General features: G+C 30.7%; 4 protein-coding genes and 1 long non-coding RNA gene across 6 annotated transcripts in view; 3 read left to right on the top strand and 2 right to left on the bottom strand.

The window, feature by feature from the left end:
- LOC140179907 (uncharacterized) overlaps nt 1–1,595 on the bottom strand; it is a 6,036-nt gene extending 4,441 nt beyond the window's left edge. Inside the window, exons 1-2 of the long non-coding RNA XR_011873936.1 lie at nt 1,443–1,595; nt 1–1,352 (exon numbers count right to left, since the gene is read on the bottom strand). The exon at nt 1–1,352 is cut by the window's left edge and continues 4,441 nt beyond it. This is a non-coding gene — a long non-coding RNA (uncharacterized lncRNA). The remainder of the gene's footprint in view (nt 1,353–1,442) is intronic.
- A 37,424-nt stretch (nt 1,596–39,019) lies between these two features.
- Nucleotides 39,020–41,294, top strand: LOC112757991 (uncharacterized). The gene is made up of 4 exons (XM_025806544.3): nt 39,020–39,351; nt 39,624–40,466; nt 40,570–40,639; nt 40,808–41,294. The coding sequence occupies exons 1-4, from the start codon at nt 39,291–39,293 to the stop codon at nt 40,947–40,949; spliced, it is 1,116 nt and encodes a 371-aa protein (XP_025662329.1). The 5' UTR covers nt 39,020–39,290; the 3' UTR covers nt 40,950–41,294.
- Nucleotides 41,295–41,828: 534 nt separating this feature from the next.
- Nucleotides 41,829–46,842, bottom strand: LOC112757992 (nuclear envelope-associated protein 2). Of its 2 annotated transcripts, XM_025806545.3 has the most exons (6): nt 46,406–46,842; nt 45,644–45,906; nt 45,263–45,370; nt 43,170–43,631; nt 42,961–43,062; nt 41,829–42,358 (listed from the first exon to the last, which is right to left on the bottom strand). In XM_025806545.3, the coding sequence occupies exons 2-6, from the start codon at nt 45,833–45,835 to the stop codon at nt 42,188–42,190; spliced, it is 1,035 nt and encodes a 344-aa protein (XP_025662330.1). In that variant the 5' UTR covers nt 45,836–45,906; nt 46,406–46,842; the 3' UTR covers nt 41,829–42,187. The 2 variants fall into 2 exon arrangements, with proteins under 2 accessions (XP_025662330.1, XP_072075974.1); XM_072219873.1 differs by lacking the exon at nt 46,406–46,842 and having other exon boundaries at nt 45,644–46,201.
- Nucleotides 46,843–57,641: 10,799 nt separating this feature from the next.
- Nucleotides 57,642–58,187, top strand: LOC140180012 (uncharacterized). The gene has a single exon (XM_072220394.1). It carries the CDS (start codon nt 57,642–57,644, stop codon nt 58,185–58,187), a length of 546 nt encoding a protein of 181 aa, XP_072076495.1.
- An 11,976-nt stretch (nt 58,188–70,163) lies between these two features.
- The window catches only part of LOC112757988 (uncharacterized), a 4,124-nt gene continuing 2,198 nt past the window's right edge, over nt 70,164–72,089 (top strand). The window contains exons 1-2 of the mRNA XM_025806540.3: nt 70,164–70,861; nt 71,479–72,089. The exon at nt 71,479–72,089 is cut by the window's right edge and continues 830 nt beyond it. Of these exons, the coding sequence (XP_025662325.1) occupies nt 70,606–70,861; nt 71,479–72,089 (867 nt within the window). The 5' untranslated portion in view covers nt 70,164–70,605. The remainder of the gene's footprint in view (nt 70,862–71,478) is intronic.

Raw genomic sequence — 72,089 nt, 5'->3', positions numbered from 1 at the left:
ACTATATCTAAAATTTTATATAAATTAAATTTAATAGCCTTCAAAATTAATATGGTTCAACTTAACATATCCAGGTTTCTTTTTCAATTAGTTTCAGGTTAAAACCATTTTTAATGAAGGAGTTATGTAACTTGGAAGTTGAGTAACTTTCTGCAGAATTCTGTTTTAAAAGCCAATGGACATATCCTCTTCCAAGGCTCATAACTCACTCATTAAAACATGGACACCCATGAAATTTAAATCACATATGCTAAACATAATTAATTTTCACCTCCAATTAGTTGCACTTGAATATCCATCCATAATCAAAAGTTATAAACTCTCAAAAGTTGCTGACCTAAGAAAACAGAACCTGGCTTTTATTGCATAACGCATCGTATTTCAAAAATTCATATCTTTAAAACCACAAGTCCAATCATTTTGAAATTCTACGACGTTAAAATAATAGAACTAAAGATTTATTTAAAATTTGTTCTATTTCAAAATTCATTTTGAAACATTCGCAACAGAGCCAACAAGTTACTGCTGTTCTAAAAATTCTGCAGTAAAATCAGATTCCACGACTACAATTTGAAATTTTACCATAAATCATATATTTAATGAAAAGATCTCAAATTATCCAGTTCAGTTCCAAATATTCCGAAGTTTAACCAGGACTTAGTTCCACGCAATTCTGATCATCACAAAATTAGTTACAGCATATGCAATACTGGCACAACATAACTCTACATCCTTCCATCATCCATCAGAACTCAATTCTAAATAATTATCATGCATAATTTCACAACTATATCATGAAGACCTTCAAAAATTCATCATCTATACACATTCATTAATCTCAATTTATCAACCATCATTAAATCATCATTTAACACTCAAATTTCTATTCTCAATATTAAATAACAAATCCATACTCAACTTGGTTCATAGTTATCAACAAGGCACTAAGCAATTTACACCCTCATACATTCATTCTTATCCTATGGTCATCTAGCCTAAATTTTCGCAGAACATTATATATTAAATACGCGAAACTTAAACCATACCTTGGCCGATCACTTTATTTAGTCCAAGGCAGCCACTCAATTCACATGCACAACCCCTCAAGCTTGAGAACCGACCAAAATCTTAATTCCAATCACCACCAAGCTTCCAAATGTCCTCAATTCAATTTCGTATATATATATATATATATATATATATATATACTTAATTCACACCTAATACATATGTGTATCTCAAATTCAGATTTCACATACTAAAATTAAAATTAGATTAAGGTTTAGGTGATTCTTGCCGTATCCACACGCATAGGAACTCAAACCCGATAAGCTCCGTAAGCTAAATTGAACCTAAAAACCGAATTGGCAAAATCCCACTATAAGGGTTCAATTTCACAAAGAGAAAGGGGAAAGAGAATCTGAGACGAAATTGAGGTTTACCAGTGAAATTGATCTAATAGAAATGTAGAGCTCGACGCGCTGGACGCGTTGCCGCAAACGGTGCGGCGATCGGAGCTTGAACGGAAAAGTTATGGTGGATCAAAGGGTTGATGAGGGTTTAGGTGAGCTCTCCCCTCCCCAATCTGTACGTTGGTGTTGTTGCTGAATGAGGGAGAAGGAGCTTCTGCTACTTTTAAATAATGGGTCCGGTTGGACCTACAGGCTCAGTTTGGGCTCCGGTTCAACCGGTTCGGTCTATCCAGTCTAATTTTAGGTCAAATTTTTCGAAATTAGTATCAAAATTCTCATTTTGAAGAGCTCTATATTATTTTAATATTAGATCTACATTTTTAATTTTTCTAATTAAAATTCGATTTATTGACTAATTATTTGCTAATTTTAGCGAGATTTACATTAGTCATTATTATTCAAACAATATTTTTATCAATTATAATTATTTTTGAATTAAAATATCCAAATATAAATTACATTAAAACAAACTCAATTTTAATCAAAATCAATTCTAGAATAATTAAATTAAACTCAAATCCAGTCTACAAAAGCTAAATCAAACACAACGAACTTAGGGTCAGTTTGACTAAATTTTTTAAATAAGTTCTTTTGAAAAAGGAACTTAAAATATAAGGATTTTTATTAATAACAATTTTTAAAAGAGTTATTTTGTGTTTGGAAAGTTGGTAGATGTTACAATACTCTTATATTGTTTGGAATTTTAAAACTCCTTTACATTATTAGTGTTATAATATGCATTTGGCACAGTTTTCTAAAGAGTAATTAATGGAGCTCTTATTGTACCTTGATAACATCATTAAACAATTAATGCCAAAAAAATATATTCTTTTAAAAAAATTAATATTTAAAAAATTAACACTAACTTAAAATTATGCTTTTAAATAAAAATATAAAATAATCATAAAATATTAATCTTTCATCTTTATTTATTTATTAAGTAACTTTTTTTTAATTTTAGTGTTTTATTAGTGTAAATTTTTTTACTGAAACAAAATAAAAAAAAATTATTGTTTTTCATAATAATTTTTTTAATTTTATCTTTTAAGATTTATTTTATTTTAGAATTTCATAAATTTATTACCGTACGATCTAAATCATACTGGTGTATTTTTATTTTTAATTAATCTAGTTTCATTTACATAATTTAAAATTTTAAATTATAAAATTTTTAAATTAAAATTTAAATAAATATAATTTAATTAATAACTTAATTTAATTTGATAAAAATAAACGTATTCGTATTATTATACTTATATGATTAATTATATTTATTCGATTTAAAAAAAGTAACTATTTAAAACTGTTAATTATAAATTAAAAAATTAATATACTCGTATTGTTTTTAATATGACTATGTTTACAATACTCTCTAATAGTTTGGTAAATCGACCGTCTATGAAGTCATTAATTATTTAATGAATCAATACTCTATATATTTTTATTTTTAAATATTTTTAAATTAGTTTTTCGCAGTTAAAATTTTTATTATTTTCTTTATATTTATTTTATCTCTTCTGCTTTAAATTAAAAAACTCTTTATATTTTAAAATTTTACTTTCTAACTCGTTTAAGTAATCTAATCTTAAAAGAACATTTTAATATTTAAACTTAATACTAAATAATATATTTGGTTCTATTAATGAAATTCAAATTCACGCCAATGAGTAATAGCTCAAATGGCATAGTCTCCCGATACTCAATTAAGAGGTTGCGGGTTCGAGTCTCATATCTTTGGTAAAAAAAAATGAAATTCAAATTCACATTCCCGTGCTGTTTCTTTTAGTTACTAAAGAAAAAAAGATTCAAATTTAAATTTTTATTTTTTAATTTAATAAAACAACTTTAATTATTTAAAAAATATTCTTATCATTTAAAATTATATGAAAAGTGCATGTTAGTCTTTTAAAATTAAATGTAAATTTTAACATTATAAATTTATTAAATGATATCAATTCAAATTAGAATTAGATTTTTAAATAAAAGAAAAAAATTTTCTACTACAAAAAATAATATGAACAAAGAAAAGTGACTAATAATTGAAGTGAAATTAGTGTTAGATAAAAGTTATATAATTTATTGTTGGATTGGTCGTTCGAGCTTATAAGTCGGTCCTTAATTTTTATAAGGATATTTTTGTCTTTATAAAATTATCTATAAGAGTGTTTGATAAATTAAAATTTAAAATTATGTTTTTTAATTCATTTAAACAAATTTAATTCTAAAATAATTTTTATTGTTTAAATCTCAAGTTTTTTGATGCATTTAACCAATACCAAAAAGATAATTTTGCCTTTCTTACTATTTAAATAAATATTTTATAATTTTTAATTTAATCTTTAAGAAAGATAATTTTATCTTTTTAAATTTAAATATAATTTTTTTAGTTTTGTTCTTTTTAAAATTAAATTAAATTTTTAATTCAAATTAAATAACTTTAATCTTAAAAAATATTTTAGTCTTTTAAAATTCATATCAAAAAATATATTTGATTTTTCAGTTTTTTAAACCTTTTATAATAATGTTATAATAATTTTTTATTATAATAATATTATAATAATTTAATATGAGTAATATTAATCGAAAAATATAACGGACTTAAAATGGCCCAAATTAAAATAATAGTCTTAGTCCAAACAAATTTTAAATAAAAAAGACAAAAAATAGGTATAAATGTTAACTTTTGTTTAACTCTTTAAAAGGAGTTTTAATACTCCAAAGCTTCAAGGAGCATTAAATCAGGTGCCTGAAAAATTATTATAAAAGTCTTTGTTTTAAAGTTGTGGATTAAATAAGAGTGATAAAATAACTTTTTAAAATAGGAAAAGTTATATTTTTAACTTTTTCAAAAACTCTTAAATAACTTTTTACAAAATTAAAAATTTATCTAAAAAATTATATCAAACACTATTAATATAACTTTTTATAAATCAAAAACTAAAAATAAAGATAGCTTTTGGAGTTTTCAAATGGACCCTTAATACATTTATATTGAAAAGAAACTGCAAAAGCTCTTTCGATATGCTTTGACCACAAATTAAACCCAACCAGTAATGACCAAAATTAAAAGTAGAGTAATTACCCAAATCAGTCTATGAGGATTTTAGAATCGGATATTTTAGTCCCCAAAAAAAATTAATACACAGATTAATTTTCAAAGTTTTACTCCAGCAGATAAATCAGTCATCGTTTGATTTTCCATCAGAGTAATTACCCAGATCAGTCCCAAAGATTTTAAAAACGGATATTTTAGTCCCCAAAAAAATTAATGTACAAATCAATCTACAACATTTCTCTCTGTTAGACATAATAGTCCACCGTCTAAAAATAAAATAAAATAAAATAATTATTATTATTATTAATTACACAATAATATTGTACTATATTTTTTGTATTTTTTGGACAAAAATAATGATAACTTTATTCATTAAATTTATATATATATATATATATATATATATATATATATATATATATATATATATATAATAATAATAATAATAATAATATTAATAATAAAAAAATTATTAGAGATTATTTTACAAAAAAATTAAAGTTAAAACCATTTGATATTTTGATATTTAATATAATCAAAAGATGTCCTATGTAAAAAAATTATATATGTTTGTATTAAAAAATATGTATTAAAAAAATATTTTAATTTAAATTTATATTAAATATATATTTTTTAATACAAACATATTTTTAAAATAGTACATCTTTTGATTATATTAAATACAAAAATATCAAGTGATTTTAACCTTAAATTTCTTGTAAAATAATCTCTAATAATTTTATTATTATTATTATTATTATTATTATTATTATTATTATTATTATTATTATACCATAATTTTTTATATTTTCTAAATAAAAATAATAATAAATTTATTCATTAGATTCTTATATATGTATTTATATATATATATATATATATATATATAATCACTAAATAATAATAATAATAATAATAATAATAATAATAATAATAATAATAATCAATAAAACTATTAGAAATTATTTTACAAGAAATTCAAGATTAAAATTATTTGATATTTTTGTATTTAATATAATCAAAAGATGTACTATTTTAAAAAATATGTTTGTTTTAAAAAATATGTATTTAATATAAATTCAAATTAAAATATTTTCTTTTAGTACATATTTTTTAATACAAACATATATTTTTTTTACATAGTATATCTTTTGATTATATTAAACACAAAAATATCAAATGGTTTTAATCTTGTCTTATAAAATAATCTCTACTAATTTTATTATTATTATTATTATTATTATTATTATTATTATTATTATTATTATTATTGAGTGACTATATATATATATATATATATATATATATATATATATATATATATATATATATATATATATATATATATATATATAAAAGAATTTAATGAATAAATTTATCATTATTTTTATCCAAAAAATATAAAAAATATAGTACAATATTATTGTGAAATTAATAATAATAATTTTAATTTATTTTATTTTTGAATGGAGGACTATTATGTCTAACCGAGAGAAACGTTGGGGATTGATTTGTACATTAGTTTTTCTTGAGGACTAAATTGTCCGTTTTTAAAATTTTTAGAGACTGATTTGGGTAATTATTCTGCCGGAAAATGAACTGGAGATTGATTTGTCTGCCAGAATAAAATTTTGGAGATTAATCTGTGTATTAATTTTTTTTAAGAACTAAAATATCCGATTCTAAAATCTTCAAGGACTAATTTGGGTAATTATTCTTAAAAGTAAAAACCTAACCACCAAATGAGAGTCAATAATAATAATAATAAGAAGAGCTATTATTAAAATTAAAACATATTTTTTATAACTCTTTTTTTTTAAAATAATTGTGTTTAAGTTGTGACCGTGTAAGTCTGGAAGATACCTAACTAATTTTAGTTTTAAAAAAAATGTAAATTTTTATTTTTAGTATTAAAAAATAAAACAAAAGGTTTTTTGTTTTATATAAAAGATATAAATTTTAACTTTTAATATATTTATCATGTATTTATTAAAATAAAAGTATAAAAATTTTTATTATAATAAATTTTATTTTAATGAACACATTAAAAATTTGTAATATATGAATTAAAATAAATTTTTTATTTGATAAAAATTTTATTTTAATTCATACATATTTACATATATCCTGTGCATAGTAAATTGAATTAACTTAATTTAATTTACTTGAAAATGTTTAAATCGAATTTATTTGATTCGATTTATATAAATTTATTTAGAATAAATATGTAACTAATTTTTATTAAGGACATTTGCAAATTTTAACCTTCAATCAATTTATTAACGTAAATTATGTTAAGATAAGTATATGATGTGGATGACCATTAATATGGGCAGCTAAAGTTTTCAAGAAAAAAATTTAAGATTTCTACGACGACTAGCTTTTAATAAAGGTTGAAAAAGACAATTCTGTACAAGTATAAATAAGGCTTCATTAACCTGAGATATGAGATACACAGCAACAATAAAATACAAAATATTTTCTCTATCTCTACGTGCAATATATAAAGTTCTTCTTTCACTTTTCTTTCATATACTACAGCATATAATATTAGTAATATATTAATCATTCTTATTATATTGAAATCGTGGTGAATATTATTACTAGATTTATCTAATTATATCTCTTATTTTATATTACCTCTTCCTTATTTATTTTATATTTATTTTACAACACGTTATCAGTACGACTCTGATCAAATTTTTAGGAAGACTCAGGTAACACATTTTTATTACGTCGAAACTCTCTCATCTTGAATTCAATGCACTTGATATATCTGGAACAATTATCTATCATGGATATTAGATGCTGAAATCCATCTTGATTCAATGGATCTTGAAAATACCATTAAGACTGAAAGTAATGCATCCCAGAAGAATAAAGCCAAAGCCATGATTTTTCTTCGTCGTCACCTTGACGAAGGATTGAAACATGAATATCTCACATTAAAAGATCTTTCAGATCTTTGGACCTTGAAGAAAAGTACAATCATCAAAAAACGGTGATACTTTCTCAAACCCGATATGAATGGACGCACTTGCGTCTACAGGATTTTAAATCCATAAATGAATATAATTCGGCAATGTTTCGAATCACCTCACGAATGAAATTATGTGGGGAAAAGATAACTGATAATGATATGTTAGAGAAAACTTTCTCAACCTTCCATGCCTCGAATGTGCTTCTACAGCAGCAGTATCGAGAAAAAGGATTTAAAAAATATTCTGAATTAATTTCTTGCCTTCTTATTGCTGAACGCAACAATGAGTTGCTCTTAAAGAATCACAAAGCGCGTCCAGCTGGCGCCGCCCCTTTTTTGAAGTAAATGCGACAAATCGTTACCCCAGAAGAGGTACATGGTGCGGTATTTTACAACCACACTTACTAACCGGCAAGTGCACCGGGTTGTACCAAGTAATACCTTACGTGAGTAAGGGTCGATCCCACGAGGATTGATGGATTAAGCAACAATAGTGTTTGATAGGATTAGTTAAACAAACAGAAAAGGGTATTTGAATATTCAATCGTGCAGAAAATAAAATAGTAAAGTAAATAAATTGGAAAGAAAATATGGAGAAGATAGTTAAGGTTTCTGAGTTATCTATTTTTCCGGATTTACTTTTCTTACTAACTATTTTAATTACGCAAGATTTAATTCATGGCAAACTATATGTGACTAGACCCTAATTTCTTAGACCTTCCTAGTCTCCTCTAAAATTCATCAACAGCCAATTCCTTGGTTAATTAATTCCAATTAGAGGGTGATAATCAAATTCCAGTTTATATGCCACAAAAACTCTAATTACCCAAAAATAAAAGGATTATATGTCACGTATCCCGTTAAATCCAAATAATTAAAATTTAGGAGAAAATATTTTCAAGTTGTTGTTCAAATAAAGAGCTTTTCCAAGTTTTACAGGAACTCAAATAGAAAGAGGGTCATACTTCCATTCCACCCAAATTCATAAAATAAAGAGCAAAAATAATTCTTAAATTATAAATCCATAAATTAAAATAGAAAAAGCAATAAAATCAATCCATAGAAATAGACAGAATTCCTAACCTTAACAATGGAGGATTAGTTGCTCATGGAATGTAGAGTGTAAATTTGAAATAGAATTCCCTAATGGAATCCCCTTAATGGTATCTTCTACTAGGAGAGAAGTCTCCCTTTTTATAACTAATCCTAATTAATTTGAAATCTAATATCTAAAACTAAAAATTAAAATAATATCTTTTCCTAGAATTAAAATTTGAATTAATTTAAATAATCAAATCTTCTGGATGGGACCACTTGAATTGTCCATGCTGCAGCTTCTAATCTGTGTTTTCTGGGCTGGAAACTGGGTCAAAATAGCCCAGAAATCGCCCCCAATATTTTCTGTCAATTCTGCAGATCGCTCATGTGACGCGTTCGCGTCAGGCACGTCATTGCGATTTCCTCCATTCCGTGCGGTCGCGTGAACCATGCGTCCGCGTCGGTATTCGCTGGTCATCTCCTTGGCTTCTTCTCTTTCTCTGCAGAAATTTCATCAAATCCATCCGAATGCTACCTAAAATAAATAAAATTGCACAAAACTCAAAATAGCATCCATAGTGGCTAAAATATAATTAATTCTTAATTAAATTCAACAATTTAGGTGCAAATTCACTAGGAAAATATAGGAAAGATGCTCACGCATCACAACACCAAACTTAAACTGTTGCTTGTCCTCAAGCAACCAAAACTAATATAAGCTTAGGATGTGAATTTGTATGAGAATGAGGGTTCGATTAAGCCCATGTCTCTTCTTATAATGGGGTTTACAGCTGCAACCCTGAACAGTTTTGGTATCTCACTTTATCTTTTGAAGTTCAGAATGATTGGCATCCATAAGAACTCAGAATTCAGATAGTATTATTGATTCTCCTAGTTCAGTATGTTGATTCTTGAACACAGCTTTTTTTTATGAGTCTTGGCTGTGACCCTAAGCATTTTGTTTTCCAGTATTACCACCGAATACATAAATGCCACAGACACATAACTGAGTGAACATTTTCAGATTGTGACTCAGCTTTGCTAGAGTCCCCAGTTAGAGGTGCCCAGAGTTCTTAAGCACACTCTTTTTGATTTGGACCACGACTTTAACCGCTCAGTCTCAAGCTTTTCACTTGACACCTTCACGCCACAAGCACATGGTTAGGGACAGCTTGATTTAGCCACTTAGGCCAGGATTTTATTCCCTTGGGCCCTCCTATCCATTAATGCTCAAAGTCTTGGATCTTTTTTACCCTTTGCCTTTTAGTTTAAAGGGTTATTGGCTTTTTCTGCTTGCTTTTTTTTTTTTCTGCTTGCTTCTTTTTTTATTTTTATTATTTTTTTCTCGCAAGCTTTGTGTTTTTCACTGCTTTTTCTTGCTTCAAGAATCAATTTTATGATTTTTCAGATTATCAATAACATTTCTCTTTGTTATCATTATTTCAAAAGCCAACAATTTTAACATTCATAAACTTCACTATCAAAAAATATGCACTGTTCATGTCATGCATTCAGAATCACAGAAAATACCACCACATTTAAGTAAATAAGACTATTATTCAATATAGACCCACTTTCTCATGCAATACATCACTCCTATATTTTTTTATTTATTTTTGATTTAAGCTCAGTGAGTAATACATGAGACATCTTTTCAGAATTAAAGCAATAGGAAAACTAAACTAGTCCTAGGATTCTAACTAATAAAGGATCATGCAACAAACAAAGCAAAATAACAGGAAACCAAAACATAACATAGAAAAAAGAGGGGAGGAATAAAGAATGAAAGGAACTCAACCACCTTAATTATCCTAGCGGTCGCTTTATTCTTCAGGTTGTGCTCCTTCGCGAAGATGATTCGCCTCCCTTTTGTACTAGAAAGCCTATAAGCGCAGCGTCAACACCAAACTTAAAGGTTTTCTTGTCCTCAAGCAAAGAAGAACTGAAACTAGAAGAGACAAATATTAAAATGAAAGAAAAAATAAAAGGATAAGAGAATAAGAGAGAATTAGGATTGGGAGAGAGAGAGAAAGAAACTGGGCGGCGCAAGCGACGCGGCCGCGTGGGGCATGCGGTCGCGCGAATTGCGCTTTCTTCATAATGACGCGTTAGCGTCAGGCACGCGTCCGCGTGGATGGCCATGTATGCAAATGACGCGGACACGTCGGGCACGCGTCCGCGTGACCAAATTTGTGCTTTTAGCACACTTCTTGCCTCAAGCCAGCTTAACTCTCTGTCCAGACACCTTTTACGTCGATTTTTCGGGTCACGCGTCCGCGTGGATGACGCGGTCGCGTGAAGTGGCAAAAATCATGGATGACGCGGTCGCGTGAGCCATGCGTCTGTGTGGGCTTGTTTGTGCTAGAGGCATAATTCTTGCGCCACTCCCGCGCAACTCTCTGTTCAAATTTATTTTTCACGCACACATGATTGACGCGTTCGTGTCAACGACGCGATCGCATCGTGTGCCTCTCTTTTTTTTTTTTTAGCATGAGGTGTTCGGTTCCTGTGATAAAATAGCTGCATGATCAGAAAATTAGTAAGAACTTAATAAAAATTAAATAAGTAAAAACTACTACTACGAAAAATAACTAAGAATGAAAAAGAACGATCATACCACGGTGGGTTGTCTCCCACCAAGCACTTTTAGTTAAAGTCCTTAAGTTGGACATGTGGTGAGCTCCTTGTTATAGTGGTTTGTGCTTGTACTGATCCAGGAATCTTCACCAATGTTTGTTAATCCAATGGCTACCGGGATCCCAAACGAGGCGCATAACTCCTTCGAGCAAGTTGAAGCAAGTGACAAGGTCCCAATAGTGTTGATTGTGAGAATGAATTTCAGGGTCCCAAACCTTACTTTTACACCCATCTTCTTGTGTATCACCATTGTTTTCACCGGGTGGCAATTGATTTGAATTCTCACAGAGACATCCAAACAACCTTCTAGACCCATTCAATTGAGCTCTACACCAATTCTTGCACTTCAATTCGGAGCATGCAACTATATTGAACCTTGCTTGACAATTCTTAGTACTAACCATCTTCCTCTTGCTCTTAATACCACAGAGAGCTCTAAGTTGACCATCCGTCTCCAGTAGTCCATATTCAAGTGAGAAAGTAAATGTTAAAGATAGGGATTTTACCCACTTGAATGTTGTATTGGATGGTGATGGCTTTGGGAGAGGTCTTGCAAGCTCCACTCCCTTGTGTTCTTCTTTGAATTCTTCCACTTCTTTGCAAGCTTCCTCAATTTCAACATCTTCCTCTTGGTAACTGTCTTCTAATTCAATCTCTGCTTCATTGCTTACCAAGGGCATGGGAGGTTGTGCATCTTCCTCCTTTGTGGGTGTATCTTCCTCCTTTGTTTTTGCATCTTCCTCTTCTTCCATGTGTGAGGATGGAAAGTTCTCTAGTTCACTGGAGTATAAACTCCTTTGATTGATTTCCTCACTTTCTTCCATAGGATCTTGCATTGTATCTTTTGGGAAGGAATTTACTTGTTCCTCTTCCTGGTACTTGATAATTGACTGCATATGCTTCTCTATATTTTTGACACTTGTCTTTATATCATGTAAGCATTCTTTCATGAGAAGCTCAAGATCTGATGGTATTTGAGATGAATAAGAAGGAGGTGATGGTTCTTGATAAGTGTAAAAAGAGGATGGTTCTTGGTATGGATAGGGAGATAGTGGCTCTTGATATGGGTAGAAAGATGATGGTTCATGATACGGATAGAGAGGTGGTGGTTCTTGATATGAATATGGAAGTGGTGGCTCTTGATAGTTGGAACATGGAGCACTGAAGTTTCTTTGGTTTTGACTTTGCCAACCAAAATTTGGGTGGTTTCCCCATTCATAATGATATGAATCACTACTCGGGTATGAGTAGTAACCCATATGATCTCTCTCCATTATTTTTCCTTAGCACACAACACCAAAAAGGATTAAACGCACCATGTGGTAAACAGGAAAGCAAAGAAGAAAGAACAGAATTCTAAAAATTAAAATAAGAAAAATTAAAATAAAACTAGTTAGGAAACACCAAATTTAATTTCAAAAATTAAAAAAAATATTAATTCTAATTTAATTATATATTTTTTTTAATTATTTTTTTTTATTTTATTTTTTATTTTTTTTAAAACTAAATAATAAAAGAAAAGAAAAAGAAAACGAAAGGAGCTAACAAAAGAAAAGCAACGTAAAGAAAAAAATGACGTAAAGAAAGAAAGAAATAAAAAAAAATAAGGTAAAAACAACGACAGAATTAAAAGGGGGAGGGGTTATGAACGTACAGGGAAAAAAAATTTTTTTTTTCGAAAAATAAAACAATATTTAAATAAAATTAAAATTAAAACGTCTAATCTAAACAATCAAACAATTAATAGTTGTTAATTACAGTCAATCCCCGACAACGGCGCTAAAAACTTGGTGCGGTATTTTACAACCACACTTACTAACCGGCAAGTACACCGGGTCGTACCAAGTAATACCTTACGTGAGTAAGGGTCGATCCCACGAGAATTGATGAATTAAGCAACAATAGTGTTTGATAGGATTAGTTAGACAAACAGAAAAGGGTATTTGAATATTCAATCGTGCAGAAAATAAAATAGTAAAGTAAATAAATTGGGAAGAAAATATGGAGAAGATAGTTAATGTTTCAGGGTTATCTATTTTTCTGGATTTACTTTTCTTACTAACTATTTTAATTATGCAAGATTTAATTCATGGCAAACTATATGTGACTAGACCCTAATTCCTTAGACCTTCCTAGTCTCCTCTAAAATTCATCAACAGCAAATTCCTTGGTCAATTAATTCCAATTAGAGGGTGATAATCAAATTTCAGTTTATATGCCACAAAAACTCTAATTACCCAAAAATAAAAGGATTATATGTCACGTATCCCGTTAAATCCAAATAATTAAAATTTAGGAGAAAATGTTTTCAAGCTGTTGTTCAAGTAAAGAGCTTTTCCAAGTTTTACAAGAACTCAAATAGAAAGAGGGTCATACTTCCGTTCCACCTAAATTCATAAAATAAAGAGCGAAAACAATTCTTAAATTATAAATCCATAAATTAAAATAGAAAAAGCAATAAAATCAATCCATAGAAATAGACAGAGCTCCTAACCTTAACAATGGAGGATTAGTTGCTCATGGAATGTAGAGTGTAAATTTGAAATAGAATTCCCTAATGGAATCCCCTTAATGGTATCTTCTACTAGGAGAGAAGTCTCCCTTTTTATAACTAATCCTAATTAATTTGAAATCTAATATCTAAAACTAAAAATTAAAATAATATCTTTTCCTAGAATTAAAATTTGAATTAATTTAAATAATCAAATCTTCTGGATGGGACCACTTGAATTGTCCATGCTGCAGCTTCTAATCTGTGTTTTCTGGGCTGGAAACTGGGTCAAAATAGCCCAGAAATCGCCCCCAATGTTTTCTGTCAATTCTGCAGATCGCTCATGTGACGCGTCCGCGTCGTCCACGCATTCGCGTCATTTGTGCAGATTCCAGTCCACACGTTCGCGTCAGGCACGCGATCGCGTCATTGCGATTTCCTCCATTCCGCGCGGTTGCGTGAACCATGCGTCCGCGTCGGTATTCGCTGGTCATCTCCTTGGCTTCTTCTCTTTCTCTGCAGAAACTTCATCAAATTCATCCGAATGCTACCTAAAATAAATAAAATTGCACAAACTCAAAATAGCATCCATAGTGGCTAAAATATAATTAATTCTTAATTAAATTCAACAATTTAGGTGCAAATTCACTAGAAAAATATAGGAAAGATGCTCACGCATCAGTACATGGCAAGGTTTTGGCAACAAGAAAAATTATGGAAGGAAAATGAATTATGTTCAAAAGAGAGGATCTCACCAAAAGTGGGATAAAGAAAAAATATTGGGCAAAATAAATCAAGAGAGGATAAGTATTTCTGTTGTGGTGGAAAGGGCCATTAGTCGCGTACCTGTCATACACCAAGGCACCTAGTCGATCTTTATCAAGTATCTTTGAAAAAGGACTACAAAGGAAAGGAAACGAATTTTGTTTCAAATGATGCTGAAAATTTCACCACTCATTATGCTGTATCTGATTTCTTTGAGGATCCTGAAGGAAATATTGGTCATTTGATCAATGATGAAATAGTTTAATATGTAAGATTGTTAAGTATCCATGTAAATAAATAATGTAAAGAACTTATTGTTAAGTTTTATTTTTTATGTATTTAAGTTTTAAATATAATGTATATAAATAATGAAATATTAATGTTTATGAATTTTGAAATCATTAAATGTGTCAAGTTTTAAAATAAAATTTTAGTATATGACATTATTTTTATTTTTATGTACAGTGTTTCTTAGAAAAATTATTCCAATCAAGAATTCAATTTGATTGTGCATGTATTACTACTCATTATATTATTATTATTTGTCTTTGAAGAAAATGGTTAGGATATATAATGAAAATGTATGTCTTGCGGATAGTGCAAGTTCGCACACCATTCTCAAAAGTGATATATATTTTACCCATCTTGTGCCAAAAGAAGAATATGTTAATACTATTATTGGCTCAGGCAATGTGATTGAAGGCTCCAAAAGAGCTATAATTTTGTTTCTCGGAGGAACAAAATTCATAATAAATAATGCACTATTGTCTACCAAGTCTCTAAGAAACTTGCTGAGTTTTAAAGATATTCGCCGAAATGGATATCATATTGATACTATGAATGAGGGAAGTCATGAGTACTTATGTATCACAACTCATGATTCAAATAAAAGGGTTATATTAGAAACGTTACCCTCACTTTCATCTGGGTTATATTATACCAAGATTAGTGCAATTGAATCACATGCCACTGTAAACCAGAAGTTTACTAGCCCAAATAAATTCATAACTTGTCACGACCAATTGGGTCATCCGGGAACAACCATGATGTGAAGAATTATTGAAAACTCCCATAGACATTCACTAAAGAACCAAAAGATTCTTAAATCTAGTAAATTTTGTTGTGCTGCATGTTCTCATGGAAAGTTAATTTTAAGGCCATCAGCAGTAAAGATTGGATTTGAGTCCCTTGAATTCTTAGAAAGGATTCAAGGTGATATATGTGGACCTATTCATCTACCATGTGGATCTTTTAGATATTTTATGGTCCTGATAGACGCATCTTTAAGATGGTCACATGTGTGCTTATTGTCTTCTCGCAACCTGGCGTTTGTGAGATTACTGGCTCAAATTATTCGATTAAAAGTATAATTTTCAGAAAATCCAATCAAAGTAATTCGTCTTGATAATGCTGGTGAATTTACTTCCCAAGCCTTTGATGCTTACTGTATGGCCAATGGAATAAGTATTGAACATCCAGTAGTTCATGTTCACACATAAAATGGGTTAGCAGAATCACTTATTAAGAGCCTCCAATTAATTGTTAGACCCTTATGAGAACAAATCTTCCAACCTCGATTTGGGGGCATGCTATTTTACATGCCGCAGCACTTATTCGTTTGAGGCCAACGAGTTACCATCAATTCTCTCCTATGCAATTAGTTTTTGGCCAGCAGCCAAATGTTTCCCATTTAAGAATATTCGAGTGTGCGATATATGTTCCCATTGCACTACCTAATCGCACCAAAATGGGACCCCCAAAAAATTGGGAATATATGTTGGATATGATTCTCCCTCTATAGTAAGGTATCTTGAGGTACAAACTGGGGATGTATTTAAAGCCTGATTTGCGGATTGTCATTTTGATGAATCAAAATTTTCAACATTAGGGGGAGAGAATAAGCTTCCTGAAAAGGAACTTAATTGGAATGCATTATCGTTGATGCATTTAGATCCTCGACCAGGGTAATGTGAACTAGAAGTTCAAAAGATTATACATTTGCAAAGAATAACAAATGAATTTCCTGATGCATTTTTCGATACAAAAAAGATAACCAAATCTTATATACCAGTGAAAAATGTCCCAATTCGAATTGATATCCCAGTTGGACAAATTGCTACCGAAGCAAGAAGCGTGGCAGGCCTGTCGGTTCTAAAGACAAAAATCTTCGAAAGCGAATAGAGGTAAATATTATTCATGTTGAAAAAGACATAGTAAAGACACCTGTAGTTGTCCAAAATTATGATATAGTTTTAACGCCAGAAGACGTTCAGGTACCTGAAAATTGTGAAAATGACGAGATCTCGATAAATTATGTCTTTACAGAAGAAAAATGGGACTAAAATAAGACAATTGTCAATGAAATATTTGCATATAATGTGGCATTAAATATCATGCGTGAAAGTAAGGATCTTGAGCCAAGATCAATCGAAGAATATCGACAAAGAAATGATTGGCCAAAATGGAAAGAAGCCATAAAGGCTGAATTAGACTCACTTGCAAAACGTGAAGTCTTTGGACCTGTAGTCCGTACACCAGAAGATGTAAAATCTGTTGGATACAGGTGGGTATTTGTGAGAAAACGAAATGAGAAAAATGAAGTTGTACACTACAAAGCCCGACTTGTGGCACAAGATTTTTCACAAAGGCCAGGTATAGATTATGAAGAAACGTATTCCTCTGTAGTGGATGCGATAACATTGCGTTATTTGGTCAGTTCATCTGCATATTATAAACTGCATATGCATTTAATGGATGTGGTAACAGCCTACTTATACATCTCATTAGATCGGGATATCTATATGAAAGTCCCTGAAGGACTAAAGATGTCTAAACCATCCAACGAATATTCACAGGGGTTATACTCAGTCAAATTGCAAAGATCTTTCTATGGTCAAAAGCAATCTGGACAAAACGGATTCAAGAATGATGATATCTGCTCCTGTGTTTTCATAAAGAAAACTGCATCTGGATTCACTATAATTGCTGTGTACGTTGATGATTTAAATATTATTGGAACTCCTGAAGAGATTCCAACAATTATAAAAACTCTAAAAGAAGAGTTTGAGATGAAAGATCTTGAAAGGACTAAATTTTGTCTCGGCCTGCAGATCGAACATATAAAAAATAGGATCTTTATTCATCAAAAATATACACAGAGAAGATCTTGAAAAGATTTTATATGGATAAATCACATCCCTTGAGTATCCCAATGATCGTAAGATCTTTGGATGTGGGGATCAATTCTGTCCTAAAGAAGAAAATGAAGATATCCTTAGTCCTGAAGTACCATATCTTAGTGTCATTGGAGCGCTAATGTATCTTGCTAATAATATACAGCCCGATATATCATTTACTGTGAATTCACTAGCAAGATATAGTTCCTCTCCAACCAGAAGATATTGGAGTGGAATCAAACAAATCTTTCGATATCTTCATGGAACGGTTGATATGGGATTGTTCTATCCCTATGGATCCAAGTCACAACTAGTTGGCTATGCAGATGTTGGATACTTGTCTGATCCACACAAAGGGAGATCTCAAATAGGATACCTGTTCACATATGGAGGTACAGTTATATCATGGAGGTCCACGAAACAGACGATAGCAGCAACCTCCTCTAATCATGCTAAAATACTAGCGATACATGAAGCAAGTTGCGAGTGTTTTTGGCTCAAGAGTTTGATCCAATATATCCTGTCATCATGTGTACTGATTCATTATAAGATAGCTCCAACTGTCCTGTTTGAAGATAATACAGCATGCATTGCTCAACTTAAAGGCGGATACATCAAAGGTGATAGAACAAAGCATATTTCTTCCAAATTCTTCTTCACTCATGATCTTCAAAATCAAGGGACAATTGATGTCCAACAGATCCGCTCAAGTGACAATCTGACAGATTTATTCACAAAGTCACTCCCAAAATCATCCTTTGAAAGATTGGTACATGAGATTGAGATGCGCCGATTTCGAGACATTAAATGATGTTGACAAGAGGGAAAGACTGTACTCTTTTTTTCTTGGTCAGGTTTTTTCTTCATTGGGTTTTTCTTGACAAGGTTTTTAATGAGAAAGTCTCTATCACAAAGAATATTGTACTCTTTTTCCTTCACTAAGGTTTTTTTCCACTGAATTTTTCTTTAGTAAGGTTTTAATGAGGCAATAATCTTAAATGGTCATTCAAGGGAGAGTGTTAAGATAAGTATATGATGTGAATGACCATTAATATGGGTGGCTGAAGTTTTTAAGGAAAAAACTTAAAGATTCCTACGAAGACTAGCTTTTAATAAAGATTGAAAAAGATAATCTTGTATAAGTATAAATAAGGCTTCATAGCTTGAGATATGAGATACACAGTAAGAATAAAATACAAAATATTTCTTTTATCTCTGCGCACGTGCAATATATAAAGTTTTTCTTTCACTTTTTTTTCCATATACTACAGCATATAATATTAGTAATATATTAATTATTTTTATTATATTGAAATCGTAGTGAATATTATTACTAAATTTATCTAATTATATCTCTTATTTTATATTATCTCTTTTTTATTTATTTTATATTTATTTTACAACAAATTACTCGTTTTTTTATGAGGTTTTTTTTTAATCGGACACATGTTTTAAACTCTGCATTTCAAACAGCCAAGAGAGAGAGAAAGAAAAAAAAAAAAGAAAAAGAATAAACTATCAAAGTAGCAGGTGGAGAAAAATTTGTAAGCCTAGTAAATGATATTTCTGGGTTTGAGTCTCAATGAAAAATTCAGGTGGAGAACCCTTAAATAGATTGTCTTAAAGTTTTTGTGAGTGTGTGTGAGTTATATGACAAAATAATAATAATAATAACTTTCACCGTTGGTAAAAATAATCTCTTATAAATGATTTAAAAATGTGATAAAAATAACAAAAAATATTATTTTTTTATAAATAATAAATCATTTTTGTATCTAACAAATAATTTTATATTTGATCTAAATTTTTGTGATAACATTTGAATAGTTATTTAGATATATAAAAAAATGGAGCAAAATTTAATTTAAGACTTTTTTATTTTTTAAAAAACTTGGCCATTCATAATTTTTTTTTCTTAAAAAAAGTTAGTCTCATTTTTTTAATAATGTTTGTAAGAAATCATATCAAAATTTTATTTTTAAAAATTTTTTAGAATATATATCTAATATCTAATTTTTTTGTCATATTTTTTATTTTTTGGGAGTTTATTTATTGTTTGTATTTTTTAAAATGATTCTTTATCAGAAACGTAAATTTTCAGATACTATTTTAATAGTTTACCCATTAAAAAAACAAATAAAAAGGAGATTGTAGGTTGATATAAAATGTAGAGAAAGAGTTAATTTGACCAATTTAGATGAAGATAAAAATAATATTTTATTTATATATATTTTATAGGATAAAGAAAAGGTAAAATCATGAAAAAAAGGTAAATTAAGTAAATGTATTTTCAAAAATATTATACACCGAAATATTATATTTGGGTATTGTAAAAAATATGTTTGTTTAGTAGTTTAAATAGTTGTTATTTGTTTTTTAATATTTCTAACGTTAAATTATTAAATATGTTTAATAATTAAATAAAGTTAAACATAATTAGAACACACATAGTATTTTCTCTAATAAAAAAATTTGACTAGAAATTTGGAATTTAGATTATCTGGTATCAATTAATCATAAAAAAACTTATCTAAGGACAAATAAGGTTGATCTCAGATCATAAGTAATTGATTGGATTATAATAAGAAACGAATTGGAACCATCAACCATGTAATGTCCCTTGTGCAGTGTCCATGAAGCTTGAAATGGAATAACCTACAAGTTGAAGGCAACAATGTTTTATGATGATAATTGATTCTAGAAACTGACAAGTTAATGTACAATTCTGACCCTTGTCCCCCTTACAAAGTTACCAACTACCTGTCCCTGCAGCATTATTTCCCCTTTTTTACTTAACAATATTACATTATTACATAATAAAATCTTAATTATTTGTAAGATGACATTTTTATTGATATGTATTTAATTAATTATATTTCAATAATTTCTTTGCTCTTTTGTTTAGGGCATCTGAGTTAGTTAATTGGTTACTTAGGTTTGGAATCTGTAGTGACACTTATCTTGTTCCTTTTCTTCCCTTAAATTGCAATTTTCTTTTAGTTTATCTTTTATGAATATTTGAAACTATACTAGCATGCTAATTACTATATTAATATCTCTGTGAAAATATCTGTTGAGTTATTATATTTTATATACTATATATTCCTTATGTATTTTTATTAAAAAAATTATAATAAATAAGTCTATATCTACTATTGATAAAAAAATAATCTAAGTAATAAATATTGTGAACCGTTAGTTCTATTTGAGCTATATTCTTTGATCCACCTGATTAATCGATCATCGTCTTGTAATGGTAAGGTGAAAGTGTCACCTTCTCTTATTTCATTTTCATTTGTAATTTAGATAAATTTTTTGCATGTTTTTTGTACAGGAGGTTCCAATCTGAGGATGAAAGAAACTTTAAATTCCTCGTCTTCTCAAACGATTTCCTCAGCTTTGTTTAAATTATTTTTGTGCAGGTTTAAGAAAGGTTGGGTATACTACTTTTCCTTTTTCTAAATCCTTTTCGCATAGAGCTCTGCCTAACTTAGCCCCCGAAATTTGAGTTATTACCATCTCAGCTTATTTTTCTTCACTGAATTTTGCACCCGGTAAACAAACACATTATTTCGATGAAAAAAAGAAAAAGTATGTACATTTGGCAGGAGGTCACAATTACCTGCAAACTTTTGCCAGCCTTGTGAATAGTGAATATATCCCACTTGGTTTACCCTCTAAAAACTTAAGCTGTGATGTTGATAATTTGATGAACCAAAAGTGATTAAGAGAAGGAGAAAAATAAGTCTCATTATTGAAGTGAATGAAAATTTTCTTTAAAAATATATGTTAAGTTATTACATTTTATATATTATATACTCCTTATGTACTTCACTACAAAAAATTATAACAAATAAGCCTACATCTACTCTTGATAAAAAAAATTTCCTTCAATCTGTGCAAAACTTAAAAATTCTAACTACCTCTTTTTTTTTTTTCACCAAACTTAGCATACAGTGGTAATAGAAGTCTTTTCAGCCAACATCTCCATCTTAAGTCATCAGCCTCTATCTCTTTCAGAATCATTTTGACTTTCTCTAGTTTGCCGAATGAGATGTAATGATTGGCTGCGATGGATTTTATTTTTATATCTAAGAATATATCATGGGTTCTCATCTTATTGCCGATTATTTTTTTATCAATAGTAATTTTAAGCTTATTTGTTATAATTTTTTTAGTGGGAGTAATTAAAGAGTACTTATATGATTTAGTTTGGTAAAACTTTTACTTTTTAAAAGTAGCTTATAAAAGTTAATTTTTAAAAGATGGCTTTATAAAAGTTGTAACATTTATGTTTGGTAAATCAAATTAAAAATAGCTTTTAATAAACACAAACAACAACAATTGCGTTTGGTAAAATAGCTTTTAAAATTTAAAAATAATATAATAGACATAAATGCAAGCATTAAATTTAAAAATTAGTTAACATATGAGGTTATATTAGACATTTAAATTTTAAAAAGCACAAGCCAACTTTAAAAAGCTCATTGTTAGGTGCTTTCAAAAGCACCCCTAACTTTTAAAAGCTGCCAGCACAAGCATTTGGGCTTTTTAATTTACCAAACGCAAAATGAGGTGCTTGTACTTTTTAAAAGCACAAGCACCTCTCCAAAAAGCTTTACCAAACTAAGCCATAATATATATAAAGCTCAACAGATATTTTCAATTTGATTCACAGCTTTGTTGTTTTCTATGCTCACCGCACCATGAAGAAAATCTCATGTCCTAAACCGCTTAAGCTGTAATGTTGATAGTTTGATGAGCCAGAAGCAATTAAGAGGAGGAGAAAAATAAGTTACTCTCATTGTTGAAGAGAATAAAAAATTCTCTTGAAAATATCTATTGAGTTATTATATTTTGTATACTATGTACTCCTTATGTACTCCCACTAAAAAAATTATAACAAATAAACTGACATCTATTAATTAAAAATTAATCTAGATAACACATCTTGTGAACGGTTAGCTCCATTTGAGCTATATTCTTTGATCCACCTAATGAATCGATCATCGTCTCATAATGGTAAGGTGAAGGTGTCACCTTATCTTCCTCCATTTTCATCCAATATGAGAATGAAAGAAACTTTAAATTTCCATCTTCTAAAATGTTTCCTCAGCTTTATTTAAATTATTTATGTGCAAACATTATTTAAATTTAGAAAAGCTTGGTGCATTAGTTTTCTTTTTTTTACAGTTCTTTTTTTATAGAGCTTTTCGTAACGTAGCTCCAGAAGTTGAGTAAAGCTACTCATGATCTCAGCATATTTTTCTTCATTGAGTTTTGCACCCTGTAAACAAACACATTACTTCGATCAAAAGAGAGAAAGTATTTATATTTTACAATAGGTCACAAAATTTACTATCATAGTTACTTGCAAACTTTTGCCACCCTTGCAAAATAGTGAATATATCCCACTTGGTTTATCCTCTAAAAATTCTGACTCTTCATTGAATTTGTAGTCCTTATATTTTACAATAGGTCACAAAATTTATTATCATAGTTACTTGCAAACTTTTGCCACCCTTACGAAATAGTGAATATATCCCACTTGGTTTATCCTCTAAAAATTCTGACTCTTCATTGGATTTGTAGTCCTGAGCTGAAGAAAATCTCATGTTTTAAACTGTTCAAGTGATGTTGATAATTTGATGAATCAGAAGAAATTAAAAAAAAAAAAAGGAGAAAAATAAGTGATTTTCATTATTAAAGAGAATGAAAAATTTCCTTGAAAATATCTATTATACTTTATATACTATGTACTCCTTATGTACTCACACTAAAAAAATTATAACAAATAAACTTACATTTACTATTAATAAAAAAAATCCCTTCAATCTTGGATAATTTGTACAAATTTTAAAATTCTAACTACCTCTTTTTCTTCACCAAACTTAGCATAATAATCGATGCCTTCCCAGCCAACATCTTCCTCCTAAGTCATCAGCCTCTATCGATTGACGGGATGGATTTTGTTTTTATATCTAAGAATATGTCTTGGGTTCTTATCTTATTATTTAGATTTTTTATCAATAGTAGATGTAAACTTATTTGTTATAATTTTTTTAGTGGGAGTACATAAGAAGTACATAGTATGTAACGATTAGCTCCATTTAGGTAAAAAAAATAATTTAGATAACACATCTTGTGAACAGTTAGCTCCATTTAAGCTATATTCTTTGACCTACCTGATGAAATCGATCATTGTCTTGTAATGATAAGGTGAAGGTATCACATTGTCTTCCTGCATTGTCATCCACAATTCAAATGAATTTTTTCCATATCTTTTTATAAACCCTAAACCCTAAATTTTAAATCCTCTTCTCAAATGTTTTTTCATCTTTGTTTAAATTATTTTTGTGTGGGCATTATTTTAGAAAGACTTGGTATACTAGTTTTCCTTTTTCTCGAATCATTTCCATATAGAGCTCTGCGTAACTTAGCCCTCGAAGTTGGACAAAGCTACTCACAATCTCAGGATAACAAAATTTAATATCACAGTTACCTGCAAACTTTTGCCAGCCTTGCGAAACAGTGAATATATCCCACTTGATTTACTCTATGAAAATTCTGACTCGTCATTCGATTTATACTCTTGAGCTGATTCATTTCCTAAGCTGTTCAAGCAACCAGAAGGAATTAAGAGGAGAAGAAAAATAAGTTATTCTCATTATTGTTTTCTCACTAAAAAAAATTATAACAAATAAGCCTACATCTACTATTGATAAAAAAAATAATCTAAGTAACACCCTCGCGCGAGCTAGAATTGTATAAATATAATCATTTTAGTTTAAAAATATTAGTAAGAAAAGAACCCGCTGGCATAACTTCAGTAAGAAAATCAGCAAGTTAGTCTTTGGAACAAACTGGCATCAGATGAATGAGACCAGACAAATACTTTTTTCACAAATAATGTGGCAGTACACTTCAATGTGTTTGGTTCTTTCATGAAAGATGGGATTATTGGCAATGTGAATGATTGACTGATTGTCACATAATAGAGTGATAGACTTTTGAAGCGGTAAACCAATGAAATCCATTAAAAAAAGATAACCAACTAGCTTCACAAGTGACAACAGCAAGAGATTTATATTCAGCTTCTGCAGAGAACTTGGCAACTGTAGTTTTGCTTCTTACCCTTCCAGCTAACGAGAGAGTTTCCAAGCATGAAACAATAACTGGAAACGGAACGACAATTATCGGCACAGGTAGCACAGTCAGCATCTGTAAATCCGGTAAGATGTAAATTAGAAGTAGAGGAAAAGAATAGACCAGTTGCAAGTCTGCTCTTTAAATATCGAAGTACGCAGAAAGCAGCCTGCAGGTGAAAAGTGGTTGCACAGTCAAACAAATAGCTTAAACGTCCCACATCATAAGAGATATCGGGTCTAGTGTTTGTGAGGTAAAGGAGTCGGCCGATGAGCTGTCTGTAAGTAGTGTTGTCCGATAAAATGGTAAATTTCTTCGAGAGTTTCTGACTATAATCAAAAGGAGTGGAGAAAGGCTTGCAATCTAAATAACCAAAATCCTTGAAAAGGTCCATAACGTACTTCCGCTGATAAATGTGAATTCCAGAGTTAGAGCATGCTACTTCTATTCCAAGAAGTACTTGAGATCATCAAGATCTTTTATTTTGAATTTATCATCCAAAATTTGGTTGATGGTATTGATTTCGCCAACGTCATTCCCGGTTAAAACCAAGTCATCAATATATACTTGAACGGCAGTGAAGCTTTTGGATTGTTTCTTGATGAAGAGTGAATGATCATAAAAAAACTGCTTATAACCAGCATCCAAAAGAGTCTGAGTGAGTTTAATGTTCCATTGCCTGCTTGCTTGCTTAAACCCATATAAAGACTTTTGTAATTTACAAACCAAACCTGATTGTGATACAACCAAACTGGGTGGTATCTTCATATAAACTTCCTTGTCCAAATCTCGGTGAAGGAAGGTAGTATTGACGTCCAGCTATTTCAAATGCCATTTCTTTGCCGCTGCTAATACTAACATTACTTGTATGGTAGTCATTTTCACAATTGGACTAAAAGTATCACCATAATCTACTCCTTACACTTGAGTGAATCTTTTTGCAACTAGCCTCACTTTGTGCCTCTCTATGGTGCCATCGGGATTAAATTTTACCCAAAAAACTCATTTGCAACCTACAGCCTTCTTGTCTTTTGGGATTTCGGTGAGACACCAAGTTCTATTCTGATCTAGAACTGTCAATTTATCTTGTATTGCCTTTCACCAACATTTATGTGTAGCCGCTTTCTCATAAGTGCTAAGTTCTGGATTTGAGGTGATGACTAGAGAAAGTGACTTATATTTTAGAGTTAGTTTATCATATGACAAATGTTGTGAGATAGGATATAAAGAGTTAGAGTTGGCAAAGTTGTTAGAGTGAGCTACAATAATAGTCCTTCAAATAGGTACCATGAGTTTTGGTACTCGTGACGTCAGAAGAAAGTTTGTGTCTCACAGTAAATATTAAGGAGGCTCTGGAATGGACAAATATAGTCAGAATTAACAAGAGAAAGAAAAACTACTACAATAATAAAATAGAACCGAACCAACCGGTTCAATTGAAAAACCGATGGTCTAAACGGTTTACATTTCAGGCCACACTAAACCAGATCAGATCCATGAAGCACCCACGTGCCGTCGAACCATTGTAAGAGCTTCCATCCACTACAACTCCAAAACTGTTGGCAGGTTGGTTGGAACATGGTACAAGGTGTATACAACACCTCCTGTTCCCACTATGCCATCTTGTTTGTTAATAATATATGTTACAAAAAATAAATATATAATAAATAAGGAATAAATTTTTATTAGTTCACTCTTTTAAATATGAATTGACTTAGATACTAAATAAATAAGAACACGTACATAAATTATATCTAAAATTTAATATTTAATTGTTATTAATATATTTTTAAAAACATACATTTAACTTTTATTTTAATTTTATTTTTATATTTTTATTTAATTATAACTGAATTAATCAGATAATGATTTATCGATTAAACTAATAATCTAATCAATTACCAGTTCAATTCTAAAACTATAATTTATAATAATCCGGTAGTTCTTCCTTGTCACGGTGCTACCATGTTATAACAAACTGCTGAATGAATCCGTGGGAATTACACACCACTAATCGAATTAATCAGATAATAAAGATATTTTACTACTTTTTTATCTTTAATCTGACAAAAGTTGTGGTAATGGATCACTTAATTGAAATTGTAAAAAAATGAATAACCATTGAATTAATGTTAAAAAGAAAAAAGATTGGTGAAACTATGGATATATAATTGCTAAGAGATTTGTACATTATATAAAAAAAATAAAGCAAATATAAAATAAACATAAAAACATGTAGTAGTTTGTAATTAAAAATAATTTGGAATTTTATTATTATTGAGTATATTATATAGTATGTATTTGATGATTTAATGATTTTGATAAAAAAAATTGCTAAGCTTATATATTGCTGTAATACTGGTAATACAGTAATAAAAACTTAAATATAATTATACTAATGTACTAATATACTGCTAAGTGCTGAGATGTCTTCCAATTTATTTTTAATTTTTTCTTTTCTCTATTCAAGCACAGGACTTGGTTTGTGGTCTTGTCTATATATATGTAATGTAGTATTGACCATTTGACCGTACCAATCCATTTTGAAACAATTTCTTTAGAGTTATGTTAGCGTCTTAGTAGATCTAAAACAAGTACAATCATTATATACTTATTAAATGTGCCACATTTATATAGATTATTAAATTTAATTAGATAAAAATTAAAGACTAATATAAAAGAAGAATATTGATAAACTCTAATAAATAAAAAATATTCTAATACATAAATAAATATTTTAAATAACAATATTTTAATACATAATATTTTAAATGATAACAGAATTTTTTATTCTTAAATAATTAAATATAAAACATATAAATACAAAAATATGAATATTCTTTATTCAATAAAATTAATTATTATGCAAAATTTTTTTATAATATTAAAAAATTATATTAAAATAAAATTTTAAACTGTAACATAAAAATATAAAATAATTAAAATTTTATTTTATATTACTTACAAATATTAGATTATTATATTCAAAATTTATTAATTAACTAATTTTGTTAAAGACATTATTATATAAAATAATTTTTCATCAAAATATTTTGAAAATATAATTTATTTAAAATATTATATATAATACATGAAAATATTAACCTTTTTTTATTTTTTCAATTTTTTTTAGAAAAACAGAATAAAAATAATATAATTCTAAATACATACCTATCATATTATATATTTACTTATATTAGTAAAACCTAAACTAATTAAACTTACATAATTAAAAATATAAAACATATAAATATAAAAAATAAATATTTTTTATTTATTAAAATTAACATTTAAAGTTTCATATATATAATATTTAAAATTATATATTTATAATAAGATCATTTTTTATTTTTATTATTTTCAAGTATTTTTTTATTGTTTTAGTTAAATTTTTTATTCTCTAACTTGACCAAATTTATATATATAGGTAAATTCTACCTAACTCCCTCTAAAACAACATGTAAATTAGCCTCTATGACATGACACATTTTAATTAAATATTTAATTTTAATTTAAGTTAATTTAACTTAATGAGAGTTAACATCTTAACTAAAATAGGATCATTTTATAATTAAATATTTTTTTAAAATGGATAATTATATAATTTTTATAAATATTAAAATGTAAATTTATATTCTTTTATCAAATCATTATTACTTAAATTCGTTTCACCCTTCTATTGAAAAATTAAACACCTTTTCTGTTGACTGAAATATATTTCCTCCCTTCCACTATTCCTTCATCACTCAAAGCGCGTTGAAGGCACACTGTAACTCGAAGCAGGACAGAGAGTAAAGATGCAAGTATCCTTTAAATATCTAATGCAACGGATCTTATGTACGATCCAATGATCCATAGCCATTCCAAAGAACGGCTTTGATCTAATTGATATAGTCCAATTTAAATTCTAATAGACAGATGGATCAAATGCATATCTAATTCAAGCATCACTTTAATATATGCAATAAGAGGAATGCTAGGGGCCAGCAACTTTTGTGATTTGTAGCCATCAAATAGCCATCAATGATAATTTTAATGGTGTGAGATTTCATCCAATGGCTCACTTTTCTTTGCTGCTTACATGCTGGCTAGAATTTAACAAAATTGCTAGTCCCCTAGACTTTTCCATGCAATAATTATCACAACCCTAAATCATAGATTAATGCATCCTGATAATCAAGAATTTATATGTGACACAAAATTATGTGAACTAAAGAGTAAAAGACAACTACAAAATAGCATCACACGATCAAATACACTCTCTTCAACTAATCGCAGATCCACTACAAATTTAAATCAACATAGAAGAGCAATCAGAAAGAGAAACAACGAGGTGTGCAGAGAGCAAAGATTCAATTTTTAGTATTTTATCATATTATACATTTATTCTTTTAAATAATTTATTAATTACAAAATAGCTTAACCTTAGTTAACATAACAACCAATTAAAAAGTGACATGTCATAAAGGGTAATTTACATGTTAAAATATAAAGAATAGAGTAAAATTTACCACATATATATGAAAAATTAGTGTACAAATATCATAATATTTTCAAAATACTTTATTTTTTTGTATTTATATGTTTTATATTTTTAATTACGTAAGTTTGATTAGTTTAGGTCTTACTAATATAAGTAAATATGTAATATGATAGGCATGTTTTTAAAATTATATTATTTATTTGTTTTTTTAAATTGAAAAAAATAAAAGGTTAATATTTTCATGTATTATATATAATATTTTTAATAAATTATATTTTTGAAATATTTTGATAAAAAATTATATTATATAGTAATATCTTTAATAAAATTAGTTAATTAATAAATTTTAAATATAATAATCTAATTATTTGTCAAGTAATATAAAATAAAATTTTATTATTTTATATTTTTATGTTACAGTTTAAAATTTTATTTTAATATAATTTTTTAATATCATAAAAATTTCTTGCATAATAATTAATCTTATTGAATAAAGAATACTCATATTTTTGTATTTATATGTTTTATATTTAATTATTTAAGAATAAAAGATTCTGTTACTATTTAAAATATTGTGTATTAAAGTATTATCATTTAAAACATTTATTTATGTACTAAAATATTCTGTATTTATTAAAGTCCATCAATGCTCTTCTTTTATATTAGCCTTTAATTTTCATCTAATCAAATCTAATGGTCTATATAAATGCGACGCATCCAATAAACACATAATTGTTGTGTTCATTTTAGACATACCTATCTTAGTCTACTCAATAAAGATATATAAATATGAAAAGTTCTTTTTTAAAAAATCAAGAGTTTTAGGTTTTAAGAAAATAAATATTCATGCGCTTTTTGCATAGTAACAACTTAAGTTTTAGTTATTAAAAATTTCTTTATTAATAAACTAAAATTCTTGAGGTTTTAGACTTTTTAGAGTATGTTTGATTTAGCGTTTAAAAGCATAAACGTACATTTAAAAGTATTGAACGTTCGACCAAATTTGTTTAAATAATTTTTTTAACATGATTTTTAATCTTAGATGTACGTTTAGTTGAAGCAATATTTGTAGCTTTTGCTTTTAATTTTTACCGCTGAAAATTAATTGTAAAATTTATTCTCTCAATTATCCTTCTTCATTTTCTTCCTCTTCCATCATCTCTATTTTAGTATACTGATTACATTTTATCAATAATAAATCAAATATTAATACTTCTTTAATTAAATTAGTGTTATATTTATATTTATATGTTGTAATGCACTTTTGTATATTATGCACCTTATTATTATTTTTTTAATTTTATAAATTTATTTATCTTTTATTATTATAGTTTATAATTATTAGACATTGTCAATTATGTGTATATATTTAATAATATTATGCCTAAATTATTATAATATGTATATAATATTTAAGATAATATTTTATATAATAACATATTATAATTTAAAATTTTGTAATATTAAAATTGTTAAAATAATAATATTAAAAATTTAATCTAATCTTTTTTGGTTTCAAATATTTTTGTTTTGTTTCATTTTAAAAAAATTGTATTTTTCTTAAAAATGTATATAAAAAAACTTTTGCGTTTATTATAAAAGAATATTTTTAATTTTATAATTTTTTGTTTCTGTTATTTAAAAAAAACTAATTTTTTTAGAAACTTAATTAAAATTTAATTACAAAATACTTATTCATCTATCATTTCAAAAATAAATAAATAAACAAAAATTGGAATACGTATTTGGTTAGAATTTTTGGTCCAGACTTTGCCTCAAAAAACTAAATCAGACTTGTTAACTCCAAAAAATTTTGTCATTTCTAAATAATTTTGCACTCAATTCCATCTCATCTGCAGAACACATCGAAGGAGCAAATAATTAAGTGAAAATTGTTCAGTGATACTTGTTAACAATGTTATAAATTAAAAAAAAAAAATATGAAAAAAAATTAAATATTTAATGTGTTTAGTACATTTAAAGGATAATACTTTTTACTTTTAACTTTCTTCGGCTAAATCCTAAATAAAGGGTACTTTATGCAAATTTTAAAAACTCTAACTATCCTCTATCTCTTTTAGGATCATTTTTGCTGTATCTGGTAAGCTGGATGAGATATAATGATTGACTAAGATGAATTTTGTTTTTATATCCTCTAATATACTTTGGGTTCTCATCTGCTCCATTTGAGCTATATCCTTCAATCATTGTCTTGTAATAGTAAACTAAAAGGTGTGTAATTAAAATTTTATATTAAATTATATTATAAGAATTAAAATATGTAATTATTTAAATTTAATATATATTTTATTTTATTAATTAAGTATTTTTTGGATACTATTAAAATACACTGATTTATATATATATATATATATATATATATATATATATATATATGTGGATGATAGTAATAACAAAAATAATGATTTTTTTTTTATTTCTCAACTATCTCTTTTTATATGATGCTTGTTCTACCGTTTCACCACAATTCTACAAATTTGAACAGAATTTTGTTTATGGTGATAAACGTGGAGCCTACAATAAGATGTGAATTTTTTTCCACATATGAGAATTTATAGTGAGAGTAACTCGTGAAAGATAGATCTAACCGATTTATTCATCAATAACAATAAATGAGACAATAAATCCAGGTACATTTTCATTGCAACAAATTTCTATAAGATCCTTCAAGTTGTTACTATTTTCATCCAAATGAGACACCTGAAATTACTTTCACAACCATTTCATTGACCACATTTAACTATCACACGTGGTTCAGATCTGTGTAGATGTGTCTAAAATCAAAGAATAAAATTAGATTTATTGATAGCACCTTACTCAAATCAGTTTCAACAAATGATTCATATGATGTTTGGACCCGTTACAACATGTTTGTGCTGTCATGGCTACATGGATTCTTGAGCCTAGAAATTTTATAGAGGGGACCGTGGTGTGATAATTCACACGAATTGTAGAAGGATCTCGAACATCCATCTTATAAAGGTGATGTATTTCGGATTGCTGAGCTTGAGGATCTGTTCAGCACAAAGCATGGTGAGTTATCCATCATCTCCAACGTGTGCCAATTTGTTTCACTTTATTTTTGGTAAACCTCGACACAGTATCGAATTAAGTGTGTATCAATATCTCAGTTCGGTAAGCAAATATGACTCCTCTAAAAAAGAGTAGGCTCGACCTGAATATTACTTAGTATTTGTGTCGAAAATGCAAGAAATATATGAAATGTTTGAATTGTGGCAAATAATAAAGAATTATAATAAAAGAAAATAAATAAAATATATGAAAGCTTTAAATAAAAGAAAGAGTAAACTTAAAACTGAAAGAAAATAAAATAACAATAAAATATTAAAAACACAAAAAATGAATTAAAACGAAAAGAAAACAAAGGAAAATAACATAAAATAGACTCCTAACACTCACATGCACTTACATTCCATGATCTTCCGTTGCATCATTAGGACTGAAATTTTTGCAAAGTTTTATGTGATGATCTAATATTTTATTATGAAAATTCCAGAGCTCTTTTGAATTTCTCCTATTTATAGATCATGAGAATCTTGGCATAGAGCATCTTGACCATGATCTTACTTCTTCCTTTTTCTCATGCTATAACCTTGTCTTGACCATGAAGAATCTTAACTCCCAAGTTTTGACATCTACATCTTCCTTGGTCTTCAAGTTTCATGTTTTCTTCAACTTACTTCTCAAATTTTGCATCCATGTTCTCCACTCAACTTGAAAGTCGAGTAACAAATCTTGATGTTCAAAGAAAGACAATAACTATCTTTCGACTTCGACGCTCTTTGCACCTTCTTTCTTTGACTTTGCCTTACCCGCTTATGTAATCGAAATGCCTTCTAGTAAAAAAAAAATCATTTTTAGTACCAACATTCATAAACAGATAAGTTTATATTATTTTCAACTACTAAATTAAAAATAAAATTGGAGAAAATAAAAGATATAAAAATAACTAAATTAATGAGATATGTAAAAAATATAAACACAATCGTTTTATTTTTATTTACTTTTTGTTATATAACAAAATTAATGAGTTTAAAAATTTTAAGAAATAACTAAATAACTACACCCTAAAATGATTTACGTATAAAATGAGTTGATAATTTAGCACAAAAATTATAATCCTCTAACATTATTTATGTATAAACCTAAATAAGTATGTCCTAAGGCAATTTATGTATTAAACAAGTTGAAATTTTAATATATAAATCGTCTCTTTTTGAGACTATTTATTTGCAAATTTAAATAATAACATTCTAAAATAATTTATATAATATTAGAAATAAAATTTTTGTGTAATTAATTTTATTTTAGGTGATTCTAAAAATTTGATTTTTTTTATTTATATATGGATAAAAGTCTTAACCTTGAATAAAAGAATTCAAAAATTTAGTTTTACGATCTTTTGCATCTCTTCTTTCTTCCTCTTAGGGGTGGCAACGGGGCGGGTAGTGGCGGGTTTTTGCTCTACTTGATCCCGCCTCACCGTACAATAACCCGCATAGAATCTGTCTCGCTTCTATCCACGGGTAGTAAAACGTTGAACCCTAACCCGTCCCCACGGGTACCCGCCCCTATAATTATTAAAATCCAATAAATAAAATTAAAATTTAAAATTTATATAACCAGCATCACATACATAACATAAATTAAAGTAAAAATTTAAATATGATACAATATTATTAATTATTTACTAATTATTTTACATATATTATATATATAGCGGGACGGGTAGGGACGGGTATTACCTAAATCCGACCCTGCCCCGCCCCTCCCAAGATTTCGCCACGCTAAAAATTCGCCCCGGTGGGGGCGGGTGTAATTACCCGCCCCGAGCAGGTACGGGCAGGATGGGTACCGGCGGATTCGGGTGGTATCAGTGTTATCAGAACCGAACCGGACCGGCCGGTTCGATCGAAAAATCGATTGAAAACCGTTGAAAATCGGCCGGTTTGAACCCCATATTCCAGTAGACCCATGCGGGTCCATGATGCACCCGCGCGCCAACCAATTGAAAATCGGTGAACCGGTGGTTTGATCGGTTTGGTTAGTAGTTTGGACCGGACCTGCAATTAAACCGGTCAACAGTGGTCAAACCCGTTGAAAACCGACCGGTTTGCACCCCATATTCCAGTAGACCCGCGCAGGTCCACCAATCTATTGAAAACCGGCCGGTTCGCACCCCATATTCCAGTAGACCCGCGCGCCGCCGAACCATAGTAGAAGCTCCTGTCCAAATTACTCCAAAAATGAATGACGCTGGATTCAAACCCAGAGAAGCCAGCAATCACGTCCCCCATCTTACCACTGCGCCAGCAAGCATTTCAATATAATAAATGACAAAAATTAAATATATAATAAAATAAAAGTGAATTTTTATGTTTTTTATCCTTTTAAATATGGATTCACATAGTAACAACATATAGTATACAAATATATTAATATATTGATATTGATTGTGTATGTTTTATTTTTTTTTTGTTCATTAAATTGAGAAAGTATTTTGTACTAGTGACTAATTTATTATCTCATTTTGCACCATAAATTATAATATAAGAATTGATATTTGATTGTTATTAATATATTTTTGAAAATATGTATTTAATTTTTAATTTTATTTCTATAATACTATAATAAATATAAATTAATTAATAAATTATTAAAAATTAAAAATAATAGTTATTTTAATATAAAAAATAAAATAAAAATATCTATAATAGAATAAAAATAATAAAATATTTATTGTTCTTATTTCATATTATTTTAAAATAACTTAAAATTCTTAAAATATTAGTAAAAATATGTATTTTAAATTTTAATTTTAAATTTTTAACTATTTTTATTTTTATTTACATAAGACCGAGTTAATCGGTTTAACCAGTAACCCACCGATTGAACTAGTAACCCAGTGACCCAATAACTTGACCGGTTTGATCACCGATTTCGTTCTGACAACTATAGGTAGTATTGCCATCCCTACTTCCTCCCTCTTGATAGTTGCTTCTTTTTTATTGTTCGTGCTGTTTTTTTTTTTTTCTTCTCTTATTTTTTTTCTTCTTTTATTTTCATTTTCAACAAGATTTTTTTTCTTTTTATATTTTGTTATTTATATAAAATTTATGTATTTTAGTTTTAAACATTTTTGTTTTGTTTATTTTTAAAAAAATGTATTTTTTCTTAAAAATGTATGTATTTATTATAAAAAATTATTTGTAATTTTATACTTTTTTGTTTCTGTTATTTAAAAAAACTAATTTTTTTAGAAACTTAATTAAAATTTAGTTACAAAATACTTATTTATCTATATTTCAAAAATAAATAAATAAACAATTGGAATACATATTTGGTTAGAATTTTTGATCCAGACTTTGGCTCAAAAAAGTGAAAAAACTATACCAGACTTGTTAACTTCAAAAAGTTTCGTCATTTCTAAACAAATTTTCACTCAATTCCAACTTTTCTACAGAACACACCGAAAGAGCAAATAATTAAGTGGAAATTGTTCAGTAATATTTATTAACAATGTTATAAATTAAAATATATATATATATAAAAGAATTAAATATTTAATGTGTTTAGTACATTAGGGTTAGGGTGAGCTTCTAAAAAAATATCTTTTTTCGAATTATCTTTTTTTAAAAGATTTTATAAAAAAGTAAAAGTAATTTATGCAAAAGATCTTTTTATCTATCAATTATATTTGGGTATAACAATATAAAAGTACTTTTTTGTTTATTTATTACATAAAAATATCTTTTTTTTAAAAAAAAAAATCTTTTAAAAAATATAAATTACAGTTTCTCAAAAAAGATGTTTTTTTTTTGTTTTTCTAGTACTTTTATTTTTATTACTAAAAATTTGTTAAACACACTAAAAATAAAAAAAGATATTTTTATATTAAAAAAAATTATTTTTATCAAAATAATGACACCCAAACAAACACTACATACATTTGAAGGATAATACTTTTTTACTTTTAACTTTCTTCAGCTAAATCCTAAATAAAGATTTCTCCATACCCCTCAAATGACTTTTCTTCCTTTTGGCTTTAGATACACACATGTCAATTTGTTACTATTAACAATGGTTCTTGCTGAACGAGATTGACCCCTTTCTTTTATATGAATCTTCAACCCCATCCACCCAATTTTAAATATTTTCTAGATATCCTTAGTAAGAGAGAGGGTATCAATAACTATTTTAAATTATTTACAAAATTTATTTTATGTCCATTTTTACAATTACAATTCTTCTGTTATTTTTGTTTTTCGATTTTAAATTCTTCTTTCAACATTTATTTTCCATATTCAGTTTTCTAAATTTTCAAATAGTAGAACTCGTTTCTAGTTTCTACCTCCAAACCCATTATACAAAACTACTCTTGTTCACTTCTTGATGATTATTATATACATTAAAATAGAATTTGAACTTCTATTTATTTAAACACACGAATAAATTAACCATTTGATTTCAACCAAGTTAGTTAAATAAAATGGTTATATGCAAGGAGCTTGAATAGGGCTGGTAATGGGTAGGGTAGGGTAGGGTTTGGATCTTACCGTAACTCTACTCGTGAGTTAAAAATTTTATTAAAACTTTACCCTACTCCATTCGCGGGTTGAGAATTTTTTAACTCTAACTCTACTCGCACCCTAAAATTCTAAACCCTATCCTACCCGTAGAAATATTAAATTTGTTCAAAGTAAATATAAAATTCAATAATTTCGAATTTTATACATATTAATAACATAAAAAATAAAAAACTAAGGCTCTAAATTACTAAATTAACTAACTAGTTTTAGTAGTTGTTCATTTATTGTAAATCATTACATAAGGGAGGTTGTAGGTTCAACTCTCACTTCTTTCACTATATACCTAATTTTTATAAAATATGTGTTATATATGAGGTGCGAGTAGGGTATGAGGTACGGGTAGAGTAGGGTAGGATACACTCTAAACCCGTACCCTATTCTATCTACAGGCATATCTGAACCGTACCCTACCCGAACAAGTTAGACCACTATTCTATCCACAGGCATATCTGAACCGTACCCTACCCGAACAAGTTAGACCGAATTAGATACTCGTGAATAAGATATGAATTGTCAGCCCTAAATTTGAAGTTGAAGGTAGATGTGGGTTCATTACTGGTTGGTTCTAATATGCGAGTGTTAAGATACCTATGGTTATAGAGTTTAATCGCCAATAACATAAGTTAACCATTTGCGTCCATGTCCATTATCACTTGATTTCTTTTCCTTTCATCCAAACGCTATAATAAAACTATTTAAGATAAAAAAATATTATATAATATTACTTTCATTTTTTATAATGCTTTTTCATATATGTTATTTTATATTGTATATTTACATAAGTTTAAAAAAAAAACAAATAACATTATCAAAATGAAAGTAATAATATTCATTTTCATATAAAAAGTATCTTAAACTCAAAAGAGTTATTACAGGGAAAATGCTAATTTATTAAATATAGATATAAAAATAAATTTTGTAAATACTTTTAAAAGGATTATTGAGATAGGGTTATCAAATTATTGGCCCTCTAAATTTTGTAAATACTTTTAATTCTCCTGGCAAGTTGTGTTCCTTTCACACATGTCACAATCAAGAGCAAAATCTCCGTTAATTATTTTTAACATGCCGGTGGAGAATTAAATTCCACAGCATTTTTTTAATTGCAAAAGTCATGTCTTTCGAATTAATAATATTTTTATTATCGGCCTTAATAACCACAACAATGAAGTTGCGGTGGGTACATCGACCTCGACCAATTCATGAGTGACTCAGGAATCCAACAACATTGCCGATTTGTATTTGCCATCATTTCCTTTTATTTCTGAGGATACAAGCCACAACATAAATTTATATATGTGCTGATGAGCATAGTCAAAATTTATAAATAAAGTTTCTTAACATTATTCAGAGGGCACGAGCCTTGTCTGGCCTTAGCATAGCAACAGTGCAACACTCCAAATTTGTGTCATGCACATGGTCATTTTTTGTCAATCGGGCTTTGGAAAAAGATGAAAAATAACAAATTAAAGCATTAGGAGTGGTGATTCTTTTTCTTCTTAGGACTACCTAATGTTACACACTTACACTCCATTCATCTATAAATATAGTCAAGTTAGATTGATCTAATAGTTAGTTTATTAATTCATTTAAATAAGTGTTAAAAGTTTAAATTTTATGTAGATATAGTAATTCATTGGTTAGCGTCCGATTCGCGATGGATTAGTCCTTAACCTATCAGGTTAAAGAATACCGCAAAAAAAAATCTATAAATATAAATCATACGAAAATAGAGAAATTTAAAAAATCTTTTGTTTCAAAGTATTTAAAATCTTTATAATCTATTTGAAAAATGAATAAATGTTTGGTACATAATTAAACAACTTATGTCATAAGTCACCCCCAAAAACAAAAAAACAACTTATGTCATTTAATAAAAGAAAAAGCTTAGGGGTCAAGTAACTTTTGTGTTTTCTGACCAACACTTAACCATTAAAACAGAAGTGAGTGATCTTTCACCATTAGATATAATCTCACACCATTAAAAATACTATTGATGACCAATTGATGATTACAAAACACGAAAATTATTGGCCCTAACATTTCTTTTAATAAAAAATAACCTTAGTGTTAGAGTAAGAACATATGAAAAAAAAAATGTGTAATAAGTAATATAATAACCCCCATCCTTAATGACAAAGAAACATATTTTTTTCTTTTCTTTATAATTTTTCTTTACAACAAGTTGGTCGCTTTCTTTTGTAGAAACCTTTTTCCCCTCCTTTTCACCTTCCTATCTTCTCACCTTTATAGCTTTTTTTTTTTTTGCTTTTTTTTTTTGGTTTTGGGGGAGAGGGATTCACTCCACTTTCTTTGCCATGGTTTTAAAAGCAGTGCCCTCTCTGTGAACCCACACTAGAACAACAATACCAACCAACCTTCTACATTTTTCAATCTGTACTCTTTTGAAAAAACAATGGCCAAGGAAGCTTCTATCATCCTCTTGTTCCTCTCTTTTCTCCTTGTCTTCTGTTCAGGTAAACTATTCCTTCTTGTGAATATTCTTAAATACATGTCCCATATAAACCTTATTTAAAAAAAAAAAAAAATCCTTGTTTCCTTTTGTATCTGAATCTCCTAGAATCTATGCCATCTATCCTTTTTGTTATATACATCTTTGAAACGATGTTCAATTTCTTATCTGTATTTTCTTTGGAATAACCCCACTTTGTTCTGGAGGTAGATCATTTGAAAATCAAGTTGGAACTGTTTGCAGAATCTGATGCTATTTGTTCTAACTCATTTGCAGGTACATTGGTGGGATTTTCTTTTGCTGAGAGTGAAGACACTGAATCACCCTCATTCATCCAGAAAACCAAGATCTACCACGTGAGTTTGGGGGGGTTTGTTCAATTTAGTGAAGGGATATCAAAATATCTTGAATCAGGAACCCAGATAGCTAGAAGAATAGTAGCATTATATGCAGAAAAATTGCAGATAACTGTTGATGGTTATGCTCAAAAGGAAGAGATCTTATTTCCTTTGTCTCAGAGAGAAAAAGAACTAAGCAAAGTTTATACAAGAAGAATTTTAGATGAGACAAATAACACACCTTCACCAGTTAATCCTACAAATCCAACTTCAGATACACCAGCCATAATCACAGTTCCTTCATCCACACCAGTTACAGTTTCACCCACCAATCCAACCACTTCAGTTCCTATAACAGTTCCCTCTTCCATACCTCCTCCCTCAACCCCCACAAATCCGGCGAATTCACCTGTACCTGTCACGAACCCTGCGGCTTCTTATCCGCCACCATCGGGGATTGTTCCTGTCATAAACAACCAGCCTCCTCCTGCAACAAGCACAAATGCTCCACCAGCAACTCAGGGTCAGGGTCAGGGTCAGGGTCAGAGCTGGTGTGTGGCAAAGAGTGGAGTCTCAGCAACTGCTCTTCAATCAGCACTTGACTATGCTTGTGGAATGCCTGGTGTAGATTGCTCACAGTTACAGCAAGGTGGGAGTTGTTACAATCCAAATTCTGTTCAAAATCATGCTTCTTTTGCGTTCAACAGCTATTACCAGAAGAATCCAGCACCAACAAGTTGTGACTTTGGAGGGACTGCTACCTTAGTCAACACCAACCCAAGTAAGACCTTAATACCTTATTATCTAAGTTTACTTTATTTTATATATTATGCTTCACAAAGTTGAAATATCATACTTAATACTCTCCTTTCAATTGTGATTAGGCACAGGTTCTTGCATTTACCCATCATCGTCGTCGTCGTCATCATCTTTAACCGGAGCGGGTACATCAGGGTAAGTGAAATATGACATGGTTGTCATTGCTTTTTGAATTCTTTGGCAATACCATTACGCCTTGTTGCGCATAATGTCGTGAAACCATTGCTCCCAAAAGCTTAAACTATTGGGTAGAGAGACACATAAAATGATTTTAAATCTAATATACAATGCTGTGTTTTGCAGATCTGCTAGCTCACCATCAGGTTTGGGATTGCTAAGCCCTCCTGATGGAGATTCCTCACATTCAGCTGGTGTAAGACCTTTTCTCGGCTCCATGGTTCTGGCTATAACCTTGGTCACCAGAACACTCATTTTAAACCAATAGAGAGACCCTAGTTTTCAACAGGAACCATAGATCACTTTAGAAGTATGACATTAGAAGGTATGTACAGGTCTATAGGTGCAATGCAGAAAGACAAGGAGCCAGCGAACGATATATAGTACTCCCTCCGCATCGATTGATAACTAAGTATTATGAATCAGAGGGAATCTGTGATAGTGAATGCTGGATATGCTCACCTGTATGTTAAGCCTTAGCTTAGGGGAAATCATAGGATAGCTTCATGTTGAAGGTACTATATTATTAGTTCATGGCTTTATGTAATTTGTACGCACTGGTTAGATTTATTTGGAAATTCATTTGCATATAAATGAGATTGTTATTTTCCAACAGAGTTATTCACTTTGATATGTTAGGTGATCAAGGGAACAATTTCATTATCTTGATAAACCATGAAAGAATTGAGAAACCACGTTCTTTGGATAATTATCTCATAGAGCTTGAATGATTGAATGTACTGTGAACTTTTGAGATGCCAATCACTAATGTTTTATTTCCAGCAGAGAGTCCATTACGCTGCTATTAAGTATAAATGTTTTGCACCGTCATACTGTGATTTTGCAAAAGACGTTTTATCGTTTTTCTATTTTAGAAAGCACGCTTTTCTTTCAATTGAGAACCTTTTATGCATAGCAAACTTTATCAAACCCCTTGACTTTTTAACCGTTGCATGTGACACAATTTTTCGAACATACACAAAGCACTGTTGCATGCGTAACGGGCATTTTTCAAGTGGATGACAGACATTTCATGATTGTGCATTATGGAATGTGGGTGAAATGGGTCCACCTATGATTTTAACCCAGGATTTTATTGACAAAAGAAACTTACTTATGTGGACAATGAAAGATTATATAAATTAAATGGTTGAAAATGGAGAATTCATCTCGAGAGCTTCATTCTATGGCTCAAAATTTCGCAATGGGCTAAAGAATAATGTATCATACTATCATGAATTGGAAATGGAAAAAATTGGAACCTAAATTAATAATAATCTAATATACCGGTCCTATAGCTCGTAACAAGAGTAATGAGCTTCATATAAAAAATGCTTCTTGATTTTGATGTTACCATAGATAAAGCTAAAGCTAGATTATCTCCAACAGGGCATTTCTACAAAGCAAAAATTGATTTATTTCACTTGTCTTTGTCCATGCTCCTTGGATAAACTTGAAGATTCTAGGTTGTCTCCCACAAAAGAATTACCGGATATCGGAATGGTATCATCGCTTGGAAAATACAATCAAGATCAGCATGGACATGGAAACCATGATTTTGAATCCAGAAGTTTCCCAGAAACTACTTTGCTTTTCTGCAGCCACATAACCACTCTGTTGTTTTGCAGCTAATTGGTCTCTCAGTTCTTTAATATCCATGTCCCGTCGCTCTCCCATCTGTTTTTTCCACAAACACATTAAATGAATTATGCAAGTTGATTAGAAGGAAATTAAGTCGTTTTATGCATGCTATTATGCATAATTCATAAAGCAAGTTGATTGAATGTATGGCAATATGACAGTTAACCAATCAAGGGTACCCATGAAAGCTCATAAAGAAGGGTCCAATAGTAAATGAATACTGAACGCCCTTCCTAATCATCTTTCACAAATCAATGCACTTTCTGACCCAAAAGCAGTCAAGGTTTTTTTAAATTAATAAAATAAAGCTAATGCTGCATCCAATAACAATAAAGAGAAATTCTTGTGTACACTAGTATGCATTAAGTAGAAAAAATCAAGTCAATAAAAGAATAGACATACATATCGCTATTGTTGATCAAGTACATGGATGAAAACAGTTCACATGAATTGAATACGTATGATACCCTTAATGAACAAGATCAACGAGAATTTGTCAATTTTTAGTTGATTTAGTGTATCTAAATTGTGTCCATATAATAATTTCATAGCCTGTAGAATTCAATTCATCGTAAACATCAAGAAAAGTAAAATTATTTTCAAATGGAAAACAACAGAAAAGGGGTGTATAGATTTACCCGCAGGAGCTTCCGTGTCTGAGAACGAGCATCCTGCAGACAGAATTCCAACTTCAAGATCCTCTTCTTCAGCTCCTGATCAGTATGTCGCTGTTTCTCCAACTGGATTTGTAAATGCAGATAAAATAAAAATGCCATTTAAAAACATAAACTATTGACCATCAAATATATGGATGAACAATTACACAGGCAAACAATGATGGCTTTACCTGTGACTCTAAGTCCATTGTCTTTAGCTTCCAATGGGTGGACATAATCTTAATTTCATCCTTCAGTTTTGCTATCTCTTCATCTTCAACATCCAGTAGCTTATTCATTTTCTCAAGATTCTTAGGAGAAAACTCATCTAAAATTTTCCTCAGAGTAGACTCCTTGTTCTCCCCAGTTCTTTTAAATGTCTCCATTATATCATTCTCAATTCTCAGAACAGTATCTTTCAATTGCTTTTGTGAAGATTCCCTTTCCAGAAGATCTTTCTGCAGATGCTGCAGTTGCTCTACCAACCTAATGACACAATCCTCTTGCTCCTTTAGATTACTGTTTTTTTCATTTAATTCTTTTATAAGTTCACAACATAGGAGCTCCGCTGATTGAGTTGATGCAGCATTTGCATCAGCACTTGCTCTAGCTGCTGAAAGCTGTGATCTTATATCATTCATATCCTTAATATGCTGCATCAAGAGTTCAAGATTTCAAAAATATACTCACAAGTATGAGATAATCACTGCTTGGTTCATATAAAATAAGAGTTCATCTATGCAGGATAGGTGTAGATCCTCTATGTATTTTTACATGCATACACAATCCATTAAATAGGCGCCACTTGTACACCTTCAACTGCATTTTGGTTAACCAACAGAGTAAAATAGTTACTCTAGTGAAAGAATTTTGAAAGTTGGTATTTTTTACCACCTATGTGAAGGGTTCTGCAGATATTTACAAGTTTTTGTTCTGTAGAACCACAACTTATTGCGCTTGTCTTTAATTATTAGTAGAAGTAGAAGTCAACTGTAGAAGAGGTAATTACTATTATATGTCTCTAGCACTGTAGAAGTCACTTGAGCATATGGATTAATTTCTTATAGTTGACATCAACTGGTTCACAATGGAAGTCAAAAATTATTTCCAGCCTTTGATAGACATTATGTGACTACTATTTATATCATTCGTTTTCCAACTTGGAAAAAAATGATAAATTATTCCATACTCCACACTTAAAGTAACAATTTTAAGAACTTTGTTTATAAGTTAATAATTACTGTACGGTAAGGTTCCTATAAACAGAAAAGGTGTCAGATAAAAAAGAGAGCAAAAGGAGAGTATACAAATTAAAATATGAGCATCGTGTATTGTGGGTGAATGCTAGCACGCGCCTCGCCAAATCAGGCGGTTCGAACGCCTCTTATTGTTTGAGTTGTTGTCAAAGCCTGGATGAGCCACGTGGTGTGTTGAGTGGGAAGAAATTGGCATGCGGTGGTACACCTTACCAGGCAACAGGTTCAGCGGGTCTTGTAAATATTTTAATTTGTAGGCCATTTAAAGGGGGAATACATGAAATATGAAATATATGTGGTAAATTTTTTAATTTTTGGTTTGAAATTATTCTTTTTGGTTAATGACTGGACCAGTTAGGTTGAACTTACTAATGGGCCATTTAGCTGGTATCCAAATAATTTTTTTCTTAAATCAACGTTCTTCATGTTTGGTATCCAAATATAAAATAATTTATTTATAAATTACTTTTAATATAAACACTTATTATTTAAACTATTTTTTAAAAAATAACTTAATTAAATTATTTATCTGAGTATTAATATTTAATAATTTTCCGAAACAACAATTACCATAATTTATTATCGGATCCGGCCTCATTTCACTAGGACCAATCCATCTTAAACAAAAAAATATTTAAATTGGGACAAATTGTATAATTATTGAGAATTAAAATGTTTAAAATGAAACGCATGTTAAGTAAGGGACCGACTACGACAAGACATAAAAAACCCATTAACCGGGTGTCAGGCTTTGCCACGTAAGAGAGGCGTTCGAATCGCCTGATTTGGCGAGGCGCGTGCTAACATTCACCGTGTATTGTGTAGTATAGTACTTGTTTTCAATGAGAAAATGAGTAAAAAAGAGAAAAGCAAAATACACGCAATAGAAGAAAAAATGTGCTCCTTGTACCACAAAAAAGTTGTGAATAATAAATTATAACTAACAGCAGTTCCAACACGAGTGTCGTATAAAATCAAGGCAAGTGTCATATATAGATAGTAGTAGTAGTAGGAAGCATAATTAGAACCTCGGCAGCAGAAGAGACTGAAGCTTGAATCTGCTGATTTCTTTTTTCTAGTTTCTTCTGCAACGTGACAATTTCCATTTCCATGAAATTGGCTTTTAACTCCACTTCCTGTGAAAAATCAACCAAAATCGAAATCCATAAAATACATTGCTCAATTGAGATTTTTCGTTTCCCTGACCCCACATCTACAAAGACTCAAAAAAGTAGAAATGATTGATAGCAAGGCTGTAATGACGGTGCGGCCAAAAGGTAGAGAAAAAAGAAAGAGCTGTATTAATTTCTATTTTTTCCTAAAATAATAAAAGAAGAATGAAATGCTCAAATAGTCAAATGACAAAGAAGTAAATCAGTAATCCCGAAAAAGCAAAGGAAATAGTGGACCTGTCTTATTAGGGTTTCTTTATTGTATGATTGCTCCTGTGATGCAAGGCGGCCACGAAGCTCCTTCAACTCAGCCGCCAGTGACACCACGTTACGCTTAAAATTCTGCTTCTTTTCATTTAAATCCTTTAACAATGGATCAACATCTCGATCTGATGATGATGACGATGATGGTTTTTCCAAAATTGACATGGCAAATTCCAAATCCTCAACTACATTTACTCCATAATCCTACCTACCAACAACGCAGCAGCTTTTGGTCCCTAAATTAAACCCAAAAAGGCTATTATACTTCACACGTACACGTATACCTAACATGATAATTTTTTGCAGCATTTGAACATTTTATATGAATTGTAACAAGTAAAAACAATGATGAACCAACAGATAACAGATAAATAAAGGTAACTCAGAAAAAAGGTTATTAGAACAAATTCCAAAAAAAAAAATGAAAAGAAAAGAAAAGTTCTCTTTCTCTCAGAGATTATAAAAGGTGGATGAGTCAAAGAAAGTGAGCGGAAGGGAATTAATTTCGTGGAATTTGATTATGTCTATTCTAAGGCATGAAGGGAACAGAGTATCAATTTCTACTATAATTGATGATAATGATAGATGACAATGGGTGTAGGATCTGTCAACACGGATTAATAAAAACGTAAATGGTATCAAACTATCAATTCTCAATTTCATACTATAAGCATCTGAGGTAAGTAAGAAAGAAGAATAAGTGGATAATTGGAATAATTGAGGGAGATAGCATACGATTTCGAGCGTTGAAAGCAATAACCATAACTCATTTGTGCTTCTGTGTGTTCGGATCAGAACACTGATGAAGCTTTTATCCTCTCTCTCTCTCGCTCTCTCTCTCTCTGGATGAAGAGCAACGGAAACAAGCGCGTCTTAACTCTTCACTCTTCACTCTTATTCCGGCAATGAATCACACCACTGACGCCCTCGCTTCACCATCTACGTTTACAAATTTTATGCAATTATTAAATTGAAATATTCACTCTGAACTACCAAATAAAGTTGTTATTGTATAATTAAAATTTATATTTATTCAAACTAAAATTAATTACCGCCTATATATTTAGCCGTTAATGTAAACAAAAATTGTTTCCCTTGTTTTAGTTGTTTATAATTGATTATATGCTTGTGCAATGTTATGTGACCATGAGGGGTTTTTTCTTTTCTACCATATCTTTTTTTTCTCCACATCTTTCAATTTAGATTACATAAAAGTTCTACCATAAGATGAATTATTTAACTAAATTTTACTAAGTTATTATTACTATTCTTTTCTATCATGTGCCGCTTACCGTGTACAAATCTTTTTTATCGCATAGAATAGCTACTATTTCTTTCTTTTTTTTTTTTTTTTATCTTTCTCTTTGTTATATCTTTATTATGGTCATCACCAACACCACTACCATCTCTTTCTCTTTTTTTTTTATTTGATATGTTCTGTTTTTTTTTCTCTCTTACTCCTTCATTATCATCGCCATTATTATTATCATCATCGTTATTATTATTGTTATCATCGTCATCGTTATTATCGATATTATAGTTAGAAATTTTGGTGTTAGAGTGAAGACATTTCGATATTATCTTTTAAAAATTTATGTGTTATTTTATATATCATTATTTTCTTTTTATACGTATATGTCATGTTCATTTCCTTTCAAATTATTGTACTTGTTCTACTTAATTTTGCTACGTTATCTACGGATTTTTTTTTTTACTTATTCTCCATTTAAAATTTGTAAATCTACAACTCAAATTTTCATGGAATATGTTCTTAATTCTATCACATCATTTAGTTAAAAACTTCGATGTTAGAGTAAAAACATTTTAGTGTTATTTTTTAGAATTTTATATGTTGTTTTATATATAAGATAAGCATTCAATTCATTGAATGTGTAATATTTTTTAGAAAGATTCAATATTTTTGTATCCTGTTACTGAATTTCTAGTGTCAATTCGGTGCTATCTTAATTTATTTTATAGAGTCAAAGTGATCTTTTAATATATAATTTACTTTTTACATTTTGTATTATTGTATTTAAATTTTGATTTTACTTTAAACAAATTTCGATGCTATTTTTATGTTCGGCAAAAATTTAATCTAATAAGTATGAACTTACATTCATTCAACTAAATAAGATTATAATACAATATAAATATATTCATTCAAGTCTAATATGAGAAGCAATGCTTAAAAAAAAAGTAAAAATAACGAAAAAAATAATAATAAAAAGAAAAAATACAACATTAAAAAAGATATTTTTATATTTTTTAATAAAATTTCAGTGTCAAAATAAAAAAAATTTATATCTTCTTCTTTCACTGTCTTAACAATAACTTGTGTCACTGTTAAAAAATTTTGATGTCAAAATTGAGAAATTTCTGTATCACAATTAAAAAGTTATTGTACTATTTTCTGATAAATTTTGTATAACTCCTTCTCTTTTTTATTATCATCATTATCTTGTTCTTTTTTTTATTTTATTTTTTTATAATTCTTCTTATTTTACACTTTTAACAAGAATAAAAAAATCAAATAAAAAAATACATAATACTTTAAAATTATTGAATTTGGATCAATTTAATTATTAAAAAAAATTAAATGTATACAATTGGTATAAATAAATTTTAATATTTCATTACGTATATCACATAAAAAATTTATTTTTTTACATCTAATACGTGAATGATCATTTATAAAAATTGTATGTACTTTAATCATTTTAAAATATTTTACACTAGTAATATATTAAAAATTAAGCTTTTTAGTATATATATATATATGAAACTATATATATTAAAATTTTTAAAAAAAACACGAACATTTTTTTTGTGTTGGTGAATTAAAAGTATTATGTGATTGTATTTATAATTTTTAAAAGTTACAATACTTTTAAAAATATCTAAAAATATATTTTTTAAGTTAGTTTATTTTTATTAGAATTAAAAAATTTAATATAATTTGATATATTAATAAATATTCAAAATTTTATATTTATATTTGTGTATTATCATTTTAAAATTTTAAAAGTTATTTTATCAAACATAATTTTTATTATTTATGTTTATTAAAATTATTTTTAATTTTATTTATTAAATATAAGTAATATAACTTTTTAGAAAATATATAACTTTTTATTTATTTTAATTTTTAATTTTATTTATTAGAGGTGCGGGTAGAAGAGATAGGATATACCCTGAACTTGCATTCAACCTTATCTATAAGTGTACAGTAACTCGGGTACCAGACGATTCGGGGAGATCCTTCGGTTTGTAAGGTGGGGTATCGCCTGGTTCTGGGTTATGGGGATTGGAGATGGAACAGCCGACGTCCCGAGATCTTGGTGCGGTGAGGGGGTGCCACCTGCAAAGACACTTCGACGCTCTAGTCAGTCAGGTGTGCAGGTGAAAAGTGGGTAAGGTGATATGTGTGATGTACCTTGGGGGAGGGTAGGACCCTCCCCTTATATACCTTGTCAGAAAAGTGGTCCCCATAGGAGAAGGCCTCCTTCCAGGAAGTTTCCTTCTCCCCAGCTGTTATGCAGCTGGCAAGAAGGGTGCGTGGCCGGGTCGCCAGACAGGCGGGTACGATGACCCGCCCAACCGGGTCGGTAGGTCTTCGGGCCAGATCGGTCTCCATGCCTAACTGGGTTGGGCCGTAACAACAAGCAAATCTGCATTCTATCCGAATGGATTTGATCAGATTGGATATGCGCGAGTAGGATATATATTGTTAGTTCTATAACTACCTATTTCTATAAATATCGTACTTAATTCAGGTATTTTTTAACTCCGATTCATTTAAATTGCCTAAAATTATTGCTAACTAAACATTAGAGTTCCTTACAAATATTTTCACCATTATTTAGTCGAAGTCAGCTTCACTCTTCTGGTAAACAAGTCAAAACCTTCCTTCAAAAGAGTCTAGACTTTGCGTTTAAATTCATACCATATTAATTTCAAGGTGAGTTATATCCAACCCCCTCTAAAACAAGATGTAAATTATCTTCTATGATGTGGCACATTTTAATTGGATGTTTAATTTTAGTTTGAGTTAATTTAACCCACTAAGAGTTAATAACTTAATATCTTAACTAAAGTAGGGCCATTTTGTAATTAAATAGTTTTATAAGATGGATGATTATATAATTTTTGTAAATATTAAAAAGTAAATTTATGTTTTTTTACCATTGTTCTGAAACCAATGCACCGCAGCCCCATTCCTCTCTGAAATTGAAAGAAAAAATCAACTCAAATCCTACCCACCCATTGACCCAATCCCGCCGCCCGCAGCCTGCAGCGACACCAACCACCGCAGCCACCTCAACCCCGCAGCAGCTTTGTGAAGGTATGGCGTTTGATATAAGTAATAAAAAGTTACTGTTGAATAAAAGATCACTATCTGCTGTTATTTTTCTCATTGGTCTTCTGGTGCCATTTTTTTCTTTCTATAAGACATATGTGATCGCGTGGTGAAAGAGTTGGAGACAGTAGGTGTTTCAGGGTCTTTTCTTTTGGCTCTAAGATGTCTGATGATCTACATGTAACCAATGAAGTAAAAGGGTATGATTCAGGAAGGTTGAATGAATCCAATGAAATGGCAAGTGATGCTAGGGCCAACAAACATTCTGATAAAAGGTCCAAGAAAAAAAAGGGAAAAGTCACTGGAAGCATAATTTGGGGTAAGAAGAAAAGATTCAATTTTTAGTATTTTAGTAAATTATACAATTATTCATTTTAGGATATAATTTAATTTTAAAATAGTTTAATCATAGCTAACATAACCACCAATTAAAGAGTGACATATTATAGAAAGTAAATTACATGTTATTATAACAATCTATTCTATTATATAAAAATCGGATGTTTGCACTTAATGATGAAGCTGACGTGGCATACTTCAGAGAGTATTTCCCAATTTAACTGTTTTAACTCATTCAATACAATTTATTGCACTGACTTAATTATATCAACTAATTGATTTGATTAGATATTTAAATATTAATATAATTATTATAATTATATTACTTAATTAATTATATTACATTAATTATAATTCGTTATATTAGTGAATTAGTCTTTTCATTTATAAAGTCTAAAATAAAATAAATAAGTTGTTATTTATTCTAATTAAATTTATTTATATACTATATATGAATTAACGTTAATTTATAAAACATAGAACTTGTGGATTGTGATAAAAACGCAAATTAGAAAAAAAAAACGCATACAATTATAGAAGAATTAAATCTATTCTCTTTATTTATTTTTAACCATCGTTTTAGATTTTAATTTTTTTTAAAACCAGTGATAGTGGAATTTTATTGATGCTAGATAAAATTATAAATTGTTGCTCTTTCAATTAAATCATACCACATACAAAAATAAATTAAATTAAATAAATCGAATTTGCATTTCTATATAAATCGAATCGAATAAATTCGATTTAGACAAATACGTAGTAAATTGAATTCATAAGGTTCGAATTATATGTAACTTCTGAATAATTATAATGTTATGGATATTTTATATAAAAATTAATACAAAAATAATTTAAATTCCGTACAATTTTTTTTTTTGTATTTATGAGGTATTAAAAATGAACGAAAAAATATTGTATGAAATTTGAATTTTTTTTGTATGGATTGTTGTATAAAATACTAATATCATTATAATTATTTATTTTAAAACATAGTACAACTAAGATTTTACTAACAATTTTAAATAAAATATTTTTATAAAATTTTAAAATTTTTTTATTATGAGCACTTTTTGTAATTATTATAAATAATTTTATAAAATTTAAAAATGGCTTAACAGATGTTATGAGTAAACTGTCTGACAAAAAAACTGATTAAAAAACCGGTCGTATATGTGATTAATCGGTGAACCGTTAGAACTTGTCAGTTTTTTTAAAGGGTTTTCGGTTTGTTAATAATTCCTCCAAACGGTGCCGTTTTAACTTAAAAAAAAATTGAATCCCCAACGGCTTAAGCCCGTAACCCATTCCCACTCCTACACTCCTCTCCTCTCCTCTCTGAAATTGACGTGAAATTTTGAAATTGAAAGAAGAATCCTAGCTCCCCAAATCGCGATCCCGTAGCCGATGCAGCGTCAAACTAAGAGAGAGCGTGCTGAGATAGAAGAAGAAACTATTATAGTTAAAGCAACAGCAGAGGCTGAAGGTCAAGCACATGAAGCAATTGACTGAGGATCATAAAAGGAGAATGCTTATAGAACGGATGCAGGGTGAAAGAGATAAATAGCTTGCTGCGATCAACACATCCTTTGGTCATATTGAAGGTATGCAACTGTTAACAAACCTTTTGGGAATTATATCAGATTAAGAAACAAAAAATTGGTACTATATATCAAATCTTATTCTCATACCCTTTTTATTCTGTACGTCTTGAAATGCCAGTATTTATGATACAAAATGATTTGCCAACATACAAAAATAAAATAATTTCATGCCTTTTCAAAACTTCTTGTGATTTACAGTACCTAATTATTGCATGTAAATACAGTGATTTCCTCTTCAGCATACATTGCTTTTTATTTTGATTTTTCAAAATTAAACCCCATTTTGCCATGTAAATGAAACACAATAAATGTTGGCCGTTAATTTCTATCATAATTTTGATAATTATTTTATTTTATTGATAATTCAGATTCTTTAATCTTGAATAGTCCAAAAACTTTCCGTCTTTTTTCTTAGTTGGATTTTGATAGAAACGTCAAGATTTTTGCAATCTTTACCAATACTGGGGCTGAACAGTGTTGTGACTCTCTATAAATATAGCATGGATGACCACCATACTTACTGTTTATCTGTACTGAAATTCATAATATTTGAGTAATTTTGTTGTGGCAGGTAGCAATGGCAGTTAGGTGAGTTCATGTGCCATGTGGTGAATTTCACAATATTTTTTTTATCTTTCACTAAATATGAGGACTTTGATTTTTAGGTATGATCTCATCAAGTGTATCAATGCTGGTCCAGAGTATAAGGTGTGAAAGCTCAAAGTACGTGTCATTAGACTTTGCTCACTTTGCAAATTCTGGGGTGAAGGCACCTATGGAGATGGTTGTCCTTGATGAAAAGGTAAAATCTTCTCTTTGCATTTGAGATTTATTTTCGTAATGACTGAGTAATAAACCTCATTTATCTATGACTCTATAAAACTAATGCATTCAGGGGGATACAATTCAATACTCTATTAAAGGCATATTTGTTCCTATCTTCGATGGTCTACTCGCTGAGAGCAACGTGTACGTGGTCACTAATTTTGCAATTGCTTTAAATACCATCAAGTTTAAATATACTAGACACGAATTTAGAATCAACTTCAAGAGGGACACGATTGTGCGTTCGATACAAGACTCTTCAGTTCCATTGAACGGATTCAATTTTATTCCGTTCAAAAAAAATCATACAGAGTCTAAAGAAGATGGTTATTTAGTTGGTAAGTACTTTGTTAGAGTAATCTATCACGCATGTGTTGTTTAATTCTTTGAGGTCTATATTTTACACAAAATAATTTATCATAATTTTTGTATTACATAATATGTCTATATTTAATGTATGTCATCTGAATTGGCTGATGCGCCATTTTTTGTTATAGGTATGGTACTAAAAAAAATTGTATTATTTAGTAAAATTATTCTTCAATTCGTTATTGGCTTTATTTTCTATTATTTTGTGTTTTATTTTAACACATCTAAACACAAATTTTATATATATAACAACTAAAGAATTAGTCCATTTAAAGGAATCGTTGGTAAAAAGTACTAACCTATTTATTTTTTGTTTCTTCACGAACTTCGATTTCTAAGCTCTAACTATTTATTAACAGTCTTTTATATTTCTATTTTTAAAAAAAATTAAAAAAATATGATTTCAATATGGATGAAACTTTGGAAAAGATATGTCATTTTTGGACAAAAATTTGAGCAGATAGAGTTTTATTAATGAAAAGATTGGTGCCTTTATTTTGTAGATGTGATAGGTCAGCTTGCCTCTAAGGGTAACTTGGTCGAGTTCACACGGGACGGGAAGCCGTCAAGTTATATCACGATAGAACTTGATGATCTTGAGTAATGCTTAATATCTTTTTGATAGTGGCTTTTATTTTAAAATCTTATTTTGCAATTTTGTGCATCTCTTTACTTTACAAGCATTGCTATTTCTTATAGGGGTGGACAGAAATTAAAGGTAACGTTATGGCAGACTTTGGCTTTTAACTTGCTCAAATATTTGGAGGAACACCCGTGTCTTACCTATGTGGTTATTCTCCAAATGGGCAAGATGAAATTTTATAGTGGTTTGTTTATTTTGCTGGTATTTGAATGCATGTTTTGTGTCATCATATGCTTCTGGTATTTTCTTTAATTTGTTATGTCTTTTTGTAGGGGTCATGGGTGTTTCCAACATAAACTACAATTCGAAACTGTTTATCAATGTTGAGTTTTCATCTGCCAGGAATTTCTTTACAAAGTACAGTGTATATATCAGTAGTGTGGCTAGCAGAATATTTATACAAGGTTTTTGATTATTTAACTATTAGCAAATTTCATAAATTATGATTTAAAAATGCAAGGGTGAACAAATTGGATCCTGTTGACGGACAAGGCATAATGCCGCTGGTCTGTGATCAACCTGTTTCAATTGAGGAAGATTTTTTGCGTCTGTCAGTCTACAAAACAATTGCTGAGATAAAGGAGCATAATCAGGTAAAATTCTTTCTTATTAGTCTTCCTTTTTTTCAATTATTATGTCTAATGTTTGTTGGATCATAATCTCAATTGTTGTGTTGTACCCTTACATCCATTGATTTTAGGATGCTGTATTTGTTACTACCGGGACAATTAAGGAAGTTGAGACCGAGTTTGGTTGGTGGTACAAAGGATGTAAGAAGTTTCGTCATGGCTTAAGGGAACTTGAGAAAAGATATTTCTGTCCCAATTGCGTTGAAGACTACGGGTTCTATGTGCTAAGGTATGACTCACGATACTTCTTTAACATTGACACACTACATACTCTTTGTCTAAGAAAATAATGGTATAAACTAATTATTTGTATTATTTCTTGATAAATTTTGTTGTTGAATTCTATCATTCATGATTCAGTTAGCCTAATAAGTTAAAGATAATTGATTTTAAATAAGGCTAACCATCTCTTTCAAAGCATAACATATAGCAAGAGTTAAACATAATTAACCAAATGAAAGGGTTTCATTGACTTAACAGTGTCGAAGAACAATAATAATACAAATTTTGACGTACATAAAAATGTGCATCAAATTACTACAAGTCAAAGAACAGTGTGTCGAGAAATTGGTATCTCATCTAATATTCTCAGTTTACAATCCAGTGAAGATAAATGTGACATTTTTCTTACTGTAATTGACTCATATTTATCTAAATTTAATTTATATCAGTTTAATGACAAAAATTTTCTATATATTTCTCATTACTCATTCATAGGGAAGCAACTATCTATGTATGGTGTACACTGTGCCTCGCATGGAATTGGACAGGAAAATACTCCTCCTAATTATGTAAGACCTTCTACATCAGAGATAAGATCTAAATCTTTAACTCTACGGATGGATCCCTCATTGTTCCGTACAATCCAGAATTGTTGCTCAAGTTCGGGTGCCACATAAATATGGAATACACATGCCAAACAAGTTCTATTAAGTATCTGTTTAAGTATGTACACAAGGGTAATGACCGCGTAACAGCTACTCTATACAATGCTGGTGATCTATCAGAAGCCACACAAGTTGTTGACGAAATTAGGAATTACTACAATTGTAAGTACATTTCGGCATGTGAGGCAGTCTGACGTCTATTTGGATATGAAATCCAAGAGAAAGAACCATTTGTGATTAGACTTCCATTCCATTTGGAGGATGACTAACCTGTGGTTTATGGTGAAACTTCTAATGTGAATGATATCGTCGAAAGAGCAATATCTCATAAGTCCATGTTTTTGGGATGGATGGCAGTGAACATGTCATATCCCTATGCTCGAAGTCTGACTTATGCTGAGTTTCCAACCAAGTTTGTTTGAAAGGACGATTCTTCAAAGTGGTTTCCTCGAAAGAAAGGCTTCGCAATTGAAAGGTTGACTCATGTATCTGCAGGTAATGACGAGTTTATATTCAATTTTGATCTTACTTATTTAATGATTTAAATTTAAAATCTTAACAGCCTGTACCCCATGTCCATTTTATTCGATTTATCTACACTAGAAAATAAATGTTCAAATAACTTTCAACAGTTATAATCTATAGATTATACAATTTTTTATTTTTCTATATTTTTTAGGAAAATTATTCTTATACGGATGTGTAGCTACATAATAATTAAAATAGCGTAGCTTAATCTATTTAACAACTTAAAAGTGGGATTTTAACCAAGTTTTTTGCAGCAAATACTGAAGAATATTACCAACGACTTCTCTTGAATACTCAAAGAGGATGTATGAGTTTTCGAGATATAAGAACAGTAGGAGGAACAATTTATGCTATGTATAGAGATGCATGCTTCGTCCTTGGACTCTTGCAAGATGACAAAGAATTCATTGATGCAATTAAGGAAGCAAGCTCATGGGCCTCAGGATCATATGTTAGGAGGTTATTTGTCATTCTATTAACATCCAACAATATCTCAAGACCAGAACATATCTGGGATAGATGTTGGTATGAACTCTCAGATGATATTTTGTATCGACAGAGAGCCGTGATGAACATGAGGGGTGAGTTTTTATTAATTTCAATGATAAAAGTTCTTCCTTATTGATCATTTTTAGTTTGATTGAATTTTTACAGTATCGTATAATATGCAGAGTTAACAATGTCAGATGATGAGATTAAGCAGTTGTGCTTAATGGATATAGACAAGATCTTACATTCCTATGGTAAAACCTTGAAAGACTATCCTCCTATGCCTTTAGTAACTGAAGTTGATAGTTCTTTGTTAACCGAAAGGGTTATTAGGGAAGAGCTAAACTTTAACAGGGATGATTTAAAGAAAAATGCCTCAGACATGTTAGCCATCGCAACACCTAAGCAGAGATATGCATTCGATAAAATTGTTACAGCTGTGTATTGTGATGAAGGGGAGTTTTTTCTTTGTGTATGGTCATGGGGTACTGGAAAAATATTTCTCTGGAACCTTATGTCTGCTGAGATTCGCTCAAGGGGTGATATAGTGTTAAACGTTGCTTCGAGTGGTATTGCATCTTTACTTCTTCCCAATGGAAGAACGACACACTCAGGATTCAAAATACCACTGAATATAACTGAGGATTCTGTATGTAACATCAAACCTGGTTCCCCTCAAGCAATGTTGCCGTTGAAAGCCAAACTTATAATTTGGGATGAGGCTCCAATGGTTAGTAGGTACTGCTATGAAGCGCTTGATAAATGCTTGGGTGATATCATGAGGTGTTCTCCAACATATAGCAAAAATTTTCCCTTTGCAAAAAAAGTGGTTGTACTAAGTGGAGACTTTAGACAAATTCTTCCTGTCGTTCCACGATGATCGAGACAAGACATCGTTCATTCAACCATGAATTCGTCTTACCTTTGGAAGTTTTGTCAGGTGCTCAAACTAACAAAAAATATTAGACTCTCTGTAGGGACGACTGCTTCAAATCAAGATGAGACAGAGCAATTTGGTGAGTGGTTATTGAAAGTTGGTGATGGTCTAATAGGTGACAATATGGATGGTGAATCTGAGATATGTCTTCCAGGAGATATTGTTATTCCTTATTCGGACCAGGCATTTGATGAGTTGGTTCATTTTTCTTATCCAAATATTTTGGAAAACATGTCCTCAAAGGATTTTTCAAAGCAAGAACTATACTGGCTCCCACACTAGATATCGTTGAAGAGGTCAACAACCATCTGATGGCTATCATTCCTGGAGGGAAAAATTATATCTTAGTTCAGATTCCATTTGTATGGATGAAGGGAATATGGAGAGTCAACTAGATTTCTATAGTCTTGAATTACTGAATAGCATAAATTGCTCTGGTTTGCCTCCACATAAATTAATACTCAAGGTTGGTGTTCCGGTGATGTTACTGAGGAATATTGACCAATCCAGTGGTCTTTGTAATGGTACAAGGCTACAAGTTAGGAAGCTTGGAAATCATGTCATAGAATATGAAGTATTAACGAGTAACAATGTTGGTCATATTGCTTTGATTCCCAGAATGAATATGGTACCAACAAATGAAACTATCCCAGTTAGATTCCAACGAAGGCAGTTTCTCATAATAGTATCGTTTGCCATGACAATTAATAAGTCTCAGAGACAAATTTTATCTCATGTTGGATTATACTTGCCCAAACCAGTTTTTACATATGGCCAACTATATGTGGCACTTTCAAGAGTTAAGAGTAAAAAAAGTTTAAAAGTTTTACTTATGAATCACGTAGGAATGTCTGCAAATTCAATCATCAATGTTGTTTATAGAGAAGTCTTTAAAAAAATAGTATTCTAATGTAAATATTTTAATTTTATTTTAAATTATGTATCAATGTATAATTATTTTACCTTAAAAAATATAAAATAATTATTATTTACTTTTTTTAAGTTAAATTTTAATTTTGATAATAATTTTATAAATTTCTTAAAATAATAATTATTTTGTACTTTTGTTTTAAATATCAAAACATATAATTTTTTTTATTTTTATAAATTTTTCAGCACGGGTCATATACTAGTTATTTTTTAAAAATGAAAGTTTCACCTAAGTGGCCTGAGTAGTGTGGTCACGGATGTCGGGATTATTGATAAGGAAAAATGTTTAGGTAACATTGCTTTTCATAAAAATCATTCTAATTTAAGATAAAATCTAGGTTGTCACAACTCAAAATAGTAAATGGACGTTGGAGTGTTCGAAAATTGAAAGTTGAATGAGTAGTGATCCGACGTATAAGTTCGGTAGAGTTGTGGATCATTTGACCGAAACTCTTTGCATAATACAATATTACAATTACTTGTGGAAGGAGTTGCAATATAACTGTGAAAAATAAAATAAAATTTACAAAAAAGAATTGCAATATTGCGCAATGCAAATGCTTGTGAGGCAGCAAAGTATACGAAAGGAATCTGACCTTACCTCTCTAAGTCCGTAGACCAAGACCAATTATGTCTTTAGCCTAATTCATACGAAAAGTTTATATTCATTAACCTTTTTGGATTAAATATAATTATTCTTAACCCTAACCAAAACACCAATAAAGGAATCTCATAGCCGATAATCATTTCACGTCATAAAACTCAATTTCAAACATAAGCATAGCTTTTAACTTTTAATTTGAAAATATTTTCGTTTTCTACCATTTCTTTAATAAAAACCTTTTAGAGTAAAGTATTATTTTTATACTCATCGATCGAATAAATTTTAAAATTATTTTTAATGTTTAAATTGTCCTATTTGATTCCTTAATGTTTTAAAATCGTCTTAATATTATTCTGTCGTTAATAATCTGTTAACAGAATTAACAATAAGACAAAATTAAAACGATTTTAAAATGTTAAGAATTCAAATAGAACAAAAATATTGAAGACAAAAATAATACATTACTCTTAGAAAAATTATCAAAACATGAAAGTAAAATAAAAGTAAATTTTAACAAAATAAATTGCATTACGAATTCAAATACTTGTAGAATAATTAGTAAATAAACTTCTAAAGAAAGAAGGAAAAAAATGAACATGATACATATATAATAAAGTATAAATTATATCTTTTTGTGTCTGATGTATTGATTATTAAACTTCTTTCATTTTTAATTTAAATAAACTTTATTTTACACTTTAAAATAAATTTTAATTTATTCTTCAATAATATCAATTTTTTTACAGTACATAATTATTTATTTTTTTAATCATATTTAAGTAAATTATTCTTAATCAAATCACTTTCATTTTAAGTATATTTTTTTTATTTTACTTTTAAACTCATCATGAAATATTTGTAAAATGTCTAGCTATTACATAAATTTACAAAAAAAAAAATAGTACGGTATATATATAATAAAATATAAATTATACATTTTTGTCTCTAATGCACCAAAATTTTTTAATGTTTAATTTAATTAAATTTTATTTTTAATTTTAAAATAAATTTTAATTTTATCCTTCAATAATATCAATTTTTTTACGGTGGATGATTACTCAATTATTTTTTAATTGTATCTAACTAAATTACTCTTAATCACATTATTTTTATTTTGAATAAATTTATTTTTTTAATTTTATTCTTAATCACATTACTTTCATTCTAAGTAAATTTATTTTTATTAAAAATAAAATTAAAAAATAAATAATTATCCGCCATAAAAAATTAAAATTATTGAAAAAAACAAGTAAAACTTATTTAAAAGTAAAAAAAAGTTTAACTAAATTAAACATTAAATAAGTTCGGTATATCATAGAGTAAAAAGTATAATTTATATTTTATTGTATATGTACTATACTCTTTTTTTTTCTTTTTCAGAAGTTTATATACTAGTCATTCTACAGGTATAAGTAAAAATCTTGATCTTGTAATGCAATTTATTCCATAAAAATTTATTATTATTTTACTTGATTTAGTAATTTTTTTTAAGAGTAATGTATCATTTTTGTCCCCAACATTTTCATCCTATTTAAGTTTTTAATATTTCAAAATCATCTCAATTTTGTCTCACCGTCAATTCTGTCAACAGATCACTAACGATAGGATAACATTGAGATGATTTTGAAACGTTAAAGACTTAAATATGACGATTTAAATATTAGAGACAATTTTAAGACTTATCCCAAATATTGAAAAAAAATATTTTACTCAACTTTTTATAAAAATATTAAATCATAAATTGCCACATTTGTTAGGTTTTTTTTTGGAAGTAGTTAAAGAGCCATGCCTTTTAATAAAAGGGAAAAGGGGTTTATTTTCATATTGAACTCCGCTGGGGAGATAACGAGGAATCTAAACTATGTGAATAATAGACTGTAGATTTAGTCTAAATACATATAAAAAAAATAAAAAATACTCTACAAACTACCAAAATAAAAAAAAAATTTACTCAATTATTCGAAAAAAATAACCATCCCAAACCCTAATTTATCAAAGTATTTCACTCCAATACCCTCTTCTCTCTCAATCGGCTGCCACCCCATCTTCATAAAAATAATCATCCGCATACCTAATAAATTGAACATTTAACATTTTAATTATATATAACTAAACCTAATTCAATAAAAATAATCATTCACATAACATTCAAAATAACCATCCGCATACCTACCAAAATAACTATCCTATAATATGTTCAGTTATGACTGTAGCCATTTAAGTATCCCAAAGTCCAAGAATCCTCCATGCAATAATAATGAACGAAGCATGCAAATTCAATCTCTTTCGTAAATATACACGAAAGAGTGTAGGTGAAGGGTGTTACATTTCTCAAAAAAAAAAATTCACGCCCTTGTCAACGTTGCCAGATGGGGTGCGTGGCGTAACAGCGGCCGACGAGTTCAGCAGCGAGGAGTATGACTTTATGGAAAGAGAGAGACATCGGTGGTTGAAAACGACTCCGAGATTAACTTCCGACGCAAGAGAGAGAGACGAGCCTATCACAATGGACACGCTACGGAGAAAACTTGTCGTTTGCAATGATGGTTGCCGGAAGAGTGGCGCGAAAATAGCGAGCATTGAATGTGCGTCAGAGGACATGGTGCGTCGGGCTGACCGACGGAGGTAGAGTCGTAGAGACAGTGCCGGTGAGAGGCTGCGGCGGCGTCAGTATAGCCAGCGTACGATATGAGGATCGGAGAAGATGACGACAAATTTTAGATGTATATTAAAAATTATGGTGAAAATAGAAATAATTACATATAGTGTGAATAAATTTAAATACTAATCCTAATTTTTAAATTTAATATTAAATAATTAATTAATGATCTGATTTTTAATTTTAATTTTACCTTATTTTTTTAATTCGTTGTTCACATTATTCACTATTAGCATTGTTTCCTATACTTTCTTTTCCATATTATATATATATATATATATATATATATATATATATATATATATATATATACTATGTATGTATTTGAATGCTAATAAGTTATAGTTCAAATGGCATAGTCTTCCCATACTCAATTAAGAGGTTGCGAGTTCGAGTCTCCTATTTTGGTAAAAAAAAGAAATACGTATGTATTTGAATGTTGAAAAATTAAAGTCCATCTACGTGCCAGGAGAGAAAGGTCAATTCCACCCACTAACTCACTCATCATCTGTATTCTGTATCCCCACTTGCCACTAGTGTGTAGTGTGAGTGTATGACCCATTCAACAAGCCTTTTTAAAGAAAAACCATTAATTTGGATTGGTTTTTTAAAAAAAATATTTATCTTTTTATTTTCTACTATAAGAATATTTTGTTTCCATTCTATTTTCTATTTTTTATTGCTTATTTTTATAAGTTCGTAAATATTGTTTAATTTTTTGTGATGAAAAATATAGCGAATATATCAAGGAAAATAATGTACAATATTCTTTATCTTAAATAAGAGAAAGTGATTGAAAAAATATAAAAAAAATTGTTCAAACGATAATATAATTAAAAGTAAATAGATGGGTAGTATATATGACAAACAATACAACACAATTTAAAACAAATATGACAAAAATAATGACATAGTATCTGTGATATATTAACAAGTCAGTAACATTATCGGTAGATTATCATATACATATAGGTTATGAGGATTTTTTATTTAAATAAATTAAATAAATGTGTTAATTAGTGAAATAAATAATTTAAAAAATTATTATTAACATTCGTCTCAAAGCCTTATTTCGTTTACAGTATAAACGAGATCATTTTATACATCATTTACACTGTAAATGAAATAAGGCATATACGCGTGACACGTGTATATCTCGTTTATAGTGTAAACGAGATACGTGCAAAATCAATACATTTACAGTATAAATGAGATACAGTAAGACAAATTTTCAGCAGCTATAAAAGAATATGCAATTCTTGACATTCTCCATATATATTTTATATATTCTTCTCTCCTATTTTTCTCATAAAAAGAAGGCAAAAATGGCCAGTAATAGCGTATACATAGTTGTATGTGTTTACCCCAATTATCATATGAGAAATAGAGACAATGAGGTGATATTTTAATGGGAGAATTTGATACTCTTGCGCACTCGGCGTATAAGTTCGTTGTCCGAGTTGAAGAGTTTGATATTGAGTAACCTTGGTGACACAGGAATGAGAGAGGTCGGAAGGGTGGGGTATAGGTTGCTAGCACCGTTGGGTAATGAAGTTTTTTGGTTTCGACTATTTCGACTTCTGGGGGACGAGCATGTGCGACTCATATTTGACTTCCATGGGAGAATCATGGCGGAACAAGTGATGGAGTTTTCCACCAAGGTTGGAGATGTTGGTGGTGGTGGTTCTATACACTCGACCTTTGTGCAGGACGACCGACCTCTCGCACCACCACCCATTCATGTCGCCATTCCAGTGGAAGACATGGAGATGGGTGAGGAAGACTCCGACAAAGAATATGTTGCCGGTAGTGCCGATAGTGATTCTTCTGAAGGGGGTGATAAGGAGGAGTTTGTACTGGAGACGCCCGCCGAGACAGCGGTGTTGCAGGGTGTGAAGAACTACAGTATTCGCAGGAGTGCTGAGTATCGGATGATCTCGGACCGATTAAATTACCATGTGCATTGCCGTCAAGCTGCAAATGGGTGTCCATGGAGTCTCCATGGTGAGTTCAAGTTTAATTGAGGCGTATTTACTCATTTATGGTTGCTTTATCTTAAGTAGTTTCCAATCATGGATGTTTTATTTCGTTAGGGAGGTCCGTAGGGTTGGTGGAATGCACACTTGTTTAGCACCCACTATGTCCCAGGACCACCGACAGTTGGATAACAGTCTCATCTGTAAGGTCATCCTGCCGTTGATACAGTCCAACCCATCCGTCAGCATCCTGTCCTGTAAGGTGCGGTCCGACAGAGTTATCACTTCAAACCTTCCTACAGAAAGGTGTGGATGACGAAGCAAAAGGCATTTGCTTAGATCTACGGGGATTGGGAGGAGTCATACAACAAGGTACCGAAACTGCTTCAGGTGCTGCATAGTTGTTTCCCTGGAACTATTTGTGAGCTACAGGCCATACCGTACTACGACGGGCACCTTTTGGTCCGCGATTGTAGGATGTTCGACAAAGTATTTTGACCTTTCCATCCTATGTTGAGACTTTCAAGCATTGCAAGCTGTTTGTTTCCGTCGATGACACGCATTTGTATGGCAGATACAGTGGGGTGTTGCTTATTGCAGTGGCATAAGACGGCAATAGCAATATGCTGCCTATTGCTTTTGCTATTGTGGAGTCCGAGAGTACAGAGTCATAGTCGTTCTTCCTTACTAATTTGAGACGCCATGTTACCCCATAAGAAAGTTTGTTGGTTATCTCCGATAGATCGCAGGCCATCAAGGCTGCACTCAATGCCGATGATAGTGGTTGGCATCCGCCTAGGACGTTCCACGCTTACTATATTAGACACATGTCCGCGAACTTCATGATTTGTTTTAAGTCAGATGAGGGCAAACGATACCTTATAAACGCCGCTTATAGTCAAAGCAAGGTTGGGTACGAGTGGTACATGGATGCCTTAAGAAGGTTGTCGGCTGGGATGGCGGACTGGGCTGGCCATTTCAACCCAGAGATATGGCTGCAACACTATGACAGTTGTCGGTGGTTTGGTCATATGATAATAAATCTGTTGAAGTGCATCTATACAGTTCTCATGGGTAAACGGTATTTTTCAATTTGTGCCATCGTGCGCATCACGTACAAAGAGTTGCAGAAGTTGTTCGTCACAAAAGGCAGGGAGGCACAGTCACAGCTGGCTGCTGGAAACTGCTTCTCTCAGAGGCTGATGGCAGCCATGGAGAAGAATAGAGAAGGCATCCTGAAGATGTGTGTTACTCATTATGATCGGCGGGCTTCCGTATTTGTCGTAGAGGAGTTAGAGCCGTTCAAGGGTTGGTCATAAGCTACTAACTAAATTAATAATTATGTAGTAACAACCTAATATAGGAAAAATAAACTAGAGTTCCAAATTTCAATTAGGGCTTTTTTATCTATATACACATGGAAAATTCATTTATTCCCAAAATGCGCATAGGTGAAACTGTTCTCAAAATGCGCAGCTCCATTTCTTGTATGGTGGCCACGAAATAGATTTTAACACCATTTCAGGCAAGGTGGCCACGAAATGGGAGCACCATGTCAGGTACAGTAGGCACGAAATGGAGATCCCATTTCTTGCGTGGCAGCAGCGAAATGGACAGAAGAAATCAGGGACAGTAGACACGAAATAGGGGCACGACAGAGGTGAGTTGGAGAGCATGTTAGGTTGGCCTCACACGATATGGACATCCCATGTCTATTGTACCGCACACGAAATGAGACAAATAAGTGTGTACCACACACGAATTGGAATAACGGCTAGGCTATAAAAACCCTTCTCCTGTAGAACTGATGCCACAATTCCAATTCTCACTTCTTCTACCCTCCCTTCCTCTCCGTGAATTCCATTTCCATAGAAGTTGGTTTCACCAATTTTTGGTGTGGAAATGCCATTTGAACACATTTATGTGGTCATATATCCTAACGGAAAAATTTCGCATACAGCCGAAGGGGTGACATTTATGTGTGATGACCCACTTTGGATCATGATTCCCCCACAATCATCTCTGCAACAACTAAAAAATTTGATTATGATGAACATTGGGTTGGTTGGAAAAAAGGAGATTAGTACCCTGATTTACAGGATGCCAGTTGCGGTAGCTAATTCGTTTGCATACCAGAAAATGCATATTAAATTTGACCAGCACGTGTCAATGATATTTTCGTATCATCGTAGCATTGGAAGCATCTATTCTATGGAACTGGAAGGCATCAGACGGGTGGAGCTGGGATCCGACAGTGTCACCGATAGAAGCTGATCTCCTCCCTCCAACAAGGGGGTGACTCTCAAAATCAGAGCATCGAAGTGCAAGTCCTAGGTCGGTGGGTGTGTGTGGTGATGCCTGATGAGGAACGAATTGATCTAAGCCATCAAATAAAGATGAAAAGTTTGTCCAACCAACTTGATCCATAGAATCAATCAGATCCTGTGTACCGCCCCCTGAGATGAACCACCCTCCTCGTAGGTACTATGATACGGCATATACTAATGCACGGTGGATGACTGAAAAGGGTCGCCCGCCACGAACGGCTGTGGGCAGTAGACATCCCCTGGCAAATGCGTCTCCGCTGGTGGACGCTCATGCTGATCCCAAGCATCAACCTGAGGTGGATCCTAAAGTGGAAAATCTGGCTCGTGCATGTCATCATCTCGGATAGCATGATGTCTGCCTTGTCGCACACGATGGTGCCTCCTGTCCTGTGGAACTGCGGGTAGGTGAACGACTGGGGCTCTCCCATACTCTGCCGGGGCCCCTTGCGGAATATCATCACCGCGGGGATCATGCAACACATCCGGGGATGACAAAAACCTCTTTGTCCTCGCGCAATACCACCTATAATAATCACCACTGGGATGCAAGGTATCTACTCGATCAATCTGTAGCCGATATGATATAGTCCGTCGGTTTGTCCAGACTTCAAACCATGTCTGGAGGCGGAGGGGCCGCCATCTATTGTTGTTGCGAGCCAACTGGCGATGAAAGGTGTCGATGTTTAACGGAGGGTTCGGCGGACCTTGTTTGCCACCGAATTTCCGCATGACTCTATCGATGTTAACAATCTCGATCCACCAGAACAAAATCAGCGGCACGATGGAAGTATAGAAATCACCATGTGGGGCTCCAAGAAATTTCACAGGCACCCTCGACAGAATACGTGCATCCCTGTACGGCATCCACGTAAACTACCAAAACCGAACGTCACAAAAAAAGTTAAACGAGAATAATTGGAAAAAAAATCATGCTCTAACAAACGAGAATAATTAAATCATCCGCCTTCAAAGTGTCCAACCTCAGACGGTGCCTTTGCAAGCGTTGCTCGGCGTAGTCATTCTTTCCTCTTTTACCTGTCCACCTATAAAGAAACATGATGATCATAACCACACTTAAATTTTGATGCACATGAAATAACATACAAGTCATAACTACGGATGTTATGTAACATAATATATTACCTTGTAGCTAACGGAAACGTAAATGGGCTCGTCACGTCCGGTGCCTAGAAAGAAAGCCTGAAGTATATCCAAGAAATCAGCAATATATGACAGCCAGACATTCCCTCGACGTTATAATCAGTCGTTAGGCACATGGCTCTATACAACCAACAGAGAACGGCGCTGCCCCAACTATATGTACTAATGGCATCATAGTTGGCCAAGAGAGGAAGATAACGGTCGTGAACCGTGTTGTTCGCCTTGTCAGGAAGTAAAACACCACCCAATAAATACATAATGTAACAACGTGTATACTGTACGATGGCGTCCTCAGGAGAGTCAAGAGGCATTTGTTGGAGTCTACTCCTGAGCCATTTCAATTTTATGTTATATGTTGTGGTCCCAACATGTCCATCAGGAACTTCACCAAGGAGTTCCTCACACCATTGCTAAATTTCCCTCTGGTGGAACTTACTCCAAGACCTTAGAGTGCCGCTCACCGGCTCACCGTCGATTGGTAAGCCCAACTGTATAGAAACATCCTCCAGAGTAACAATACACTCACCCCATGGGAGGTGGAATGTGTGGGTCTCATGACGTCATCTTTCCACAAGAGCGCTAATCAATGGGTTGTCGTATTCAAAACGCTTTATCAAAGACGTGTAATAGAATCCGGCTCTTCTTAGATACGGTTCAAGCATCTGCCTCCTAATTTTTATACTTGGATCTGCTTCATCTGAAGTAAAAACGTTGACTAGTGTGCCATGCGAAGTCAACACACGTGCCGACTGAAATAGAAAAGCAGCAAAACACAATTATTCAATTTACAACAATTTTTTTAATCATCAACAAATTTTTATTTATTTATTAAAAAAACTCACCTTCAGATATAAATGCGCAGAAATGTGAAATTCATCAAAACTATTAAGATTTTCTTCCACATTAATTCCACTACTACTCATTCTTATGAATTAAAAAAATATTTCTCTACCACAAAAAAAAATTTTAACCCCACCAAAAACACAACAACACACTAAACCCCACTACTCTCTCCTGTTTCCTACCCTTCGAATTGGTCCCATCTCCTTCACCCCCTTTTATATTGCTTCACCTACAACACTACAATAAATTGCCTCCCAAACTACCCACTGCATGCTCGTACGGAAACTGTCACTACTGGGACTTGCTGCCTTCATTGCTCCGCAGCCATTTCGTGCCTGCCATACGTGAAATGGGCCAACTCGTGTGTGCCTCCACTGAATTGGCCATTTCGTGTGCATCATACCTGAGGTTCACCATTTCGTGGCTGATGCGTTAGAAATGGATTATGTCAGACGGCAGACTCCATTTCATGGCCACCATTTTTGAGATGGCTCCTATTTCCATTTCCTGGCTGACCCTTGTGAATTGGCTGTGCGTATTTAAGGAGGAGTTTGAAACCATGCGTATAATGGGAACATTTTTCCATGCGCATTTCAGTAAAAATGCCTTCAATTAGTGACCTATTCCTAATGATACAAACTGTATTCTAGTTTTTGACAAATACCCTAAGCATGGCTATATATATATATGGGATTACATACAAATTAAAAGAACAAAACTAACCTTAAAGTCTTCTGCCTCGGCGTAATGTCAAGTCTCATTCAGCTGGTTGATGTCCCGATCACTACCTTATGCGCGCACCATTGTCGTATTACTCGCTAATATAGATAGAAAGGAATAAAGGAGAGAAAAAAGTGATCGAAAGATTAAAATTGGGGTCTAAAACCTTATTATCAACGATATATATTTATAGCCGTCCACCAGCCTTTGTAAACGAGATAAGGTTTGTAGACGAATTTCGATAATAATTTTTAAAATTATTTATTTTAATAATTAATATATTTATTTAAATAAAAAATTCTAGGTTATGATGGGTGAACAAATTACATGGACAAAATATAAACGATCAAATTTTTAAATCAAAATTTATTACAAACAATTTTAATTTAAAATATGACAATCAAATATGAAAATAACAAAAAGCGGCTAAAATTTTTATATATGAATAATTTTAATGTGAAATACAAAAATATTTGATTATTTTGGTGTTTTACACGGTTGTCGTAGTAACACAAAACATCATTGACGTTTTGCAATAAAAATTTTTTTTTAATCATGAAAGAACAAAACGTTAGTAACGTTTTGTAATAAAAAATATTATTTTAATTATTAAAACACAAAATGTCATTGACGTTTTATTAAAAAAATATTATTTTAATTAAAAAAACACAAAACTTCAATCGTAAATGGCCATAGTTGTGTTCAATACACAATTTAGTTCATGATTAAAGATTTCACCTCTAGTAATACAATATTACAAAAAAAAGTTCACAAAAAACAATTGCACATGGATGAGTGGACCATGGAGGGGTGCTGTTATTCCAGATTTGGAAGTACGTGCTAGCCCGCTTGTATTGAATGCAAAAAATATATATAATTCATCTATCTTATTTTCTAAACACACAGATTAAGATTATACATTAATTTTTTATTAAAATAAAAAAATTAAACTTTTAAGATATTTATTTTGTATTTATTAAAAAATAATATTACATAACGAATAAATATTATTATTTTTTGTTAATTTTTAACTAGTAATAATTTACATTTATATTTATAAATATTTTACATATAAAAAATATATAATTTATACTTATATTTATTAAATTTTTGTACATATGAATCAATACAGTTTATATTCATAAATTAATATAATTTATATTTATATTTTTTAAAATTTATACACATAAATTAATAAAATAATAATTTAATATTTATATTAGTCAAATAATAATAAAAATACTAAAAATTACTTGTCCTTAAGAATTTTTTTATTAAATATAAAAATTTTTACTAATAATAATTTTATCATGTGAAGATAAATATTAACTAAACTTTTATATATATATATATATATATTATGTAGAGAAAAAATTTGGATTGAAGGATGATAATTAAAGATTAAGATTTGTTTATTTTTTTTAGAAATAAAGTATTGCTGATTTTTAAAAAATAAAAAATTATTTTTTAAAAGATGTATTAAATATTGAAAATATAATAAACGTAATTTATTTAGAAAAATTAATTTTTTAACTAAAAAAAATTCAAATAAACACATAGTAGTCCTTAAAAAAGGAGAAAAATAATAGTAAAGGAAAAAAAAACTTCATTGAATGATTGGTGAAAGGAAAACTTATTAAATGAGGAGGAAGATGGTCGGACACTCCGATCCGACCCTACCCCGAAGACTTGTGCGATGACTGGACAAAAGTCTCCCGTGACACTGCAGTCAGCAGTCCACGAAGGCCGTTATGCCCCCTCGGCGCACAATAGCAATGTGATGTCACCCACTCATTCACTTTCCATTTTCCTCAATCCTCAAAGGGGTAAATGAGTCAAACCACGCTAACCCATCTCACACTCCACAGACCATACATAAATGAGTCTCCCAAGAGTCTATGGCTCAGTTGAGTTAACGCTAACCCCTTTTGTTTTCCGTGTCTTTTCTCCTGACTCGTTCTCTCCGCCATAGCAACGAAGTCTTATCCCCTTCTATTCACACAATAGAAAGTCATTTCTAGTCCATAGTTAGGTTCGGTTGTAATTATCACGGTGATCGATTCGACTTTTAGATCGGACGGCTGAGATCAGTTCAGATCCGTGATCAAATGGGCGGAGGTGGACCGAACGCGGAGGCACAGTATTCGACGGCCAAGACCTCCGTGTGGTGGGACATAGAGAACTGCCACGTTCCTAAAGGCTGCGATCCCCACGCCATCGCTCAGAACATCAGCTCTGCACTGGTCCGCATGAATTACTGTGGTCCCGTCTCCGTCTCCGCCTACGGCGACACCACTCGTATCCCCGCCTCTGTACAGCACGCTCTCTCCAGCACCGGCATCTCCCTCAACCATGTCCCCGCTGGTTTGTATCCACTCGATTATTACTTCAACTTGCTCTATCTGTTTTTTTAGATTGTTTTCTGATCTCTGGCTTTGATTGGAGTCTTGCATGATGAAATTGAAATTTAATTGTCTCTGTAGCGTCTGATTGAAGTTGAATTTTCCGTGTTTTAGTTCTGGTTCGTTTCTGTTATACGCTCAGTTGTTTGTTTGACTGATTTCCTCTTTAATAACGGTTTAAAGGATTCCTTAATCCCACCGTGGATGAGTTCTTTAAGCTATTTTGACCTTCGATTGCATGATTGTGCGGCCTTCAGATTAAATCTGAAAGCTGTTTAATTTATCGTTGATAAAATTAAATTCTTACCCGTTGGAATCATCACACTTGTATTAACTTGGATTTTGTATGGGGATTTGAAGTGATTTAATGGAAGGTCATGATGGACGATCTGATCCTCTGGAGGAATTGGCTAAAAGTTTGATGAATTCCTGGTTTCCTTTCATAAACCTTGCAATGTTTTGGTGTCACTGACCTCCTGGGCCTTACCACATACCTTTGATTAATTGTATTGTGGATTATGTGGAACTTGAGGGAAACATCTGATCTTGTTTTAACTAATGTTTAGTTTTTATCGACAGGCGTTAAAGATGCTAGCGACAAGAAGATTCTTGTTGACATGCTGTTTTGGGCAGTGGACAATCCCGCACCTGCTAATTATTTATTAATTTCTGGCGACAGAGACTTCTCTAATGCTCTCCATCAACTGCGGATGAGAAGATATAATATTCTTCTTGCGCAACCTCAGAAAGCATCTGCACCACTAGTAGCAGCTGCTAAGAGTGTATGGCTCTGGACTAGTCTTTTAGCTGGAGGGCCTCCTCTAACTAATGGCGAATCACAACAACTTGGTAATAATAGCCTTGTAACAAGTTCCGACACCTTAACAATTCCAGTCACTAGTGTCGCTCAGACACAGCCACAGGCTGATTCCTACACCGAAGTGCATGTAGGAAATCAGAAGTTTCCAAATGGAGGAGGAAGGGGATACGATCCTAGGTATCAGGGGAAAACAAATTGGAGAAACTCGGGTCAGACAAATGGACCCAAGGCCATGAATCCACCGCCAGTTGGGCATCAAGATAGTCGTAATAATATAAACTCTTATCGACCTGGCAACTTCAATCCAAATGTTTCTTCAAGTGGACCTGCTCCAAATTTTATTCGTGGCAATACTGAACAGTTATGGAAC

Source organism: Arachis hypogaea, chromosome 16, assembly GCF_003086295.3.
Source record: "Arachis hypogaea cultivar Tifrunner chromosome 16, arahy.Tifrunner.gnm2.J5K5, whole genome shotgun sequence".
NCBI lineage: Eukaryota > Viridiplantae > Streptophyta > Magnoliopsida > Fabales > Fabaceae > Arachis > Arachis hypogaea.
This window is presented reverse-complemented; position numbering and strand designations above follow the sequence as displayed.

Excerpts from the sequence above, each read along its gene's own strand:
- LOC112757992 (XM_025806545.3), bottom strand. The coding sequence starts at position 45,835 with ATGTCAATTTTGGAAAAACCATCATCGTCATCATCATCAGATCGAGAT. Across the intron at positions 43,063-43,169 it reads CAATGGACTTAGAGTCACAG|TTGGAGAAACAGCGACATAC; the intron begins GTAAAGCCATCA and ends TTACAAATCCAG. Across the intron at positions 42,359-42,960 it reads AGACACGGAAGCTCCTGCGG|ATGGGAGAGCGACGGGACAT; the intron begins GTAAATCTATAC and ends TGGAAAAAACAG.
- LOC112757991 (XM_025806544.3), top strand. The coding sequence starts at position 39,291 with ATGGCCAAGGAAGCTTCTATCATCCTCTTGTTCCTCTCTTTTCTCCTT. Across the intron at positions 40,467-40,569 it reads CTTAGTCAACACCAACCCAA|GCACAGGTTCTTGCATTTAC; the intron begins GTAAGACCTTAA and ends AATTGTGATTAG. Across the intron at positions 40,640-40,807 it reads ACCGGAGCGGGTACATCAGG|ATCTGCTAGCTCACCATCAG; the intron begins GTAAGTGAAATA and ends TGTGTTTTGCAG.
- LOC140180012 (XM_072220394.1), top strand. The coding sequence starts at position 57,642 with ATGGATGAAGGGAATATGGAGAGTCAACTAGATTTCTATAGTCTTGAA.